This window comes from Oryx dammah, unplaced genomic scaffold (assembly GCF_014754425.2).
Source record: "Oryx dammah isolate SB20612 unplaced genomic scaffold, SCBI_Odam_1.1 HiC_scaffold_25, whole genome shotgun sequence".
NCBI classification, from domain to species: Eukaryota; Metazoa; Chordata; class Mammalia; order Artiodactyla; family Bovidae; genus Oryx; species Oryx dammah.
Window position 1 is genome coordinate 21,516,954 of NW_024070209.1, and position 72,089 is coordinate 21,589,042.

General features: G+C 42.8%; 1 long non-coding RNA gene across 2 annotated transcripts; it reads left to right on the forward strand.

Annotated features, from left to right (window-relative positions):
- The first annotated feature begins 9,131 nt into the window (after nucleotides 1-9,131).
- LOC120851702 lies at nucleotides 9,132-37,987 on the forward strand. Of its 2 annotated transcripts, none has more exons than XR_005718392.1 (4): nucleotides 9,132-9,743; nucleotides 13,640-13,771; nucleotides 17,936-18,723; nucleotides 37,592-37,987. It is a non-coding gene; the product is annotated as an uncharacterized LOC120851702 (long non-coding RNA). The 2 variants fall into 2 exon arrangements; XR_005718393.1 differs by having other exon boundaries at nucleotides 18,597-18,723.
- The last annotated feature ends 34,102 nt before the right edge of the window (nucleotides 37,988-72,089 follow it).

Here is a 72,089-nt window from a genome sequence, read left to right on the forward strand (position 1 = left end):
AGATGGGAATACCAGACCACCTGACCTGCCTCTTGAGAAACCTATATGCAGGTCAGGAAGCAACAGTTAGAACTGGACAAGGAACAACAGACTGGTTCCAAATAGGAAAAGGAGTACATCAAGGCTGTATATTGTCACCCTGCTTATTTAACTTCTATGCAGAGTACATCATGAGAAACGTTGGGCTGGATGAAGCACAAGCTGGAATCAAGATTGATGGGAGAAATATCAATAACCTCAGATATGCAGATGACACCACCCTATGGCAGAAAGTGAAGAGGAACTAAAAACTTTCTTGATGAATGTGAAAGAGGAGAGTGAAAAAGTTGGCTTAAAGCTCAACATTCAGAAAAGAAAGATCATGGCATCCGGTCCCATCACTACATGGGAAATAGATGGGAAAACAGTGGAAACAGTGGCTGACTTTATTTTTGGGGCTCCAAATTCACTGCAGATGGTGACTGCAGCCATGAAATTAAAAGATGCTTACTCCTTGGAAGGAAAGTTATGACCAACCTAGATAGCATATTCAAAAGCAGAGATATTACTTTGCCGACTAAGGTCCATCTAGTCAAGGCTATGGTTTTTCCAGTGGTCATGTATGGATGTAAGAGTTGGACTGTGAAGAAAGCTGAGCGCCAAAGAATTGATGCTTTTGAACTGTGGTGTTGGAGAAGACTCTTGAGAGTCCCTTGGACTGCAAGGAGATCCAACCAGTCCATCCTAAAGGAGATTAGTCCTGGGTGTTCATTGGAAGGACTGATGCTGAGGCTGAAACTCCAATACTTTGGCCACCTCATGTGAAGACTTGGCTCATTGGAAAAGACCCTGATGCTGGTAGGGATTGGGGGCAGGAGGAGAAGGGGACGACCAAGGATGAGATGGCTGGATGGCATCACTGACTTGATGCACATGAGTTTGGGTGAACTCCGGGAGTTGGTGATGGACAGGGAGGCCTGGTGTGCTGTGATTCATGGGGTTGCAAAGAGTCAGACATGACTGAGCGACTGAACTGAACTTCTATGCATTATGACCTCCTGCTCCACGTCAAAGCCCTGTCCAAAGTCTTCATAGCTGGCAGAAAATAGAATGGTCTCTATCTAGGTCCTTTTGCCTTGGTTCTGGTTCTAGGGATTCACTGTGCTGAAAATAGACCAAGAATAGAGCCCTGGAGTGTACACTGTGGGGAGACTGTTCTCCATGGGCTTTCATGTTTCTGCATGTCTTCAAGCAAAGGCATTGGCAGCCTTTGGTTGAGCAGTGTCTTTTCAAGGTTATTTGTATATTGAACAGCCCTGGCAATTAGAGATAGTGTCTTCTTCTGGAGCAGAAGGAGGTTTTGTTTACTGTATTTTACAATAAAGACCATGTCTCCCTCTGGGGCAAAGTTGGGCAAGTTCACTTGCAGCCCATTGTAGAAGATTGGGGTTCTTCAGCTGTGTTGGAAACCCAGTGTGTGTGTGGTTTCCATCTGGGCTACTGTGTCACCTCCATGGGACTTGGGCACAAGCGGAAGTGACATGAACATGAAGCTCATGTTGCTTGGTGTGTGGAGCATAGAAAAATCCTTTGTCTTTGGCCCAGGAGTCTCGTGTTGTCCACTACCATCCTTGACTCTGTGGCAGCTAACTTGTTATTGTGTAAAGAGGCTAAAATCTTAGATCTTCCACAGTTCTTGGGACATACACAGGAGGTACAGTGGGTTATGAAGGCCGGTCTGAGGGTAAAGGCTGTCCACTCCTGGCTTGGCTCCATGCCTTTTAAAATTATGGATTATGTTGTTGTTGTTCAGATGCTAAGTTGTGTCTGACTCTTTGTGACCCCATGGACTGCAGCACACCAGGCTTCCCTATCCTTCACTAACTCCTGGAGTTTGCTCAAACACATGTCCACTGAGTATGATGCCATCCAATCATCTTATCCTCTGTCTCCCCCTTCTCCTTCTGCCCTCCATCTTTCCCAACATCAGGGTCTTTTCCAAATGAGTTGGCTCTTTGCATCAGGTGGGCAAAGTATTGGAGCTTTGTCTTCAGCATCAGTCCTCCCAGTGAATATTCAGGGTTGGTTTCCTTTGGGATTGGCTAGTTGATCTCCTTGCTGTACAAGGGACTCTTAAGAGTCTTCTCCAGCACCACAATTTGAAAGCATCAGTGGATGAATGTGGGTCATGCTGTGATCGGAATGTTTCTGTCTCCCCAGTTCATATGTTGAACTCTTACCCCTCAAGGTGATGGTATTAGAAGGTGGGGGTCTCTAAGAGGTGTTTAGGTCATGAAGGCAGAACCCTCATGAGTGAAATTAGTGCCCTCATAAAAGAGGCCTCAGTGAATGGTGTATAAGAAGTGGACTCTCAAAAAAAAAAAAAAAAAAAAGAAAGAAAGAAAAGAAAGTGGACTCTCACCAGATGCTGAATCAGCTGGTATTTTGATCTTGGACTTGTCAGCCTCCAGAACTGTGAGAAATAAATTTCTGTTATTTGTAAGCTACTCAGTTTATAGTGGTGGCTCAGACAGTAAAGCATCTGCCCACAATGCGGGACACCTGGGTTCAATCCCTGCGCCGGGAAGATCCCCTGGAGAAGGAAATGGCAACCCACTCCAGTACTCTTGCCTAGAAAATTCAATGGATGAAGGAGCCTGGTGGGCTACAGTCCATGGAATTGTAAAGAGTCAGACATGACTGAGTGGCTTCACTTTCTTTCTTTACTTTCAGTTTATAGTATTTGTGTTACAGCAGGCAAAACAAAGGCCAGAAGGCCTACACTGAAGTCAGAGAAAGGCAAGCCTCTGTAAGCACCTGTAGCTCTTGATCCTGTAACTAGTAGAGTGTTATGACCCTCTGAGAAGTTCTGAAACGGACCACAAGGAGTTACAGCTGTACAGTTGATTCATTGGAATGATCTTCAATGAACCATAGCTGTAACATAAATACTACATTCCAGCAACCTAATATAGTGGTTCTGGAACCTAGCTGCTCATCAGAATCACATGATAATATTAAAATAACTTTTAGAAACAACAGATTCTTGAGCACCACCTCATACATAATGAATCAAAATACCTGAGGGTGAGGCTCAGAAATCAGTATTTTAGAGCAGTTTCCCACATTATTTACATGTGGTCATTCCCTGCACCATTCTAATGATAAGGATCAAATAAATTATACCATAATAAATCCTACTGCTTCTCTGTAACTAAGTTTCTTCATTTGTTACAAAATAGAATTGTGTTGGTCAGTTTGGTGGCAATTGGCCACATGTGGCTATTTAAAATAAAATCAATCAACAGTTAAATACAGTTTAAAATTCAGTTCCTCATTTGCATTAGCTACATTTCATGTAGTTAATCACTACATGTGGCTAGTGGCTAAAGCATCGTAGAGTGCAGATACAGAACATTACCATCATCACAGAAAGTTCTATTGGATATCTTATTCTACCAGAAAAGAAGAAAGCCATAAAAAACTAGTGGGGTTGTACCAGAAAACTCAGGAAGCAACAGGAATAAGCCTCCATGGACAAAGATGGGATAATTTGGGCACCAGTCAGAATAATAACTGCAGTGAATAACTGTGCACTGTTGTTGATCAGTCACTTAGTGTGTCTGACTCTGTGACCCCATGGACTGAAGCACGCCAGGTTTCCCTGTCCTTCACTATCTCCTGGAGTTTGGTCATACTCACGTACGTTGCCATTGAACCATCTCATTCTTTGTTGCCCGCTTCTCCTCCTGTCCACAATCTTCCCCAACATCAGCGTCTTTTCCAATGACTTGGCTCTTTGAATCAGGTGGCCAAAGTATTGGACCTTCAGCTTCAGCATCAGTCCTTCCAGTGAATATTCAGGGTTGATTTCCTTTAGGATTGGCTGGTTTGATGTCCTTGCTGTCCAAGAGACTCACAAGAGTCTTCTTCCAGCACCACAGTTCAAAAGTATCAATTCTTCAGCACTCAGCTTTCTATATGGTCCAACTCTCACATCAGTACATGACTACTGGGAAAAAAACAACAACATAGCTTTGACTATATGGATCTTTGTTAGCAAAGTGATCTTTGTTAGCATGGATATTTAAATCCATTAATTAATTATCATACTAAAAGAAAATTCATTGGTGACTAACCGTGCTAGGGAGCCAAGTCATTATTTGAAAACTGGAAAATAAAGGATATAAAGCATTTAATCAGTAATTTCATAATGGAAAGGCATATAAATTATTGAGATATACTGAGATGCATAGCAGAAGGCCCTTTGGCAGGCCCCATGGGACTGAGTGCCTGTTGCTCTTTGCCAGAATCAACTCAACAACAAAAACATTCTAGAACTGCTTTTTCTTCCTTCCCTCTTTGCTTCCCATATCCTGCCCTTTTGTTCACTGGGATTCTCAAATAAACTGCTGTGTGCAAACTTCTCTCTCAGGCTCTGCTGTGTGGGGCAACCCAGGCTAGGACAGCATTCTAGCTCAAATTCTTGAAAGAGAATCTAACGCACTTGGCATATAGATTTGGTTGCTGGGTTGTCAGTCTACTCCTGGTCTAGCTTCCTGTAAGGGGCTGCCTCTTCCAGAGATGTAGGTGGAACTTCTTAAAGTGGAAGAATAGATGGGAAGAGATGATTATTGGAGGCGAAACCGATTAACATATCCAGCCTGCAGCTCTGCTACAGAGAGAATGACCTGTTGACCATCAGCGTCAGTATCACCTGGGAGCTTGTTAGAAATGAGGAAGACTCCCCAGGTGATTTACATGTATAAAGTAAACTTTTCTAGAAGGAGTAGTAATGATCTGGGGCAGGGCTATTTTAATGAAAGATGTCGCTTCCAAAGGTCAGTGGGAAACACATATAGGGGAAGGAGAGAGAGTACATATTATTGGAATTGGCGGGGGCGGGGGGGCAGGGGCGGGGAGCGGGCAGGGAAGCTGGGGGTTGGGGGAGGATGGAAGAGGAAAAGCAAGATCGAATCTCTCTGAAAACACTTTAAATCCATAATAGAAAGAAAGCTCTCTATGTAACTAGGTTTATACCCTGCCCCATAAATCTCAAAAGGTGGGAAAATAAAACAGTCCCCCCAAATTCTCTATGTGTTGTGGACGGACTGCAGATTAAATATTGAATCCGAGGCTTCTGCAGATTAAATATTGAATCCGAGGCTTCTGTTAGGGGTGGAGTATGTGTTTGTGAGGAAGGCAGAACCAGTCCGGGCACTCTACCCCTTCCCTCTGGAGACGCTGGACTTCACCATCCCTTCCCCACCCCCGATGTCCCTTCCCCCTCAGTTCACTATCCCCTCTTTTATGTAAGAGCCTTTACTAACAGGCATATGTTAGTCACTTAGTCATGTCTGACTCTTTGTGACCCCATGGACTTTAACCCACCAGGCTCCTCTGTCCATGGGATTCTCCAGGCAAGAATACTGGAGTGGGTTGCCATTGCCTTCTCCAGGGGATCTTCCCAACCCAGGGATCAAACCCGGGTCTCCCACACGGCAGGCAGATTCTTTATCTTCTGAGCCACCAGAGCATGGTGTACTGGTAAATGTTTAACAACTGGCTCTCCAGAAACAAATATAAAGCTCTGATTTGTACTGTTGGCCAATTTCCATAGTATAAATAGTTCTATGACTGATTGTGAACTGCCATGACATTAACTGAACATGGAGTTGGGAGATGGTACGTAGTGGCTCCAGCGCACCCCAGGAAGTAAAGGGTTGAAGGCAAAAAACGGAGTGGTTTACAGACTTCCCAGAAGTGAGGGGAGGAAAATTAAGTTGATGACAACCGGCAGTGCTGGCTTTACCTTCAGTAACTATGATTCTGAAGCATAACTATCTCCTTCAAGTCAAAGGGACTTGCCTTGTCTCCTGGGCTCCAGGCTGCAGATCTGGCCATCTGGTCCAATATGTGGCTGTTTCTTAACTCCAAGTTTATTGAGAACGTCCTCATGTTGTAGCTTTAAAAGAACCAGAAACTCAGTTGGAGAAAACGTTTGAAGGCAGCCACAATGACTTACAGTCTATATTTACCAAAACTTCTTCCGTAAACATTATCTAGGCTCTGGAATGCTCACACCCACCCTTCATGGGCACACCACGCCCTATTCTCCCCTGCCTGAGTGTAGTCCTGATGACTCCCACCCAGCTCCCTAGGTGTCACACACCCTGCTTCTCTGGCCAGAGTTCAAGCCCTCGCCTGGTTTCCTTGAATGCCATCCAAGAGTTGCATACCTGTCTTTCCTGGGAGTTTCCAGCTGGCCCGTAATTCCCTTCCCTTGGGGATGTTAGCAGGTAATGCACATCTACCTGACTTGCTGTAGACACTGGCAGGCAGCTTGAACCTCTTCCCCTGCTCACAAACACTGCCATGGGGGCTCAGTGTTGGGTCTCTCAAGGCCTGATCCAAGGGGCCCATCCTCTCTGGGCACCTCCTACCCTCCTCCTCAAGCTCCATAAACCATTGATTTCTGTTTGGTGCAGCTCTGGGCCAGCTGAGCACCCTCTCCTCACCTTTATCCACAAAGTACACAGCGGAATTTCCCATAACTGCTCTGGTTGTGTGCCTTCTTGGAAAGCATCCAATGCTAGGGATCCAGCTCATTATAGACAGCCCAAATTAAAGTTTCTTTCTTTTCTTTTTTGATCTTACTTATATGTGGCATTTTATTTTTTTTAATTTTTTTTGGGGGGGAGAGGATTTTTTCTTTTTTTTTTTTTACTTTACAATACTGTATTGGTTTTGCCATACATTGACATGAATCTGCCACGGGTGTACATGAGTTCCCAATCCTGAACCCTCTTCCCACCACCCTCCCAATATCATCTCTCTGGGTCATGTCAGTGCACCAGCCCCAAGCATCCTGTATCCTGTATCGAACCTAGACTGGCGATTTGTTTCTTACATGATAGTATACATGTTTCCATGCCATTCTCCCAAATCATCCCACCCTCTCCCTCTCCCACAGAGTCCAAAAGTCTGTTCTATACATCTGTGTCTCTTTTGCTGTCTCAAATATAGGGTTATCATTACCATCTTTCTAAATTCCATATATATGTGTTAGTATACTGTATTGGTGTTTTTCTTTCTGGCTTACTTCACTCTGTATAATAGGCTCCAGTTTCATCCACCTCATTAGAACTGATTCAAATGTATTCTTTTTAATGGCTGACTAATACTCCATTGTGTATATGTACCACAGCTTTCTTATCCATTTGTCTGCTGATGGACATCTAGGTTGCTTCCATGTCCTGGCTATTATAAACAGGGCTGCGATGAACACTGGGGTACGCACACCGAGAAAACCAGAATTGAAAGAGACACGTGTACCCCAAATTAAAGTTTTTTAACCTTTGTGATCAAATCAGTCAATCCTAAAGGAAATCAACCCTGAATATTCATTGGAAGGACTGATGCTGAAGCGCCAATACTTTGGCCACTTGATGCAAAGAGCCAAATCATTGAAAAAACTCTCATGCTGGGAAAGACTGAAGGCAAAAAGGAGAAGGGGGTGGCAGAGGATGTGATGGTTAGATGACATCACTGACTCAATGGACATGGATCTGCGCAAACTCTGAGAGAGTGCAGGACAGAGGAACCTAGTGTGCTGCAATCCATAGGGTCGCCAAGAGCTGGGCATGACTTAGTGATTGAACAACAACAAAAACAATAACCTGTATGAAAAATAATTTTTTGTAACCTTTTCTTGGGTCTTGGTGTCTAATCTAATAGACGGTGACTTTCAGGGAAGAAGCACTTCTACTAGCAGGTTAAAAGTGTTGACTTTTTCCAGCCCTAATATCTGTTTGAAATGTAACAGCTTGTTGTTCCCCTCCCCAGGTGCATGCACCTTCATCTTTAGGCTTATGGTTTAGTTTTTATTTCTTCTAGAATAGAGACAGAAACAGTGGAAGTTCCCACATCTCTAATTATCAGAGCAGGGACCTCTTCTCTGAACAAGATTTCTTTTCCAGTCACCCAAAGCAGCCACTGCTACAGCTAAGTCACTTCAGTCATGTCTGACTCTGTGTGACCCCATAGACGGCAGCCCACCAGGCTCCCTCGTCCCTGGGATTCTCCAGGCAGGAACACTGGAGCGGGTTGCCATCTCCTTCTCCAATGTATGAAAGTGAAAAGTGAAAGTGAAGTTGCTCAGTTGTGTCCGACCCTCAGCAACCCCATGGACTGCAGCCCACCAGGCTCCTCCGTCCATGGGATTTTCCAGGCAAGAGCACTGGAGTGGGGTGCCATTGCCTTCTCCGGAAGCAGCCACTAGTTGGGTTTATTCCTTTTAATTCTCTCTCTCTGCATAATGTTTTCTCTTCAGTTCAGTTCTGTTCAGTCGCTCAGTCATGTCCGACTCTTTGCAACCCCGTGAATTGCAGCACGCTAGGCCTCCCTGTCCATCACCAACTCCTGGAGTTCACTCAAACTAATGTCCATCGAGTTTGTGATGCCATCCAGCCATCTCATGCTCTGTCATCCCCATTCTCCTCCTGCCCCCAATCCCTCCCAGCATCAGAGTCTTTTCCAATGAGTCAACTCTTCACATCAGGTGGCCAAAGTATTGTAATTTCAGCTTTAGCATCAGTCCTTCCAAAGAAATCCCAGGGCTGATCTCCTTTAGAATGGACTGGTTGGATCACCTTGCAGTCCAAGGGACTCTCAAGGGTCTTCTCCAACACCACAGTTCAAAAGCATCAATTCTTCAGCGCTCAGCTTTCTTCACAGTCTAACTCTCACATCCATACATGACTACTGAAAAAACCATAGCCTTGACTAGACGGACCTTTGTTGGCAAAGTAATGTCTCTGCTTTCCAATATGCTATCTAGGTTGGTCATAACTTTCCTTCCAAGGAGTAAGCATCTTTTATTTTCATGGCTGCAATCACCATCTGCAGTAATTTTGGAGCCCCCCAAAATAAAGTCTGACACTATTTCCACTGTTTCCCCATCTATTTGCCATGAAGTGATGGGACCGGATGCCATGATCTTTCTTTTCTGAATGTTGAGCTTTAAGCCAACTTTTTCACTCTCCTCTTTCACTTTCATCAAGAGGCTTTTTTATGAGCACATAAACCCTTTCTTCCAGAGTCAAGGCCAGCTTACATGATGAAGAACAGTTGACTCTGAGGGAAGCACTGCAAGTGGTGCCGTGAACTTACCACAGTTTGGGTGGCTTTCCAGGTTGGCGGAGGCACCAGGGTCAGAGGTCAATGGAGAACCTTACTTTACCCTTTGAGCGTTCCATTTAGATCGAAGGTTAAAGGACTCCAGACTAAAAACTGCCTCTAATTCAAGCTCAAGTTACGCAGGAAAGAGTCCCAGCTTCTGCTGTTAGACACGAGAGGCTGACCGTGGAGCATCCTTGACCTCTCTCTGCCTCCCAGCAGTCCCGAGAACTGGGGTCCAGTGTGTCTTCTAACTCCTCACAGAGGTTACTCCTGTGAGGCGCCTGCTGAGTTTGCAAGGACACAAAAATGGAAGTGCCTGAGGGGAGAGTTTCTTCCAAAGTTCTTGGGTGTCAAAGAAATGAATATATCAGATGACTCTGAAAGAAACGGTGGAAGAGATCAACATTGTAAGCACCTAGGAGATCAGACTGTCCGAGTGGCTTGGTTCAAGAGGAGACAGAAGGCAGAGCAGAGACAGTTCTGCACTGGAATTGCCAGCATTACGAGCAAGGTTTCAGGAAACTTATCAGGGAAGGTTAACTTGAATGGGCACTAATGAATTGATGACTCAGATCCAGTAACAGGTAAGACTGTAACAACCAAAGGCAAAGGGAGGTGAGATGTCACGTAATTATAACATCTCCTAGGGACTGGCACTGGGCTACAGGATGGGATTGGTTGTCCCCTGCCCAGTGAGCAAATGATCAGGTATTTAACTAAAACGTGGACCGTGAATATGCCCAGAATTGTTAATGCATGCACTTGAATCCTTTAGCTCTCTCTCTTATCGAAGACTTTCTTTGGATAAAGGACTAAACTAGATATGGGCAGATCTTAAAAATGCATTAGACTGGGGCTACTTGAACCTTGTGTATTGTAGGTACTCAGAAAATGGCTTATTGATTATAATGTGATAAGACTCATCCCTGTCATGGGGGGCTATGGCCGTGGTCTTTAAAGAGTGAACGATAGTGACACATATTCAGAAAATCCCACAATAGTCCACAGATGGGCTACCTCTCTGCTAGGACAGGGCTTCACCTGCTTATCCCCAAATGCACAAAGGTTGAGTGTTTCCTCAGCCTTAGGAGAGGTAAGACATAGCACCAAGCATTAATCTAACTCTTGGAATCAGGCTCAAGGGGTCAGTTGTGTGTATTAACATATATCTTAAAATCAGGAAAGCAGCCTTTCCCTCATCCTCCTCGTTTCCAAAAATATCTTTCTGAGACATTCTCTATTGTTTTCCCAGTGCAGTTAGGTCAAAGTTTGCCTTATAAGGAATTTCACGGTTTTGAGAGCTCTCCCTATAGGAAGTTTTTCCTGCTGTTCTGCCTGAGTTGCCTTCTGCTTAATTTTAGTTCATTATGTTTTTAAAGACAGGGAGGGCTTTATGGGGCAAAAGGCCCAGTCATCGTGGGAAGAATGAATCATTTCAAGAACAGCGAGATGGGGGGAAGGCCAAGGCAGCTGAGGGCAGGAAGTTGGGGGTGGATGTGTGACTGGGAACAGCATCACAAGTCTCTCTTTTCTTCTGTTACTCCCACTAGGGGGTGCCCAGCATCCCAGGAGAATCACTATTACTAGGAAGCTGAGGTTGGAGGGGCATCTCCTCCTAATACAGAAGGGTACCAGCTGACCCAGGTTTCCTGCCTCTCTGTCCTGATCTGAGAAGAGATCCGGAGGTGGGGCATAGGGAGTTGGGGGGTAGGGGTTGGATGGGTGGTATCAGATTAAAGACACTAAGAAGGGGATGACAGAGGATGAGATGGTTGGATGGCATCACCGACTTGATGGACATGAGTTTGAGCAAGCTCTGGGAATTGATGTTGGACAGGGAAGCCTGGCGTGCTGAAGTCCATGGGGTCGCAAGCAAAGAGTCGGCCACAACTGAGCAACTGAACTGAAACTGAATGCCTCTCAGGCATTTGAGGAGTCTCTTTCCTTGGAAACCTCTGGGGCTATCCTGAGTTCTCTAGAACCTAAGGGTCTTAAAGTCATTGGTTGGAGTGATTATGGACCAGAAAAGTCCTCCTGAGCCCAGGAGAAGTGGTGATATTTCACCTCTGGGGGATAGGGAAGTTGTGATAAGAAATGACCAGGACTGAGGGACTGGTTGCAGATCAGGGATGGAATAAAAATAAAAAATGAGGTGAGATTCTGAAATAGAGTAGGTAACAGGTATGGATGAAGATCATGGAGAGGTGATGGTATTTTGAGGGTCTCAAAACATCTAGGCCATCAGAATGGTCACAGCATAACTTTAGTTGTGAATGGCTTTGTGAAAAGAAAATGGAACTTGCACTTTAGATGTGAATTCAGATTTCAGCTCAGGCATTCAGTAGCCATATGGCTTTGGCAATTTAGGGAAGTTATCTCTTTTAATTTATTTTGTTATTGAAGTGTAGTTGAATTACAATCTTGTGCAACATCTTTAATCCTTAATTTTCTCATCTTCAAAATGAGACTAACGATACTAGGACTATTTGAGAATTTTAAAGATAGAAAGGCATATAAAGCACTGAATAAATCTAATCTTTTCCCTTTTCCTCTTTCCTGTTTGGAAATGATTGGGGGCAAGGAAGAGCTTCCCCAGTGGCTCAGCTATAAAGAATCTGCCTACAAGTTAGGAGCCACAGGAGATGTGGGTTCCATCCCTGGGTCGGGAAGATCCCCTGGAGTAGGGCATGGCAACCCACTTCAGTATTCTTGCCTGGAGAATTCCATGGAGAGGAGTCTGGTGGGCTTCAGTCCGTAGGGCCACAAAGAGGAACGACTGAAGTGACTTAGCACGCACACATGCATAAGTCAAGGAAAGATGTATCTGTTACTTTGGTTCTTGTCCTGAGATGTAGGATATCAGGACTGCAGCCCTGCGGTCAGAAGATCCTCCCTGGCTTCTGTGGTTTTCTGACCACAGGTACTTCAGTGAATACTCAGGGTACGCTGTAGAAGGCCTACCCTCTTTGACCCTTTGGACAAATCCTCATACTCTTTGGGCTTTTCAGCCATAATTTAGAAAACAGCCTCCAAATAAATTTCCTGAGGCCTTCAGTCTTGGAGAATTAAACTTTCTCGTCTGAAGCCTCGCAGAGCACCAAAGCCTCGCCTGGAATCCAGGTGCAATGTTCTCTTGTATTAGCAGTTAATCCATGTTAATATGATAATGATTCACTATTATTTTCAGCACGGTTTTCCAAAATATGGGCCACAGACCACTTGTACCAGCATCAGCAGGTGGGCTTGATAGAAAATGCAGGTCCCCGGCCTCCTGCCAGACCTGTGCAATCAGACTCTCTAAAGTTAAAAAGTAAAAGCTTAGAAAGTTAACCAGTCCCTCGTTACACTTTTATGAAAATGCTATGAAAACATAAGGCCTTAGTCATCCAGAATCTCCTTTGTGGAGGAAAACTGGAGCCCTTGGGCAGATTTCTGGTTGCTTCAAAAATCACACCTTAGAGATGTTTCTGACCCTGCTTAGTTACAGGGCCAACTCTGTCCTTAGCCGCTTATTCACTTCCCCCGGAACTTTCTAAACGCTGGAAACATTGCCATGAAGGTCAGAGACCATTTCTGTGGATACCCGACGAGACAGTGTGATTCAGAAAGTTGACTTTGCTTCAGTCCTAAGCCACAGTGCTAGCCTGGTCAAGGCAGTGGGAGAGGGGAGGGGGTTCTGGCTTTTGCTTCTGGGGATGGGGGAGGAGGCCCCCGGAAGAAAGGCTGATCACCAGCTGCCACTTTCTTTATGTTGACAGGGCTCTTGCTGCTGGTGTAGCTGTGCTTATACTGAGGGTTGGGGCAAAAATGAGCCCTTCCTCCAAAGTTGTGAACTCTGATCTCTTAGTCTAGAGAGAGATGAGTTGTGGACATTGAACAGACTCCAGGAGCTTCCTCCTGACAACAAGCACTGCATGAGTTGGCTTTTCAGAGGGAACTTGTGACTTTGGATCACTCTGGAGAGACAAGCCTTTTTTGGACTTAGAGAAACAGCAGTGGCAGCAGCTTATGCATTAAAGTTCTGACCAGCTCTTATAGCCTTTTGAGTGAGAGGGTTCTACCTTGACCTCTGGGTGTCCCTGCACTGCAGAAACACAGTGGCTGTTCAGGGCATACTGGGAGCTGTGGGTAAATTTTCCAAGGAGTCACATCAGCTTCAGAGTGCCCAAAATGAGCATAAACATGCTGCCAGGAAGACAGTCAGTGGTACCATAAATCTTTTGGGGAACAAAGTAGCAAATGAACATTAGTGAAATAAAACAAGACAGGTCATGGTGGTGTAGCTGATGTCACTGTCCTCAGCACCTAACTGCAGGTCAGGGGATGGGGTGACCAGTTGGAGCTGGTTTCAGCCTCTTTCCAAGAGAGGCTGCATCCCTCCCTGAACAGAACACTGGTGGTAAAGGGCTCTCCTCTTTATAAAAGGATGAAGCATCCTTTGCATCCTTCCCAGTTTATTCCTTCCCTTTTTATTTTCCAGGAAACAAGAGGATTCATCTGACTTAACTGGAGATGGCTCCCTTTCCTAATTTTTGTTCCATTTCTGAAGCTTCCGCCCTGCAGGGCTCAGCGTGAGCAGACAGGAACATGGGAAGAGGCAACCACCCGAGAGGTACCAGTTCCCAGAGGCAGAGCGGCCCCTTTGCTGGGCCTGGGCAAAGAAAACTCCCCACCTCTTTCTTGTATTCAATGGGTTTTTGCTGAACCTGGAAAGGAAGTAAATTCCAAAGGGAGGAAGTGACCCAGAGACCATAACAATATGTGAAAAGCCAAGCCGGTACTTCCGTGGCTTTATTTCAAACTATTCTAATCTGTGTCCCAGGAAGCCTAACCCATTACCAGATGGAAATCTGTTTCCAGACGCCTCTGGGCATCTGCCACTCCCGGCTGGTGACATTTGCACGTTTCAAGAAGGCAGACCTGTCCTGATAGCTTCAAACTTCCAGAGAGGGGCAACCCCAGGAGGGTCCTCAGGTCTTTGGCTGGGAGCACCGACCATCTGATGTGCTTCGTCATAGCTGAATTGTTGCTGGCCCCCAGCCTAGAACACTGGCATGCCTAGTTTGTTCTTGAAGACTCGCAGGATCTGAAATCAAAAAGCCCTGTCGTGCCAGAAAAAGCTGGCTGCCTTGCTGGCCGCCTAATCCCTTCCCACCAGGCTTCCCTAAAGAAACCGATGAGTCAGGAAGGAAGAAAGCGTATCTGAGGGAGAGCTGGGTTGGACTGGTCTCTCTCATTGCTTCTGAAAATTCCTCCTGTTTTGCAATGTGGGTGACGTTTGGCGATTCGGTTGTGCTTTTCCTGTGTCTTCCCCTATCATCTCTCTCTTCCAGGAACATTTAATTTACCACTTGTGAAATTGTTAAGGGAAGCACACTGATTGAAACGGCCCACCCTGGCCAGGCACCATAATAACTATTTGCATGAGTTGTTTTATGACAGGAGATCTTGATAAGGAATACGGAACTAATAAGCCACCACCAACCGGAAGAGTTCGGGAAAGGTTGAAAGGAGACACCGCGTTCCCATCCACTTCCCAGAATCGCTCTTGCTAGCATCCATCTTGGCTGAGCATGCGTGTGCCACCAGGAAAGACTCTGAATCAGAATGATTGGCCAAAGACCACCCGGAAACTAATCCCATCACCATAAAACCCGAGCCTGCAGCCACGTGGCAGAGCAGTTCTCCTGGGTTCCCTTACCCTCCTGCTCTCCACCCGGGTGCCCTTTCCCAATAAAATCTCTTGCTTTGTCAGCACGTGTCTCCTAGGACAATTCTTTTCCAAGTGTTAGACAAGAGCCCAGTTTCGGGCCCTGGAAGGCGTCCCCTTTCCTGTAATAAAATCAGCTCGGCAAAAGCAGGAGTCCCTCTGATGGGGAGTTAGTCAGTGTTGTAAAGAAGTTTTCACTTTACTTTTGTCCCCGGGAGCAGGGTAAGAAAAACTTCCCACCATGACTCCTAGATGGAACCGTTGTTTACTTGCTTTGTTCTGGCCCCAGGGCCTCTGCTTTTCCTGGGCTTTTAATTTTTACTGAGCACCATCCATCAGTCTTCCCATGGGTTTTAAACACAGTGACTTCTGGGATACTTGCTTCAAACAGTTATCCTGCTAATCCCCTCCCCTAGTAATCAGACCCTGATGCTGGGAAAGATTGAAGGCGGGAGGAGAAGGGGATGACAGAGGATGAGATGGTTGGATGGCATCACCAATTCGATGGACATGAGTTTGAGTGAACTCCGGGGGTTGGTGATGGACAGGGAAGCCTGGTGTGCTGCAGTCCATGGGGTTGCAAAGAGTCAGACACAACTGAGCGACTGAACTGAACTGAACTGAGTAATCAGAGACTAGCCATAGTTGAATTGATAATATGCCTAAATCTTTCAGCACTTTTGAAATGTTAAACAGATTAAAGGATAAAGAATACAATATATTTGTTGACCTCTGGTTTATAGAAAATCTCCAGCAAGAAAAGAAGCGGAGAGTTCAACATCAGGTGGGGGGAATGGAGAGCAGCAGTGAAGGGCACTGCTCTCCTTGTTCTGACATCAGATACCTGTCCTGGAGTCCCAGTGGCTCTGAGCCATCTATCTACAATTGTGTGCTGTTTCTTATGAAAGTGGTTTTAAATAGTATATTCTGATAAGCTTGGATTTATCCTTGGAGAGGGAATGTATTTTCCATTACAAGACAGTAGCTTAATGTCAGAGGTACTCTGTATCAACTATCTGAAGGTAGTAATGAACAGTAGATAAGAGAACAGGGGGTCTTCCTAAAAAGGAGGGAGGGGGCGGAGAGAGAGAGACAGAGACAGAGAAAGAAAAGTCTTTTTCGTTGTTGCCAGGAAGACACAGTCTTGTAGCGAGTATAAGATATATGAGTCTCTCTCTTTCTCCCCTTTCCTCTGCTGATGGAGAAGGAGCCAGGAAAAGCTAGAAACAGGAGACAGAGGGAGGCCATCCCTTCAACTGTTAATAGCAGCCAAATAGGGTAAATAGTTCATATTTATGATGATGATGACAACTGTGATGATGAAGAGAACATTTTGACCCAGATGAAAAAAAAACAAAGACTGTTGATTTCAAGCTATGCTTAAGTCCTACGTATTCCTGTTAGAGCCTCTTATATGATCCAAGGGACAGGAATTTAGGATGAATGAAATAAATATAATTGGATAGAAAAGTCATGATTGGAATAAAATGTGATTGAGAATGGTTAAAAAAAATAGAAGTTACCAAATTCTACCTATTTTTGTACTGCTTTCAGTCTTGAGTGGTCTGTTAAAAGATAACATGATGAGTTAAAAACTGTATTCTTTTTTTTTTTTTAGTTATAATAGACACATAATATTATGTTGGTTTCAGGTATAACCCTGTTTATTTAACTTATTTGCTGAGTACATCATGAGAAACGCTGGACTGGATGAAGCACAAGCTGGAATCAAGATTGCCAGGAGAAATACCAATACCCTCAGATATGCAGATGACACCACCCTTATGGCAGAAAGTGAAGAAGAACTAAAGAGCCTCTTGATGAAAGTGAAAGAGGAGAGTGAAAAAGTTGGCTTAAAGCTCAACATTCAGAAAACAAAGATCATGGCATCTGGTCCCATCACTTCATGGGAAATAGATGGGGAAACAGTGGAAACAGTGTCAGACTTTATTTTTCTGGGCTCCAAAATCACTGCAGATGGTGATTGCAGCCATGAAATTAAAAGATGCTTGCTCCTTGGAAGGAAAGCTATGACCAACCTAGATAGCATATTGAAAAGCAGAGACATTACTTTGCCAACAAAGGTCCGTCTAGTCAAGGCTATGGTTTTTCCAGTGGTCATGTATGGATGTGAGAGTTGGACTATAAAGAAAGCTGAGTGCCAAAGAATTGATGCTTTTGAACTGTGGTGTTGGAGAAGACTCTTGAGAGTCCTTTGGACTGCAAGGAGATGCAACCAGTCCATCCTAGAGGAGATCAGTCCTGGGTGTTCTTTGGAAGGACTGATGTTGAAGCTGAAACTCCAGTACTTTGGCTACCTGATGCGAAGAGCTGACTCATTTGAAAAGATCCTGATGCTGAGAGGGATTGGGGGCAGGAGGAGAAGGGGAGGACAGAAGATGAGATGGTTGGATGGCATCAGGAACTCAATGGACATGAGTTTGGGTAAACTCTGGGAGTTGATGATGGACAGAGAGGCCTGGTGTGCTGCGATTCAGGGGTCACAAAGAGTCAGGCACGACTGAGCGACTGAACTGACTGACTGATACAGTATAATGGTTCGATATTTGTATATATTACAAAGTGATCACCATACGTCTAGTTAAAACCATCACCATACATAGCTACAAATTTTTTTTTCTCTTGTGACGAACACTTTTGTTTTTGGCCACACTACACACTACATGCCATGTGGGATCTTCCAGGACCACACCACACAGCATGCAGGACCCACCAGGGAACAAGCCTAACCACTGGGCCACCAAGGATGAAAGCTTTTAAGATCTACTCCCTTAGCAACTTTCAAATATGCAATAAAGTATTATTAGCTATACATTATATACCCATGACTTACTTATTTTATAACTGGCAGTTTGTACCTTTTGACCTCCTTCACCCATTTTGTACCCCCTCACCACCACCCATCTGTTCTCTGTATCTATTTATGAGCTCAAGTTTAAAACTGCACTTTTATTTAAATGTATAACAGAGCAGAAGATTTTGTTACCCTCTCTGAGACATATATTTGGGATGTCTGGCCACTGGGGACCTTCTCATCCTCTACAGGCTTTACCAGAAATCAAGAACAGAGGAGGAAATACACAGTGTATTGAGTGCTAGCAGTGAAAGGCCAGAGTTCTGACAGTATGTGTTATATTCTGTTTAATCCCAGGTTTAGCAGAGGTAATTGCTAGACATTTAAAATGGATGATTATATTTTACAAATGGGAGACTAGAATAAAAAATTGAAAAAGAATAGAGTCAAGAATTCCAGACTCTGTGCTAGGTGCCCAGGACACCGCCACAAACTCATGGAGGTTCTGTGGTGTAGGTTAAATGTCAAGGGTGATGCTTGACATCTGTTGGCCACCAGGTGAACTACTTGGTCAAGGTTGTTCAGGGTTTCAACATTAGATTGTGCTGCACTCCTTTCAAAGATATCTTTGGGTTTTCAGCAGCTGTTATAAAATGAGAGTAGTAAGTAAAAATCAGTGTGAACAAGAGGTGAATAAGTGGTGGTGTCTAAACAGCTTCCAAGGTTTGAGAAGATGTTCGGTGACCAATTGTCATACATATCCTTTTATAAATAACTGTGGTTAAGAATAAAATTAAAATATTTTTTCTTTCAAATTATGGCTATTATTTTTTTCAAACAGCTAAGTTGTTGGGACCTTCCTATTGGATAAATGAAATTTATGGTGGGTGTTTTTTTTTTTTTTTGGCCCAGGATATCTGTGAAAAAATTAATGAGACACTAAGATGCCATGAATTGGGAAAGTTTGGGAACCTCAGGATTAGAGCAATACAAGTTGTCTCAATGGGCGAAGATGGATTTTAATGACTTAGGCTCAATGGTGAGTATAGAAAAGTGATTCTATTTTTTTCCCCTAGACTATCCAGGGAACTGCTCATAGTAGTTCCCCTGTGGAAACAGGAACATTCTTAGTCTGAAGGGTTTTTATTAATGGAACTATTTGGTAGACTATTAAAAAGTTGTCTTATACAATGATTCTCAAACTATCTTTCAATCTGTCATAGACTATGTGATAAATTGTGGTAACTTGGCTGGGCCAGGGAGCCCAGATATTTGGCCAAACATTATTCTAGATGTTTCAGTGAAGGTGATTTTTTAGATGAGATTGACAACTAAATCAGTAGTTGAGTAGAGCAGAATGTCTCTCTAATATGGGTGGGCCTTATCCAATCAGTTGAAGGCCTTAACAGAACAAAGACTGAACTTCCCTGAGCAAGAAGGAATTCTATATATATAAACACACACACACACACACACACATTCTGTTGGTTCTGTTTCTCTGGAGAACTCTAATACAGATTGATCCTTTTAAAAAATGCAATAAAAGTAAACTTCTAGGAAATCAATCATATGCTTAAATACTGTAAAAATGTTAAATTGTTATGCAACCTTCTAAATGCTTAATTCAGTTGCCATATTTAGTTTGTCTGATTAATAATAACAGTCTGTTTTGTAAATAAGTTCATTTGTATCATTTTTAGATACCACAAATAGTGATATCCTGTAATAATTGTCTTTCTTCGTCTGACTTACTTCACTTAGTATAATAATCTCTAGGTCCATCTATGTTCTGAAGATGATGTTATTTTAATCTTTTTTACAGCTGAGTATTATTCCACTGTACATAAATATACATCTTTATCCATTCATCTGTAGATGGACATTTAAATTGCTTCCATGTCTTGGCTATTGTAAACAGTGCTGTAATAAACATTAAGGTGCATGTATCTTTTTGAATGATAACCTTCTCCAGATATATGCCCAGGAGTGGGATTGCTGGATCATATGGTAACTCTATTTTTTGTTTTTTAAGGAACCTTCATATTGTTCTCCATAGTGGCTGTACCAGTTGACATTCCCGTGAACAGTATAGGAAGTTTCTGTTTCTCCACACCCTCTTCAACATTTATTATTTGTACTTTTTGATGATGGCCATCCTGACCAGTATGAGGTTATATTTTACTGTAGTTTTGATTTGCATTTCTCTAATAATTAGCGATGTTGAGTATCTTTTCATGTGCCTGTTAGCCATCTGTTTGTCTTTGGAGAAATGTCTATTTAGGTCTTCTGCCCATTTTTGATTGGGTTGTTTCTTTGATATTGAGGAGGAGAGGGATAAATTAGGAATTTTGGATTAACAGATACACACTGTACATATCTATATATAAAGCAGATAAATAACAAGGCCCTACTGTATAGTACAGGGAATGATATTCAATATTTTATTATAACCTATAATGGAAAAATAATCTGAAAAAATATATTCTTATATGTGTGTATAATAAGTGTTTCTCAGGTGGCTCAGTGGTAAAGAATTTGCCTGCCAGTTCCGGAGATGCAAGAGATCAGTGTTTAATTCCTGGGTCGGGAAGATTCCCTGGAGGAGGAAATGGCAAACCACTCTAGTATTCTTGCCTAAAAAATTCCGTGGACAGAGGAACCTGGCAGGCTACAGTCTATGAGCTCAGTCAGACATAATATTATATATATTCTTTTTGTATATAAATATATATATAACTGAATTACTTTGTTGTATACCTGAAACTAACACAACGTTGTAAATCAACTCTACTTTAGTTTAAAAGAAAGTAAAGGAAAAAAAAGGTGGATGTTAAAAACTGTACTTTATAAATAAGTCACATTTTGTAAATAAAATCTTCATGGAAATAAAAGAAACTACTGGCAGAAAAGACTCCATGGATGGGTGACTCAAAGCCCCCCTCTCAAAAAAAAGAATTTGTGGGACACACTTTCTGTAGCATTGAGCTCATAAAAATGTTACTGTATCCAGGTGTGTGTGTGTGTACTTGCTTGCTCAGTCATGTCTGACTGAGCAGCCGCATGGACTGTAGCCTGCCAGTCTCCTCTGTCCATGGAGTTTTCCAGGCAAGAACACTGGAGCAGGTTCCCACTTCCTTCTCTGGGGATCTTGCTGACCTAGGCATTGAACTGGCATCTTTTGCATCTCCTGCATCAGCAGGTGGATTCTTTACCACTAGTGCCACCTGGGAAGCCCATATATAACCGCACATGCACACACGTATTTATTTACTTTTTATTTTGAACTAATTTTAAATTTACTGAAAAGTTGTAGAACTGGTACAGAGCTTTGCTGTATATACCTGAGTTTCCCAATTTTAACATCTCTACAAACCAAGTGCAATTTTCCAAATGAAGACATCAACACTGGTACCAAACTATTAACTAAACTTCAGAGCTTAAGTTTCACCAGATATATATTTAAATAGTGAGGTCACTACTCTAGGATGTGCAACTTTAGTGTACTGCGTCAGAAGATTTTTGCAGAATGGGTTGAAACTGTTGCTTTGCTTGAAGATCAGCCAGCTGAGAATAGAACAGTTTGACAGCAACTGTGGATTGTTCTATAGAAGAACATACAAACCACAAACCTCAGTTAAAAACATCGCATATATTGATAGAGCCAATACCACAGTTCCTAAGCTTAACGATCATTACTGCCAGAAATAACAAATACTTTTGTATTTAGAGAGGTTCAGTTCAGTTGCTCACTCATGTCCAACTCTTTGCAACTCCATGAACTGCAGCACGCCAGGCCTCCCTGTCCATCACCAACTCCCAGAGTTCACCCAAACCCATGTCCATTGAGTCGGTGATGCCATCCAGCCATCTCATCCTCTGTTGTCCCCTTCTCCTCCTGCCCCCAATCCCTCCCAGCATCAGGGTCTTTTCAAGTGAGTCAGCTCTCCACATCAAGTGGACAAAGTATTGGAGTTTCAGCTTCATTATCAGTCCCTCCAGTGAACACCCAGGACTGGTCTCCTTTAGGATGGACTGGTTGCATCTCCTTGCAGTCCAAGGGACTCTCAAGAGTCTTCTCCAACACCACAGTTCAAAAGCATCAATTCTTTGGCACTCAGCCTTCTTTATAGTCCAACTCTCACATCCATACATGACCACAGGAAAAACCGTAGCCTTGACTAGACGGACTTTTGTTGGGAAAGTAATGTCCTGCTTTTTAGAGAGGTTAGTCACAAAATGCTTGAATGTGAATCTGAAATGGCATGCATGTTTTGCCAAGTGGTTGTCTTCTCTCTTCTGTAAAGTCTTTTATGACCTTTCATAGGTAGAACCCACTGTAATGGCTTTTGGGGCCTTACTGTGACTTCACAGAAGTCTGTCGTGGTACCAGTAACAGTCACCATTAATATAATTTGGGTAGGTACCTGCTAAACTGTGAGGTACTTGTGGGCATCGGTGTGTCTTGCTCACACTGATAGCTCAGTGCCTGGCCTAACGCCTGAAGCATAGCAAGCCTGCAACACATGCTCACTAAAGAGAGGAAGAAACTAATCAAACACACAACACATTCATATCAACGTTTCTTCACCTGTTGGAAAAATAGCCTGTGTGTGTGTGCTTGGCTGCTCAGTCATGTCCTACTCTCTGCAGGCCCACCAGGCTCCTCTGTCCATGGAATTTTCCAGGCAAGAGTACTGGAGCGGGTTGCCGTTTCCTCCTCCAGGGGATCTTTCGCTCTCAGGGATCAGACGGGTGTCTCTTGCATCTCCCGCCTTGGCAGGAGGATTCTTTACCACTATGCCACCTGGGAAGCCCTAACTCAAAATTATTCTAGAGAAAAAGACAATACCGCAGGTGCATTTAAAAGGAAAAGCTTACAAGGGCCTTGTGGTTGAGAAACAGGCTTTGAATGCCAGGTATGACCTACAGACTGAATAAAGAATATCGCTGTTGCAAATAACACAAATATCTGATGCTGACTCACTTATTCCATAAATGGATTTTTCTCTGAAGGTAATTTTATCCACCTCAGTAAAACCCGATTTCCACTTAGACTGATGTGTTATTAATAATTATCATAACTATTCAGCATTTCTGCAGTATGTGTTTTAAAGTGTTATGTTCCTCATTCTTAATGAGCTATGCAGACAGAAGTAATGAAAGGTAATCTAGTGTCACATGCAGCTGGTATTCATTACATTGTGAGTGACTGATTCATTACTGAACTCAGTTAGGGACAGGTAGCTGCAAGCTTATAGGAGAGAGCCTCTCTCACTTGTACATGGAGGAAGTGTGGGGAGTGGGGGAGGGTGGGGAGTAAGGGGCAGGCAGAGACTAGAGAGGGAAGGATGTAGGAGTTCCTCCCAGATGGGAACAGAGCAGCCTTCGGAATCCCTGACCCACTTCAGCAATCCGCAAGGCACTCTGGGATTACAGACAGAGAGTGTTTGTTTGCCCTGTGAAGGAGTGTCCTTCGGGATCGGAGCTGCTGTTTCTTAGGAACAAACTGTTTCGTGATTGCTTTTGTGGGCTTCCCAGGTGGTTCAGAATCCACCTGCAATGCAGGCGACCTGGCTTCAATCCCTGGGTCCCAATCCCTGGATCGGGAAGATCCCCTGAAGGAGGAAATGGCAACCCACTCAAGTATTCTTGCCTGGAGAATTCCATGGACAGAGGAGCCTGGCAGGCTATAGACAGACATGACTGCATGACTAACATACACATTTTATGAATCTGGGATTAATTATCAGCATTCTACTTATGCTTATATCATCTGATTATAAAGCTGGGAAAAACAAGATATCAAGAAAAATTTATAGAAATGCAGAGCATAAAAGCTGAATAGTGAGATATTCTCATAGGAGAGACTGCAGTTATGGTAGGGTGACTAGTGACAAGGAAAGGATTGATCCTAAGTGTCCCTAGTGGCCAAGGACAGTTGAAATATGTCCTTGAGAAATGGAAAGAAGAGATATGTCTCCTGTTTGTTGGAAACCTCACTTCCTTCTAGAAGCCCTGCTCAGTGGCTTGCCCTGGTTCTGTCGATTGAGAGATGAAAAAGACTTTAACAATGGGAGTTGTAAATAAGGTTGAGTTGTTGGCTTAAAAAACATAATGTATTAGGTCTCTGATAAGTACTCAGAAATCCTTCATCTCGCCTTTTTTTTTTTTTTAATTAGCACATGACATTTGTGTACTTTGGTTTCATTGGGCAGTGATCACAAACATTTGTCTGGAACACAATTTGGAAGAAAGGAAAGTTGAGAAGATAAAAATACAGACCTTTCCTGGCAGTTGAGTTGGCTGGGAGAAATACAGAAAAGCTCAGGGAAATGTGCTGCTGCTGCTGCTGAGTTGCTTCAGTCACGTCCGACTCTGTGTGACCCCATAGACGGCAGCCCACCAGGCTCCCCCGTCCCTGGGATTCTCCAGGCAAGAACACACGAGTGGGTTGCCATTTCCTTCTCCAGTGCATGCAAGTGAAAAGTGGAAGTGAAGTCGCTTAGTCGTGTCTGACTCTTCGCGACCCCATGGACTGCAGCCCACCAGGCTCCCCTGTCCATGGGATTTTCCAGGCAAGAGTACTGGAGTGGGGTGCCATTGCCTTCTCCAAATGTGCTGCTATAAACTCAAAAATCTATTTTATCAGAGGCCTGGCAGGCCAGGTTAGCCTGGGGCCATACATGAATGCCACCAGGGCAGTAAAAGAACCAGCCTGGAGCGCTCAGAAAGGTGGCAAAGCAGATTTCTCTTATCTTGGGTAGAAGCTCAGATCCAGAAGTCAGAGAGTGTTATGAGGGTTAAATGAGATAATGCCTGCCAAGGTGACCAACATACAGCCTGGCACCTAGCAGAGGCTTGGGACAAACTGGGTTTCCTTCCCTACTGTGAGTTCATAAGGCCTGGGCGTGGGTGTCTGAAAACACTTTCTTAGAGGATAGCTTCCTGCCACGCTGGTATTCTACATTTTCGAAACCACTGGAAAGCTGGACTCATGGAAACTCCAAATTCTTCTGTTCAGGTGGAGAATAGCCATAGCTAGGGATGCAGCTCAGTTTCTTCATCTGCAAAATATTATATTTCTGGGAGATAAACTTGAGACCTGAGTGAGGAAGCACACCTGATATCATTTCTTCAGATGACAACTGGTATGGATTTCAACTCGGAAGAGGACCCTAAGAACTCCCACCCACAGGGACTACTGTTATTTCTATTCAAGCAAAGGAACCCATCTCTGGGATGCCTGAGCTAAGATTTCTAGGTAGAACCCTACCAGTTTCTCACAGATATGTTGCTTGGAAGCCTAAACCAGGGAGCAGCAGGGAGCTTTGATCCCAGCTGGTTCCCTCTCCACCAGCTTTGTCATAACATCAACAGAGTCCTGCCGTTTGCGACCACCTTGTGACCTGGCAGTCCTACATGCTGCCTCTTCCTGGCCACAAGGCACGTCCCCGGTCAGCTGTCCTTTCTAGCCTCTTGTTGGGCGGTGGGGCTGCATGTTCTTTCATCATGCTTTTATTTTCAGTCTCTTTTCTATTGGATTCTTCTCATCACCTTTGAAGTGTGCTGAAGTCTCCCACTGAGAATGGAGTGGGAGGAGTGGAGACAACCGTATCACAACTGTACATTCTTCTCGAACCATTACATTTTCTTCTCCCCCTTATAGAGGCTTCTAGACAGAATATTTATACTTGTGGACTCTATTTCTCACTTCCCACTTGCTCCGCTGGTCCCTGTCAGGTTGGCTCCTGAGCCATCAACCAAACCAAACAGCTTGTGCTGAGGTCCTTTCTCTTTCCCTGCCTTCCCAGCAGTCATCTGTCCTGTTCACCATCCCTCCTGAGATCACTGTCTTTTCTTGGCTTCACAGACACAAGACTTTTCTGGTCTCCTCTGTCTTCTCTGACAGCTAATTTACTATCATTTTTTGTAGCCTTATCTATTCTTCTCAAATTAATAAATATTAAAATACCCAAGGTTCACTCCTAGACACTCTTCTCTCCTTCTATATTTTATTCATGCCAGAAACGTTTTCCCAGCCTAGATCTCTCCTCTGAGCTCTAGACCCACGTATCCACTTCCTACTTAACATTTCTACTTGGGAAGTCTCACAGATATTGAAAATATAACACATCCAAAACCAAACTCTTTAATTTTTTATTTTTTCAATTTTAGTGTTTAAAATGGAAGTAGAGTTGATTTCTAATGTGTTAATTTCTGCTGTAGAGCAATGATTCAGTTTAAGGTATATATATTCTTTTCCATTATGGTTTATCACAGGGTATTGAATATAGTTCCCTGTGCTGCACAGTAGGCCCTTGTTGTTTATCCATCCTATATAGTTTGCATCTGTTAATCCCAAACTCCCAATCCATCCCTGCCTTTGTCTTGGCAACCGCAAGTCTAGTCTCTATTTCTGTGAGTCTGTTTCTGTTTCATAGATAGGTTCATTTGTATCTTTTATTATTATTATTATTTTTCCAGCTATACCACACAGCATGCAGAACTTCCCCTGCTGCTGCTAAATCACTTCAGTCGTGTCCAACTCTGTGCAACCCCATAGATGGCAGCCCACCAGGCTCCCCTGTCCCTGGGATTCTCCAGGCAAGAACACTGGAGTGGGTTGCCATTTCCTTCTCCAATGCATGAAAGTGAAAAGTGAAAATGAAGTCGCTCAGCCGTGTCCGACCCCCTCAGCGACCCCATGGACTGCAGCCTTCCAGGCTCCTCTGTCCATGGGATTTTCCAGGCAAGAGCACTGGAGTGGGGTGCCAGTGCCTTCTCCAAACAGCTGTTAAACCCATGCCCCCTGCATTAGAAGCATGGAGTCTTAACTGGACCAATAGGGAAGGCCTTGTATCATATTTTAGATTCCACATAGAAGTGATATCAGATGTCATTTGTCTCTCTCTCTCTGACTTACTTCACTTCGTTAATAATCCCTAGTTGCATCCACGCTGCTGCAAATGGCACTATTTCGTTGTTTATGGCTGAGTAGTATTCCACTGGGTATATGTACATCTTCCTTATCCATCCCTCTGTAGATGCACATTTAGACTGTTTCCATGTCTTCCGTCGTGCTGCTATGAACCGAGGGTGCATGCATGTTTTTGAATTATAATTTTTAAACTCTATCTCCATCCCCAACCTCAAATCTCTTCAGTGTTCGCCATCTCACTGAAGAGTTAAGTAGGCCAGAACTTGGAGTCTCCAGACCCTTCCCTCTGCCTTACCCTTCACATTCAATTTTGCCTTCTAAACATCTCCTGAATCCATTCTCTTGTTCCTTCTTCCTTTCCCACTATCTGGAGCTACCATCATCTCTTACCTAGATTGCTGCAAAAACCTCTTTACTGGTCTATCTGCAGCCATTTTGACCTTCACCTCTCACATCGTATCCAGAGGGATTTCTTCATCTGATCTTTATGGCCACCACTGCCCAGCCTGAAAATGGTTGAAATGCTTGAATTTCTTTCCATTATTTTAGGACACAATGTTCTTAACATGCCTTGCACCTATCCAGCTTTATCTGAAACCATGCCCCACCATGCCTTCTGCACACCAGCCACTCTGGCCTTCTTTCACTTCCTTTTACTTGTTATGTTTCCCTTTCTCAGTAGCTTTTTTGCCCAGAATGCTCTTCACCCTTCTTCAACTTGTAACTTCTCCCCTTTCTTCAAGTCTTTCTCAGCTGTGGCTTCCCCAGAGCTGTCTTCCCTGACCTCTATATCCAGGGCAAATCTCTACCATATGACACTGGGTACTTCTCCTTCATATCATGATCCTGGCTATAATTTTATATTTATTGTGATTATTTGGTTCAAATACATTTCTCACTGACTGTAGATTCCATTAGGGTAGGGACTGTGCCTGGTTTTCTGTGCCTAGAACCAGCACAGGGCCTAGTATATATAATACATAGAAGGTGCTTGGTAAATATGTTTGTTGAATAGATGAATGAATGAATGAACATGGACTTAAATTTTCTGTGATTTCTTTGGCTCCCTCTTATTTTGGCTATCTCATCCATGCCTTATCCTTTGTCTAGTCATTGGAAACTCAATCATGGCTTTGGTTTACAGGTCCCGTGCCACTGCTGGGCCTTCTTCCTATATTGGTAAGGACACTCATGAGATTCTGTATAATCTTTGGACAGCGTCCTCCTGTGGACACTTCCTCTCATGCAATAATTCTATTATTATCAGGATTCTGTTCAGAACTTCAGGCTTAGATAATAAGAGAGAGCCATCTGGGTTGGGGGTGGAGTAGAGAATCTCCCACCTAGAATAGTAAGATCATGGAGTTGGAAGAAACCCTTGGTAATCATTTAATTTCTCAAGTGAAGCAGACATTCTTTCTGTACCACCCCTGGCAGATGCTGTTTGGTCGCTAAGTTGTGTCTGATTCTTTTGCGACCCCATGGACTGTAGCCTGCCAGGCTGCTCTCTCCATGGGATTTCCCAGGCAAGAATACTGGGGTGGGTTGCCATTTCCTTCTCCAGGGGATCTTCTCGATCCCAGGATTGAATCCGCATCTCCTGCACTGGCAGATAGGTTCTTTACTACTGAGCCACCAGGGAAGCACCTTCTGGAAGATACTAGTAGCTAATGTTTATTGAACACAGGCCTGTTACTGTCTTAAGAACATTGATATGAATGAACCTATTGAATCCTTTGCAACCATATGATAAGTACAGTTACCGTAATACATCTTTTGTAGATGGAGAAATGCTGTACTATCTTTGTAGTCAGCCAGTGTTTTTGTGGACACTTCCAGAAATGGGAATTCACTCCACTGTGAACTGGATACTAGTTATTTCCCCTAGTTCCAGCCTCTATTGTATAGAATAGCCTGCTCCAACTTCCACAGATAGTCATTAGAATATTTTCAAATAGTAATAATTTTTTTTCTATTTATAAAAATAACATATTCTTGTTGTATAAAATTTGGAAAAGTTCAGAAGAGTATAAGGAAAATAAGAATCTTTGATAAACAAGGAGAAAATAAATGTTAACTGCCCAGAAACCATTAGCTTTTTGTTGTTGTTTCTAACATCTATATTTCTTTAAGGGCGCATATAAAATCTCTGGCCAGTCAAGACACCTAGTTCTCTGTCCCATGACCTTTCAACAAGCCAGATTTTTTTCTTTGTGTAAAATTCTAAATGTGAAATTTTAACATTTATCCCTTATAAACTATATTTTGCTTGTTTTGATTTTTTTCTACTGAAACTTTAAAATCTAGATTCTGCTACCTAGTATGGTTAGCCTTCCAGCTTTGTGTGCTACATGATTTTGATAACAGAACTTTCCAAATGTTTATTCTAGACATTGATAAAACGTTGAGCAGTAAAGAGCTCTGTGATACTCAATTAGGACCCTCCTTCCAGGCTCACATGCGTCCTTTCATCAATCATTTAGTACGGCCACTCAAGAAAATACAAATCAGTGATCACGTCTCAGTTTCTAAGTGCTCACAAATCATCATTTAAATACTCCATTCTAGAATTTTCCTGGAAATCCTTCCATGTCAATCTGTTACATCAGACTTTTCACTGCAGTGGAAGGGGCTGAGTGTAGATAAACTGGCCCTGATTAACATTTAATGGGGCTGAAGAAAGGATCCCATGGGTGTACATTGTCTTATTCTTATTACTTCAGGAGATCAGCTTCCTGTCAACATACAGGAAACTGGAAAGCTGCAGTCTAATAATACAGCCACTGACAGGAAGATTGTTGTTTAGATGGCTCTTCCAGATTTCTCAATTGAATAATCTTGGTGAAGAATGACTGTTTGTATTTTTTTTTTTTCTTTTTATGACTTGGATCAACTTTCAAGGCTACTGACTTTTATGTAGTAGATGGGCTGCTTCCATGTTGCATATAAATTCTTTTTTTGGAAGTCAATTCTACCTAAAATGTACTACTACAGGAGTTTCCTTTTTAAGGCCATCCTGACGTGAGACATTTTATGAAGTCAAGGATCCTTCAGTGATTTATCTCTTTGAATTTTAAAAATCAGAGTTGCTTAAAGCAAAGCAAAATGATACTGCATATTTCTTTGCTTTTGGAAACGTCGGGTAACATTATGTTTTGTGACTGTCATTTTGAGCAAACAGGATTGGTAAGATCTTGGGACTGCCAGGCAGCCAACTAATGAGGAAAACCCAAGTCTCTACCCAAAGTCACATTCTCACCTCACCATTCCCTGGTGCATTCCTACTGATGGAAGATTGCTTCTTTTGATCCCCTGATGGATATTTTTCTCATTTTTCAACTGTCTTCATCAATAACTCAAAGAAAATTCTATTGACACATCTTCTCTGAGTCCTCCTGTCACTGAGCTGCAGTGGGCGGGGCTGGTGGTCTGGGGGCGACTTCAGTGAGGGGTCTGTGTTCCTGGTTCTCTTGGGCGGGAGCTGTGTGGAGGCCAGAGTCGCCACTTGTTCACCTCTTTGTCTCCATAGGACTAGCCAGAACCTCCCAGGACGTGGCGTTACGTTCACTGACTCAATGATGACTCCTAAACTTGAACTGGAACCAGCTCCTCGGATACCATGGGGTTCACCCTGTTGTCACCAAGGGAACTGTGATGGTTTAGACTGGCTTCTCCTTTCTGAGATTGCCCTCCCCTGAACTCCCGAAATATTCTGAGACTCACTGGCCTGTAACCAAACTTCCTCCTCCCCCTCCATTGTTCGTGTCTGTGTGGGCAAGTATGTATATTTTATTTGTATATATTAGTAGTCTTGTCTAGGTTTCTGTTTATTATGTCTCCAGATTAGGTACTGTGCCTTAATCCTAATCCCAGCCCTTAACCCTAATCCTCAATTCGGTTTAGTCACTCAGTCGTGTCCGACTCTGTGGCCCCATGGACTGCAGCACGCCAGGCTTCCCTGTCCATCACCAAGTCCCAGGGCTTGCTCAAACTCATGTCCGTTGAGTCAATAATGCCATCCAACCATCTCATCTTTTGTCATCCTCTTCACCTCCTGTCTTCAGTCTTTCCCAGCATCAGGGTCTATTCTACTGAGTCAGTTCTTCGCATCAGGTGGCCAAAGTTTTGGAGCTTCAGCTTCAATCCTAATCCTAACTGCTAACTAATCCTGATTTTGATCCTAACACTAAGTCTTAAATCCCAGACTCCAAGATCCCTACTCAGTAGTCAGTCTTTAATAAATATTTGCTTTTTATTATGAATATTACTTTGATCTTAACATCACTAAAATCACTAGAAACTACCATGCATTTTCTACGTTGTATTATCCAATGGGAATTATAGTTAAGAATGAGCATCTGCTCCATTGAAAGAGCAGGAGATTAAAATACCTTCAGTATAAAATTGCAGGTTTAGTATGTAACTCAACATCTTATTGTTATGAATGTTAATCTACATGGAGGATTTCAGTTAACCTTATCAGTTAATTGGAATAGCCTCTTGATCATGATCACACCATTTGCCAGTAAAGCATGTTTACTTTAAAATGTGGTCTCTTTCTAGTTTCTATTCTGTCATCATGCTGATTTCATAGTATAATTTATAGGTAGCTTAAAACAAAATAATATAAATGAATCAATTAATTTAGCCAGAACCACTTATATCTCACTTTTAGTTTCATGACCAGCTACATAATTTGAGGAACCCAGTGCAAGATAAATATGTGGGGTTCCTTGTTATTAAGATTTCTAATGGTGACAGCAGAGCACTCAGCCCATGGACCTGGCCCTCTGTGCTCTTTACACACAGGGGAATGCAGGTCTAGAAAGGCATAGCAAGGTCCTGCCAGGTCCCAGCTGACAGGTGCTAGACAGGTAGTTAGAACTTGGCCACAGGACATTTGGTAACTGCTCCCACTGCTTGGTTTCCCATCCCTGGGCTTCTTCCACTACCCAGCATCATCACAGTGGGGAGCTGGGTTACATCCTCAGTGCTGGTAACTGGACATTCTGCTTTTACCACTTTCTTGGGTGGTTCCTACCCTTCGTCTGATTTCTTTCCTAATGCCACACCTGAACTGATTTGCCTACAGCATCTCCTCATGGTCAGCATGACCTCTGCCACTGGTTTTCTTGAAAATTCCGAGATTTATGAGGTGCTGGTGGAAGGAAAGCTGATTAGAGGCACTTTGCAGATTGGATTTCTCTCCTTGGCTCTCGGAAGCAGAAGTGGTGTGTTTCTTCAGCAAGTTTCTCCCCGCTTCCCACGTCTCAGCATACACTCATTCCTAAGAGCAAGCTGAGATGTTTTGGCCAAAATTGCCTCAGGATAGGCTTCTGAATGTGCTGGATCTTAATAAAGAGAGGGTAAGAAATTCCATCAGTCCCTGGAAATCAATTCCCAATCTCCAGTTCTATCTGAATTCAGCTCCATCTTGAATAGCCATGGCTGTGGTTTGCCAGAATTCCATGGACTTGAGAATGTGATAAAGAATTTCATTTCCTCCTTTCTCCCCAGAGGGACTGCCCAGTCGGTGTGAATTCAGACCCTTTTATTGTGCCAAATGCCCCCAAGCCGCAGACGGTGCATTAACTTCGGAATGTGGCCAAGCCAGTCCCTTTGAGAAGGGAGCTTAGCTGCCCTGAGCTGGCGTCTGTGCTGACACAGCCTTGAATCTAGCCCACAGGCTGGGTTTTGAGTTTATTAGTAAAATTTAAGCCTAAAGAAACACTTGATTCAATAAAAACAAAAATAGCCTTAATTTAAAGAAAATCAGGGTAGAGTAGGTGAGGGATGGGACTTTCACGTTATCTCCACATAACAGATGATGAAACAGGTTCAGGGAGGTTTTAAAAAATCTAATTAAAATTATTTATATAATTTCACATCCCCGCCGCCCCGCCACCACCAAACTTTTAGATGGACTCAAAGCCCAAGCCAAAGCCATCGATTTGATACTGGCTCCACAATGTCAATAGGCAACTTTCCTGAGAGCCCTTCCTGCTGACAAGAAACACCCTGGGGAAATATGCAGCAAATGGAAGACATAGTGGGGTCCTTAAGGAACTTTTCTATGAAGGGGTAGGTAAAATAAAGACACAAATCAAACAAACATCTTAGTATTGATATAAAACAAGCTCCTAAGGACCAAATGCAAAATACAGACATGCTTCTTGTGGCAGTGAGGAGCAAAATGCAAGAATCAGGTCAGTGAACCAGGGAGGGCTTCCTGTAGGAGGCACCATTCAAAGCTGAATTTTGAAGGTGGTCTGGGTGAAGGGAAGTGCCAAGGGAAAGAGGGAGGGTGATCCCTCTGGAACCTGAGATGATGCTTTAGATTATCTAGATGACAAACCTGTCTTTTCCCTTAATTATTGTACTTTATCCATTGCATATTATTTTTGCTGTGTTCTAAATGATTCAGACTGCTCTGTCTGGATAGATCTGATCTCCAAGGTTTCCTTGATTGAATGTGCAGGTATTTGTAGTTAGACTATAAAGTGCACATAGAGTGGGAATGTATAATGCGAAACCTTAATTCTGGATAAAAATGCCAAGATGTGAGCTATGCTGCTTCCCTTTAGTAATTACTCATTTCTGACCCCAAAAAAAGTGGGAGGCTTAATTCACCCCCAGGGCAATTTAAAAACACTCTTGCTGGTTAATTCACTCCCAACCCTGTTCCCTAAATGGTTTTTCGGCTTTCTATTTTCAGTCCTTATTTTAGAAGTTATATCTTTCTTTCTGATTCATGACTGTGTAATCATTTAGTTAGTTAATCTGGATAAAATTAACACTTTCCTCTAAAGCAAATATACTTTGTTCTCCTTGGGAATATCATACATAGAGAAGAACTATAGATTACTTGTTATAAGTGCAAGCAAGTTACATGTGCATTCCCTGCATATCACGATCAGCACCATCCCCGTAAGTGAGCAAAAGACTTTCTCCTCTGTCCTATAACAGGCATCAATTAAAGCAGGAATTTAGATCCTCATTCACAGGCTTATAAATTATTAAGCTTCACAGATCTGATCAACAATTAGGGGCTGGAGGAGACCTCCTCTTGCTTCATAGAATCTGATTGCTTCTGCTCCGTATCATCTTTCTAAGAGGATTTAAAATCTGGTTTCAAACAGCTGTCAGAATGATTCTCCCCTTTCTTAAGGCATTCATTAGAAAATAAAATCAGATATAATTAACAAACAAACCAACCTATCTGCCTGCTGTTCTGACTTGTTATAATAAGTGTTATTTCTACTTACAAACAGTTTCCTGTCAGCATCCTGCTGTTTCTTTAATAAGACTTCTGCACTGGGGAAGAAAAAAAAGCTTGGCATTAAAATTAAGCCCTGACTTGTCGTCACTTCTCTTCCTGTTCATCTGTGTTCAGATCCAATTTGCTTGGAGGCTAAAAGGAACTAAATATGTCAAAACCATCACTGCGAGAGAGAAGGGACCTCTCTGCTCCTGGAGTTGGCTGAAGGATGAGGCTGCCTTTAGACTCATGAGAAGCACTCTCTTCTCTCCCTGCTGGGCTTGGGTGGCCCTTATGGCTTACCAAAGGACTGGGAAATCTATTCAGGTTCCCGGGGTTGGTCTCCCAGCTGATGACGATGTTCTGGTACCTTTGAGCCAGTTCCAGAGGTTCCTGTGAGTGGGTAATGCAAAGAGAACTTTGATCTCAAAGTTGGCCTCTGGGTTTGGTAAGGATGGGAGATACTGCATGAGAATAATTGGGGGGTATAGCCGAACTGGCAAATACAGCGATGGATATAATGCTATATGATCAAAAGTTAGGGGATTATGGTCTTCCTCCTTTGTATCTTTTAAATTAATCTTTTAAAAATTGTAGAAAACTTCAAACATACCAAAGAAAGTAAAATAGAATAATAAACTCCCATAAACCTATCACCCATTTTCAGTAATTATTTACTCATGTTTTTGACACCCCCACCAGCTTCCCCTTTCTGTACTGTTTGAGAAACCAATTCAAGACACTGTATCATTTCATCTATATATAGTTTGGTTTGTGTCTCTAAAAAGAAGACTCCTTTAAAAACTACAACTATAATCCCATTAGCACACCTAAAAATAGTGGATACTTGTGTCCGACTCTTTGTGACCCCGTGGACTGTAGCCCACCAGGCTCCTCTGTCCATGGGATTTACCAGGCAATAGTACTGGAGTGGATTGCCATTTCCTTCCCCAGGGGATCTTCCCGACCCAGGGATCGGACCCAGGGATCGAACCCAGGTCTCCCGCACTGTAGACAGACACTTTACCGTCTGAGTCACCAGGGAAGTCCTATATAATCAAATATTCAGTGTTTAAAATTCCAGTTGTCTCATAAACAAATGTTTGAAAAATAATTTCTTTGATCCAGGTTCAAGTAAACTCCCACAATTTGATTGGTTGATATGTTTCTTTCTTTTTAATAAACTGTTTATTTTGGAATAGTGCTGCTGCTGCTGAGTCGCATCAGTCATGTCCAACTCTGTGCGACCCCATAGATGGCAGCCCACCAGGCTCCTCTGTCCCTGGGATTCTCCAGGCAAGAACACTGGAGTGGGTTGCCATTTCCTTCTCTGGGAATAGTTGTAGATTTCCAGAAAAGTTGCAAACAAAATACAGAGAATTCCTGCAAGCCCTTCACCCAATTTCCCCTAATGTTAATATATTACGTATTGATGGTATATTTGTCAATGCTGAAAGGTTAATATTGTGACATTACTATGAACTAACCTACTAGCTTTTTTCAGACTTCACTAGTTTTTCCCTTAATGCTCCCTTTCTGTTCCAGGATCCAATTCAGGACTCTACAATATACTTCGGCATTGTGATTCCTTACGCTTCTCTGATTTGTGATAGTTTCTCAGTCTTGTTTGCCTTGGTAGATCAAGTATTTAGTAGAAGGGCCCTCTGTTTGGATTTGTCTAATGTTTTCTCAGGATCATACTGGAGTTATGGGTTTGGGGAAAGAATATCACAGAGGGTAAGGGGTTCCTCTCATGGGAACTATATCAGGAGGTACATATCACTATGACCTTAAGTCTTTAGAAGAATCTCTTTAGTCCATCTCTATACCATTGCAAATTACTTGTGGAAGAATCTCTAGACATTTGTTTTCTTTTTTAATATATAGGGGCCATGGCCATTTTTAGGCTGAGTAACAGAGGTCTCTGCTTCAACCCCAAGCTGCTTTCCAAACAGTTGCCATTTCAACACTTCCTGTTCATTTGTATCCCATAACATCACAAGATAAGGTTAAATAAAATTCTCAGTTACACTGTGGCTGCATGTCAGCCTTTGATGTTAAGGAGATGCTGGAAAGACAGTCTGAGAAAAAGACATTCTTCACAGGAAACACATTTAAAAAATTCCTTGAAGGCTACTAGTTCATGTGTCATTGAAATATTTTGATAAGAACACACACACACTCACACCATAAAGAGGTATACAGATATATTATTGTTATTGGAAAAAGAAGAAATACACCAGGACTTCAGAGCCTTCTTATAACAGACAGCCACTAGGCTACACTGGTGATGAATAAAATCTTCTGGTTGACATTGGTTGACAATGATACTTCTGAATCCATCCCTTGGTAGTTTCCCTTGGGCTCCCATCCTTAATGCCAATCACAGAACGCAAGGGGTTGGTGTGATACAGGAGTAATTCACCAATACCCTTCAGAGGAAAAAGAAAACCAGCACTTAAACACATTTTAACACCTCAGATATAATTTCCACCTTTGGTAATGATGACGCTGACACCAGAGTGCTATTGAAATAGAGTCCCCTTGGTAACAGAGGAGCAAGTACAAAATGTGTGAAAAGCTCAGCTTAATGTAAGTGCCTTTAATATCACTTTGGTTTCACAAGTAGGGTTCTGTAGCTCTTTATCTTCCTTGGTCCAGGGGCAATGAATTTAATGATGTTTCACACTGAGTGTTCCTCCACCTTGGTGGGGTATTTCAAGAAAACTCTAGTTGGCCTTCTGGATTCTTGGACCGTTAATAATTTTAATGGTGACAATAAAAGCTGGAGGAACTCCAATCTCAGCAAGGGTTTTTAAGAGGCAGTGCAATAATGAGGCTGTGGAGCTCTGGGTGTTAGGGCCTCTGGGTTTGCTCTGTCCCTGGCTGGCTCTGTGTCCTTGATCTTACAGTTAACCTCACTGGATTCCAGTGGAACGTGCAAATATAACTCTCCTTGACCTGCCTAAGAGATATGTTTTGAGAAACAGCTGAATAGGTATATAAAAGGTGGGGGAAGTCTGAAAGGAAGAAACAAGGGGAAAAAATTACATTTTGGAAACAGAAATTGCTTAATAACAAGCAGTGACAGAATGCCTGCACATTGGAGTTTTGTAGTTAGAGTGAAGATTTACTTGGCATTTTGGATTTGTTTTTCCAGCGAGCAGAGGCTATTTGGGGGAGCTGAGGGAAAGGAGAAAAAGGAAAGAAAGTTAAAATGTCAAGAATATTCTAGGTATATAATCTACTAAAATTCTATGGATTGACAACTCTATCTATATAAAAAAGATTTTCCAATGATGATTATTCAACCATGTCTGTTTTCTACATTGTTTTATACTTTGAGGTTCCTTTTACCACTCCACACCCCCAGCAACTGTCTAAAGCTCAAAAAGCAAAATCGTTTTGAATGTTGGCCCTTTGAAGCCTTAGAACAATGGCTGACCTAATTTTTTCCACAAGTCCTATTACTGAGCTTGGGTGTCTCACCTTTTTAGCCTTCCAAACACTGGCTTATCTTAGGGACCTTATGAAACACTGTGCCTAAGAATAACCTGGTAGTTTAAAAACAAATAGACTAAGCCCTTTGTGAACCTCCTATGAAGGGCATTTCTAATTCCATCTTAAAAGCTTGAGCTTGGGTCAGAGTTGGTAGTAGTATTTGGGGGTCACCTACTGAACTTAGTTTTCTCTCCATTCCCTTTTGTCAAGGTCTTGGTTCTTTTGAATTTTCTCCCAGTTTCAGAGGATGCCTGGGTCATGGTGAAATGTGGGCACTCTGGTGAATGTGGCCAGAGGATGTGACTCTCCCTTCAGATCCAGGAACTGAAGGCTCTTGGCTGATGAGGAGGAGGACTAACCTCCAGCAGCTGGTGGTGCCAAAGTTGCTTCTACCACCCATAGACCAAACCCAAATCTTGCTGGGCTCAGAGGTTCATACATGGGCAGTGGCTTAACCACTGCTCCGCTCAGTCTTCCTTGTTCTATTGCCCTTGAAGACAATGTCTCTGACTAGCCCTGGCTTGTCCCACTGAGGGGGCAGTATGAGGACTGACGAAACGTACCTGCTCATAATTCTGTCACTAAATAAAGGCCTGTGTGTGCTGCCATCCATCAACTTAGTAGGTATCTTTGTTCCGATTCCTCCACAGGGCTCATGCTCACGCACAGGGCACTTTTCCTGGGTGGTCCAACTTTCTAGAAGATTCAGTGGTGCCATCTCATTCCCATCTTGAGCAGGTTGTAAAGATTCCCTCTGGGTTACTCACATGCTGAGGCCTGGAGTGAGAAGAGAGCCCTGGGTTAAGGGTCAAGAGACTGGCGTTCTAGGCCTAGCTATGCCACCTGCTTCGTGACCTAGGAAGTGCTCTTTACGTTCTGAGGATATTATTGTTCTTGCCTATGAATTGAGGCTATTCGACTAAGATCATCTCTTAAAGCCTAAGTGAAAGTATTAGTTGCTCAATCATGTCCAGCTCTTTGTGACCCCATGGACTGTAGCCTGACAGGCTCCTCTGTCCACAGTATTCTCTAGGTAAGAATGCTGGAGTGGGTTGCCATTCCCTTCTCCAAGGGATCTTCCCAACCCAGGGGTCGAACCTGGGTCTCGTGCATTCCAGGTGGAGTCTTTACTATCTGAGCTGCTGGGGAAGCCCTTAAAAGCCTAAACTGTCATAAATATAAAATGGATTTGATGCAAAAGACTCATAGTTTGTACCATTCTGGTCGTATGCTGTATATCTATGTGTATAGGTTCCAACAGATCAGAGAGGAAAAAAAAAAAGAAATTGGTAAAAGAAACTTAACTAACTATTCTCACCTCTATTAAAACATCCAAGTCAATTATTATTATTATTTTTAAAATACTTATTTATTTGACCGTGCTGGGTCTTAGTTGTGGCACATCAACTCTTAGTTGTGACATGTCGAAACTATTCCCTGACCAGGCATGGAACCTGGGCCACCTGCATTGGGAGCATAGAGTCTTAGCCACTGGACCCAGGGAAGTGCCAGAAGTCAATTATTTTTAATGGAACTTTGCCTACTCAGTATACTGTAAGGAAGGCAAGCTCTTTGGGTGTTGGGTTCATGTTTCTGAAGACTACTGGCGGCCATTTTATCACCTATAAGTGATATTAAGACTAAAACTTGTGTATTCTAACCATGGTGCTTTGTAAGCCATTGGCTATTATTAAATAATAGTGGCAATTTACTAAAATCCTCTCTTTCTGAGAATTAGTTATGCAAAACTGTTATTTACTTATGAGTTTAAGATAGAGAAAGAGATGGAAATACTGCCTTAAAGCAGACGGAGTGTGGGCAGGTGCTGGCCAAGATTGCCTTCCACTCCCCTCACAGGCTCTGGGGCAGAGGCAGGCGATTGTGTTAAATCATGCAAAATGCAGTGGCAGTTGGGTAAGACATACAAAATGGATTGAAAGCAGAGATCTTGTCAGTACTGATTCCAAACCTGAAGGCTGCAGAGATAAAGAATAAGGATTAACTCTTAGAATATGCTACCTGCTTGAAAAAGAAAATTTTCCCAAAAGCCCAACACACACATTTCAGCTGTCTACAATTTTCTAATTAGTATTAACTCATTAATTAGTGAAGCATGAGTGAGTTTGGAATTTTCAGCCCAACAACTGTGCAGATCTTTATAAATGTTCTGTAATCTTATCAGAAGGTCCCAGATTATCCTCTCTTTTGCTTTAATTAGAAGACAGGCAAATCAGGACAAGGATATAAAATTGACTTTGTCTCTCTTACTAATTCTGTCACTTGAAACAATTCACTCAGTCTATTTGGACCTCAGTTACAGTAACTCCACTGTTACAAGTTTATGTTAGGGGACTTCCCCAGGGGTCAGGTGGTTAAGAATCTCCCTCCCAATGCAGGGTATGTGGTGAATTGTAAGCTATTGACTTGTAACCAGTTCCCTGGTTAGGAATCTAAGATCCTGCATTCCGTGGGGCAACCACGCCAGCGCCCCTTAACTAGAGACACACATGCATGTAATGAAGAAGGGAGATCCAGACTGCCAAAAAAAGAAAAAAAATTTATCTGTAAAAATGTCCAAAAGCAGATGGTATATGACTTATTTATGTATTAGTGAGAGGGTAACAGGCAGGAAGGCCAGGGGTCTCCAAAGGGAGGAAATAGCCTGCAAGTGCCAGACATTTTACTCTCTTCAGCGGCAAGAGGAAACAAACCAGCAATATTTTTTTCCTTCTCTATGCAAATTTAAAAGGAGGTTTCTTTTAAAATACTGTGTTGCCATAATGACACCTGGTTTCACCTGAAGTTAATTATTCTCAAGCCTTGAGATAACCAATGCATTTTTCTTATGGAAATGTTTGTCTTAAGTTATGCTAATATATTATGCATTTACCGCAGACTCTGTCTTCAAGTCGGTTCTGCCAAATGGCTCAGAACCTACTTGACAAAGCAGTATGTTATACTCAGATATTGTTGCCCTAATCTATGTAAACGAAACGATTTGTATGGTGATCTGCCCTTCTTCAAGATTCAAGTTAATCATTTTATGGCCCAGGATGAACAATTTGGTGCCAAGATTATCCCAAAATGCATCTTATGGGTGAGGGACCTGTGTCATTCTGAGTTTTAAGACATTTCTTTCTTTTATTAACAGACTGCTAGTGACTATATAACCTCCAGCTGAAGACTAGCAGGGGGGTACTCTTTCTGCCCCCTTCTGATGCCTATGTCAGAAGCTTTCTCTATCTCCTTTATACTTTAATAAAACTTTATTACACAAAAGCTCTGAGAGATCAAGCCTCGTCTCTGGCCCCAGATTGAATTCGTCTCCACCGAGGGTCAATTCAATTCAGCAACAACCTTTCATTAGCTTTGCCACAGAAACAATGACCCCCCAAATCGCAGCGGTTCATAATACTAACTCTTTCCTCTTTCACGTTGTTAGTGGCTACAGTCAGCTGCATTTCAGATCCTTGGTCTTACACTGGGACCTAAACTGAAGAAGCAGTCTTCTACCCAGAGCAGAGGGAAAGAGTAGGAGAGCTCACAGAAACATACAGTGGCTCTAAAACTTCTGCTCAGTCTTGGAGTGTAAGAAAGCTACGTGTTGGGGATGATGATGGGGTGGGTATATATATTGTTCCCTTGGAAGACACTGCAAGTCATTTGATACCTGATTAATTGCCTCCAGGAATTATTTCTCAGGAAATGGGAATGAATAGTTAGGGGTGATAATATATCACAATATATTTATCTGTAAATAGAGATATGCATATAAAAGGTCTGAAATATTATTCATTAAAATATCCGTAGGCCAGAAGAATTGAAAACGTCATCTTTCCCATGAATGTTCATAACAGCATGATTCATAACAGCCCTAAAATGTAAACAACTCAAATATTTATCAACGAATGATGAATGGTTTAAAAAAATGTGGTCTATTCACATAATAGAAAGTTGTTCAGGCGTGAAAAAAAATGAAGTACTGTTACCTGCTACAACATGAACCTTGAAAGCATTATGCTAAGTGAAAGAATAAAGTCACAAAAGATCACAAATTGTATGCTCTCAGTTAAATGCACGATCCAAAATCGGGAAATTCATATAGACAGAAAGTAGGTTAGTGGTGCAAGTGCCTGGGGAGGACAGAGGGTGGGAAGTGACTGCTAGTACGTACAGTGGTTTCTTTGGCATGCTGGAAAGGTTCTGGAGCTAGATAATGATGTTGATTGTCCAATCTTGTGAATATATTAAAAACTTAATTGTTCACTTTAAAAGGATTAATTTTATGCTATGTGAACTATATCTTAGTTTAAAAAAAATTCACGGAAGCTATTGAATGGTGAGATTGTAGGCAATTTTCCCTTTATGTATAAATTCCTATACTGCCTGCATTTTTTATAATGAGCAGGTTTTATCTTTATATTCAGAGAAAAAGAATGGAGATGTTCTAATGGGGGAGAACACAAAAATATCAGTTGCACAAAATAAAGTTACCTTGAACTTTCCTTAGGACACAATTCATGTATCTTAATTTCTAATTGCAAGTTGAAAATTTGAACCGCACCTGAGTTAAGCACTTAAGAAAAAATTCATCATTTTCCTCTAAACTAACTTGGAGATGTGCAATAGCAAAGGTAGAACTATTTAAAATCAGGGAAAAGTGAAAATGGGATTAAAAAGGGATGCATGTGTGCGTGCCCAGTCGTGTCTGACTCTTTGTGACCCCATGGACTGTAGCCCGCCACGCTTTTTTGTCCCTGGAACTTTCCAGGCAAGGATGCTGAAGGGGGTTGCCATTTCCTACTCCAGGGAATCTTTCTGACCCAGGCATTGAACCTGTCTCTCCTGTGTTTCCTGCACTGGCGGGCGGATTCTTTACCACTGAGACACCTGGGAAGCCCCTAAGAAGGGGAATATATAGTCAATGCCAATCTATCTCAAGGGAGAAATAGTTTCCCAGAGTCAGTCAGGAGCATAGTAATCTCCATCTTCTTGTTTCTACGTGTGGGGAAAAATCCAAACCACAGCTTCATCTCTTGGTTCTACCATCAGAAAGATTACAAGCTTAATTACAATTTTGGCCCAGGGTTTCATTTCACTTTTGAGTGAACCTGAGAGCTAGTATCCTAGTCAGCAAACAATTTTTTTTCAGGATAAAGGTCTGGGGGTAAGGGAGTTGCAGAGAAGAGAGATGGAGACCTAGTCTAGGATGCTCAAGCTGACATCAGAGGGTGTGATGTCTTTGAGCTGGGGAGGGGCTGGTGACTTCCAGAGAGTGAGCCGCATTCAGAGTGGAGATTTAGACTAAGCTAGGTCTGCAATGAACTCAAGCATCTCCCTGACCTGCTCAACAGGAATTTTCCCAGGACTCAGTAAATGCTGTTGACCCCTCCACATTCAGGGTTGACTAGGCAACCTACTCCAGTACTCTTGCCTGGAAAATCCCATGGATGGAGGAACCTGGGTGTCTGCAGTTCATGGGGTCACACAGAGTCAGACACGACTGAAGTGACTTAGCGGTAGCAGCAGCAGAGAATCAGCAGCTAGGGTCTGTTCCACAACCTGAACTTCTCAACAATAAAGGAGATAAGTGAACAATGTTCCAAGAGCCACAAAAGTCCAACAGGCATGAAATATATCTATTGGATAGGTAAGGCCTCTGTCTGCGAGATTTATAGAGGAGAGAGGCTCACATGTAATCAGGGAAAATCAGTGCTTGTATTTATGCGTAGGTGTCCATAAGTGCCTATTTCTAAGAAGGCCACAGCTTAGGTTCTTTACAAATAGCACACCATAAATGGAATTGGCTCAAACATTGCTGTTAGCCACAGTTTTGATCTGAAAGATCAAAGAGAACTTAAGAAAAAAAAAGTCCTGTGACTTATCAGAATGTTGTTAAATGTTCCTTGGCCAGGAGTAGTCATACATGATACAATGATGTAGCTTATCACTGACGATTTACTATTTGAAAAAGAAAAGGGTAAAGAAGTTGTTCTCCCTAACAACTCTAGCAAGAAAATACAAGGTTTTGCTGTGCCCTTCCTAAAACAACTTCCTGAAGAACAAAACTCAAAGCACAAAGAGCACTGCAGCTCAGAACATTTTTGCCCGGCATTTCTGATAATATTATGCTAATTCTAATGTGCAACACAGATTGCATTCACAAGGTGTAATAAGAAGCAATCAGTGTATAAAGCATGTTTTCTCCTTAGCCCTGTCTGACACTGTACCCTAGAGAGGTGGCAGGAACCTCTGGGTCTGATATCAGAGATGGCAGGCAGGGACTTAATATGACTACTGATTGCTGAATTTCACTAACAAGCACCAGATACTAATCTATATAGAATCTGTGTCTTGTATATGACAAGTTACAGGCATTTGGGGTTTTCTACTAATCTGAGAAAAAGAGGATTCTGCAACTGGAAGAGTGCATGCTGATTTTATTCAAGCACGTTGAACTGTGTCCAGCATATAGTAGGCTCTCAAAAAATATGTTTTTACATGATAAATAAATGAATGAAGTACTGCTAGGGCACACTGTATTAGCCAGAGTTCTTCAGAGAAACATAACCAATGAGACGCATGTATATATGTGTTTATACACACTCATATATATAAACATATATAATGCACTCCTATGTATATATAGGAGTTGGTTCACACAGTTATGGAGGCTGAGGAGTTCAGACCCAGAAGAACAATTGGTATAGTTCCAGTTTAAGTCTGAAGGCCCTGAGAAGCAGAAGAGCTGATGGTGTAAGTCAATTCCAGTCCAAGTTTGAGTCTGAAGACAAGAGAAAATCAGTGTCCCAGTTCAAAGGCAATAGGGCAGAGAGAGAAAATTTGTTCTCACTCATCCTTTTATTCTGTGCAGGCCTTGAGTGGATTGGTGAGGCCCACACACACTGGGGAGAAGAATCTGCTTTACTCAATCTGCAGATGCAAATACTAATCTCATCTGAAAACATCCTCAGAGACACACCCAGAAATAATGTTTCCATAATCGTCAGGGGCACCCTGTGGCCCCATGCAAGTTGACACATAAATATTCTCCAAATCCCATGCTCATTCTACCCCCTTAGTAGGACAAGTTTCATGAACCAAACACCTTTTCTGTGACTCTTGAAAGGAATGAATACATTTGTGAGGCTAAAGTGGATTGTTTAAAATCAAAATTTTCTGGACGTGAAGCTAATGGCACAAAAGTAGATCCATGATTTCTGACAGTATTCCGTGCCTGCTGGATACATTTGATTAATTGGTACTGTGCTCCCTTAATCAGCCACACTTTAATACTTGGATAATCAAACCAACGTCAGAGTGTAGGATGCACAGAGGACAGGCAAAGGGCAGAATCTGAACAGATGGCTAGGTGAGAGAGCAGAGAGGCCGGCTAAGCAGAGGCCGCAGTTAATGGGGAAACATCTCAGCTAAGAGTTTTCACCTGGAATCAGCTGCTGCTGCTGCTGCTAAGTCACTTCAGTCGTGTCCTACTCTGTGCGACCCCATAGACGCCAGCCCACCAGGCTCCTCCGTCCCTGGGATTCTCCAGGCAAGAACACTGGAGTGGGTTGCCATTTCCTTCTCCAATGCATGCAAGTGAAAAGTGAAAGTGAAGTCACTCAGTCGTGTCTGACTCTTCGAGACCCCATGGACTGCAGCCTACCAGGTTCCTCAGTCCATGGGATTTTCCAGGCAAGAGTACTGGAGTGGGCTGCCATTGCCTTCTCCATGGAATCAGCTGAGGAAGCTTAAAAACTATCCTGTCCAAGCCTTCCTCTAGAGCAATTAAATTAGAATATCTTGGGAGGTGGGAGATGGTGGCACCAAAGTGCAAGTAATTTTTTTGTTTTGTGTTTTAGTTTTTATTTAAAAATTTATTTATTTTAAATTGAAGGATAATGGCTTTACAGTATTGTGTTGGTTTCTGCCAAACATCAACATGAATCAGCCATAGATGCTGCTAAAGTGTGGCCTGTTCTGAGCTGTCCAATCAGTTCTTTACTAGAAGAGAGTGAGATGGCTCCTTTGTGAAAACCAACTCAGTGGAGAATAGTGGTTCCCAAACACATCTGCACGTTGTAATCATAGTTTGGAAGCAGATTTTGGAAAGCTTCAAAACCTGCTTATGCCTGGAATCCACCCCTAGAAACTGTGATTGAATGGGTCTAGGGTGTGGTCTCGGAGAAGGCGATGGCACCCCACTCCAGTACTCTTGCCTGGAAAATCCCATGGACAGAGGAGCCTGGTAGGCTGCGGCCCATGGGGTCGCTAAGAGTTGGACACGACTGAGCGACTTCCCTTTCACTTTTCACTTTCATGCATTGGAGAAGGAAATGGCAACCCACTCCAGTATTCTTGCCTGGAGAATCCCAGGGACGGGGGAGCCTGGTGGGCTGCCGTCTCTGGGGTCACACAGAGTCTGACACGACTGAAGTGACTTAGCAGCAGCAGCAGCAGCAGCAGCAGCAGCAGGGTGTAGTCTGGGCTTTGGAATTTTAAATAGATCCCCCCAAAATGCATAATCTCCAGCCCCACTCCAGATCTCAGAATTTGCATATAGATGTTTTAAAAATTGTGGTAAAATACAGACATACCCTCAGTATCTGAGAAAGGTTGGTTCCAGGAAACTGCTGATACCAAAATCCACAGATGCTCACGTCCCTTAGATAAAATGGGGCAGTATTTGCATATAACCTACACACACCCTCCAGTTCAGTTCAGTTCAGTTCAGTTGCTCAGTCGTGTCCGACTCTTTGCGACCCCGTGAATTGCAGCACTCCAGACCTCCCTGTCCATCACCGACTCCCAGAGTTCACTCAAACTCATGTCCAGCGAGTCCACCCTCCAGTATACTTTAAATCATCTCTAGATTACTTATTATGTAATTCAATGTAAATGTTATGTAAATAGTTGCTGGTGAGTGGCAAATTAAGTTTTGCTTTATGGGATTTTTTTACCCCAGAATATTGTCAATCCATGGTTGGTTGAATCTGTGGATGTGGAATCCATCTATATGAAGGGTCAACTGTACACATAGTGTAGAGTTTACCATCTTAATCATTTTTTAAGTGTACAGTTCAATACTGTGGAGTATATTCACATTATTGTGCAATCAGTCTCCAGAATTGTTTTCATTTTGCGAAACAGAAACTTCCATTGAACAACTACTTCTCATTCTCCAGGCTCTGATAACCACCTGTTGGGATGCTCTCTGCAAGCGTTGTAGTTGCCACCCTCAACACTGAGTCCAGAGACAGCAACCTAGACTTCAGTGATTTATTGAACAGGGGATCTCATGAGTCCAAAACAAAGGGTCCTGGAGCAACACCTCAAAATGTACAGCAGACAACAGGTAAGACATAGCAGCCACCTTTGACTTAGGGGAGAAGGAGGTTACCATTTATAGGAGGAATTGAAGTCAGGTTGGCTCATCGGTTAGCAGGGAAACCAGGAGCTGAGACCCATGCCTTATAGCCCCTCAGGTTAACAACCATTACGAGGGCAAATATTCCTCTTTAATAAACTACCAGGTAGAGCTGTTCTGGCCTAAGGATTAGCTGGGGCAGGGGTGAGCACAGTCATGTAGGTGAGGTATAGGTGTAACAGGGATTGGTCAATAGGGGACATACAGACAGCAAGAGAACAGTCATCTTGAGGAGCCACCCACCGCCATTCACCACCCTTCTACCTTCTTTCTCTATGGAGTCAGCTATTGCTGGTGCCTCATGTAAGTGAGATCATACAGTGTTTGTGTTTATGTGACTAGCTTATTTCACTTCGCTCAGCGCCTCAAGGTCCATCCATATTGTAGCATGTGTCAGAATTTCCTTCCTTTTTACAGTGGAATAATGTTCCCCTGGATGCATATACCACAGCTTATTTATCCATTTTATCTGTCAGTAGGCATTTGAGTGGCTTCACTTCTGGACTATCATGAATAGTGCTGCTGCTGCTGCTGCTGCTGCTAAGTCACTTCAGTCGTGTCCGACTCTGTGCGACCCCATAGACGGCACCCCAACAGGCTTCCCCGTTCCTGGGATTCTCCAGGCAAGAACACTGGAGTGGGTTGCTGTTTCCTTCTCCAATGCATGCAAGTGAAAAGTGAAAGTGAAGTCGCTCAGTCGTGTCCGACTCTTCGAGACCCCATGGACTGCAGCCTACCAGGCTCCTCCATCCGTGGGATTTCCCAGGCAAGAGTGCTGGAGTGGAGTGCCATAGTGCTGCTAGGTATACAGATATCTCTTTGAGACCTTGCTTCCATTTCTTTTGGGTATCTCCAGAAGTGAAATTGCTGGGTCAGAGAGCAGTTCTATTTTTAATTTTTTAGGGCCCATCATCCTGTTTTCCACAGAAGCCGCACTATTTTACATTTCCACAAACAGTGTACAAGGGTTCCAGCTTCTCTCTCCTTGCTGGCAAGGCATTTTCTGTTTGTTTTGATAGTAGTTATCCTAATGGGTGTGAGGAACAGAATCTGCGTTTTAACCAGATCTGCAGGTAATTGTGTTTGGTTACAGTTTGAGCTTCTGCTGAGGGCAAAATTGGGTAAGGTAAGTATATAGGGGGACTAGGAGAAGATAAAGGCCAATTAAGTTTGCTATGTAGATTCTACTGGTGCTGTCTCTAGGCTGATAAGGGTCAAGGATTGTCTCTGATGGTTAACTTCTGCCTTTCCTGGGAGAGAGGGGAGAAGGGGAAACTTTACGAATTTATATCCTGCTTTTAAGCAAGTAGGGAAAGGATGGAGAACTTTTTTTTGTCTTATATTTTTCAATTGTCTTCAGCTCAAAATAATAAATGTGTCAAAGTGGCATATTTCAGGGTGGCATATTCTTACTCTTCACAGACAGCCTAGAGTCCCTGTATTCATTATGCTACCAGCTGTGAAAAAGGGTCCCACAACACTCCTCTTCCTTCATCACTGAGGATTCACTGCCTTCTTCTCCAATGTCACAGAAATAAAACTTCTCAAGGGCCTCAGGGGCTCTCAGATTCTCCAGCGTGTAGCTGACATTCTCAACAAGATGTCTGGATGGAAACGATGTTATGGAAATTTAGGATCCAGCCGATCCCCTTGGAAGCGCTGGTTTACCACTGCTTCTCATTTATTAAATCAATGCTTATTTCTGACCCAGAGCTGGATAGATCTTCTTCCTTATTCATAAACAGTATATTCTCTAAATTGACTCTCCACTCTTTACCCTTGCTTCCAATGACAGACGGTAGCTATTCCTTGTGTTCCCTGCTTTTGAACATGGACATTAATCTGTGGACTGACCATTAGGGAGAAAGTGCACTGACTGTCTCCACAATACATATGTGACCTTCTCCTGTGGTCCTCAGGAAGCTGGGCCTAGCAAAGAACTTCAATATTCACCAACAGACTCAGCTGTAAATATCAAACTGTTTGTTTAACTTGTAACATTAATCTTCCTGTGGCTTTAGGCATAAAATAATAAGGAAAACATCGCAACTTACTACAGCAAGTCAATAGGCCAATGAAATGAATGTTGTTACGTTTCAAAATTGTGCCAAGTTTATGTTGATAAAGTGACTTTCTTCTGGGAATCTAAAAAATAGTGCCTATGGTTCTAATCCCACGTGACTCTGACTATGTTTTAGATTTACATGAAACAGGAAATTGGCCCAATGTGGCCTCATTCATCTTCATAACTCCTCTACTGATGGAATTTATAGTGGGTGTAGTGTTATTATTCTTTCACTACTGAGCTCTAGAGAGATTAAGCTTTCAGTCAAACTAGCAAATTCTGTATTGGTTCCAGAACCAAGAGAAAAAGAATAGGTCTGTGGCTATGTATACATTAAAAATCAAAACTTTAAAAATTGCTGTTATATGATGGAAATGAAGACATTTTGTTAATTGAAAGCAGGTGAGTCTCACAGACTGTGTCTGGTTAGAATTGCCTTGTTGGTCCCATAGAACAACTGGTCAGTTCAGCTTAACCACAACTTTGATGGATTAAAAACTCAAACTTAGAATGTTTGACCTACCATCTAAACTGACTGTGTAGACCAGCAGCATATGGACTATTACAATTAGGATAGTCTTTCTAATCACCTTCAAGAAAAACCATCTGACTCTACATTTTCATTCTTGGGCATTTATCAAATAGGAAAGGCCAAATACTTCCAAATCCTTCTTTCCATATCCTTTGAGTATGGTATGCATTTTGACATGGTCCATATTTCTGTTAGAAATTTTCTTACCTCTTAGTACAGTTCAGTTCAGTCACTCAGTCGTGTCTGACTCGTTGCAACCCCATGAATCACAGCACGCCAGGCCTCCCTGTCCATCACCAACTCCCAGAGTTTACCCAAACTCATGTGCATCAAGTCAGTGATGCCATCCAGACATCCCATCCTCTGTCGTCCCCTTCTCCTCCTGCCCCCAATCCCTCCCAGCATCAGGGTCTTTTCCAGTGAGTCAACTCTTCGAATCAGGTGGCCAAAGTATTGGAGTTTCAGCTACAGCATCAGTCCTTCCAATGAATATTCAGGACTGATCTCCTTTAGGATGGACTGGTTGGATCTCCTTGCAGTCCAAGGGACTCTCAAGAGTCTTCTCCAACACCACAGTTCAAAAGCATCAATTCTTCGGCGCTCAGCCTTCTTCACAGTCCAACTCTCACATCCATACATGACCACTGGAAAAACCATAGCCTTGACTAGACGGACCTTTGTTGGCAAAGTAATGTCTCTGCTTTTGAATATGCTATCTAGGTTGGTCATAACTTTCCTTCCAAGGAGTAAGCGTCTTTTAACTTCATGGCTGCAATCACCATCTGCAGTCTTAGTACAGGAGACCTGAAATAATAACACTTAAATGAGATAGAATTTCTTTTTTTCACAAATAAAAGAAGCATAGAGAATTGGTGTAGCTCACAGGCAGGACATGAATGTTCTGTGCCTGTTCATGTTCAATTGCTAAGTCATGTCTGACTCTGCGACTCCGTGGACTGCAGCATGCCCGGCTCCCTGTACTTCACTATCTCCCAGAGTTTGCTCAGATTCATGTCCATTGAGTTGGTGATACTAACCATCTCCTCCTCTATTGCCCCCTTCTCCTCCTGCCCTCAATCTTTCCCAGCATCAGGGTCTTTTCCAATGAGTCGGCTCTTCGCATCAGGTGCCCAAAGTATTGGAGCCTCAGCTTCAGCATCAGCCCTTCCAATGAATATTCAGGGTTGATTTACCTTAGGATTGACTAGTTTTGTCTCCTTATAGTCCAAGGGACTCTCAAGAGTCTTCTTCAGCACCGCAATTCGAAAATATCAATTCTTCAGTGCTCAGCCTTGAAAGCAAATTGCTTCTGTTATTTTAGGCTATTATGACAGTAAAGCATTTGTAGATATGATAACTACAGCTTAGATGGCCAGAGTGGGTCAGTGTGCTCTAGCACAGACGACTTCAGGAAGAGTAGCAGCTACAAAAATTACTGATTATGCTTTTGATAACCTACTATCATGCTCTAAGATCTATTTAGTCACTACACAGGTGAGTTAAATGAGGGGATAACAGAAGTCACCATTCCTTTAGTTTTCTTTGATGATGACACATTTTAGAATTCTCTTAAAAATACAGGGTTACTTTTGGTTTACTATTTTGTTAGGAAGAGACGGTCCCAATAGTGCTTATTTTGGGTCAGGAAGCCAGTTTGAAGATTCTGTTATTTACTAGACTTATCCACTCAGACTGTAATTCATGAAATGGGGCTAATAACCCCATTGGATTGGGGTTGGATTAACAGAAACTTCGTTCCTACCATGAAATGGACTTGGACTCAAACTCCGTTTGTCTCTGGATCCCCCTATGTAAGGCTCTGCTTTGAATATGTGTGAGGGGAGCACGGATATTCTGGGTCCCTGGGGGTTAGTACAAGTCCAAAGCCATGTTGATAATTTGTGAAAGGTATAGGTATTTCCCATTCTCTAGTACACAATTCAGAGAAGGCAATGGCACCCCACTCCAGTACTCTTGCCTGGAAAATCCCATGGATGGAGGAGCCTGGTAGGCTGCAGTCCATGGGGTCGCTAAAAGTCAGACACGACTGAGTGACTTCACTTTCACTTTTCGCTTTTCACTTTCATGCATTGGAGAAGGAAATGGCAACCCACTCCAGTGTTCTTGCCTGGAGAATCCCAGAGACAGGGGAGCCTGGTGGGCTGCCGTCTATGGGGTCGCACAGAGTAGGACATGACTGAAGCAACTTAGCAGCAGCAGCAGCAGCAGTACCTTGGTAAATGTATGCAGGCACTTTAGGTAAAGGGATAGAGACAGATTTTCATAGGTTCTTACAATGTCCTTCCTCAAGATTTCTCCTTTTCATTCACTGGATTGAGAGTCTGAATATTTGGAAATAGGTCATGATTCTCTAGTGGTGATTTAAGACAGGTATGATGATTTAAGTCTAGGTTCACCGGGCTTAGACAGTTTGCAGTTTTACAGGGCAAGGAAATCCTGAATAGGCTGCCCATCTAGTTCAGTTTTAGAAATGTCGTCATCAGTTAGCCACCATCAAAAGATCCCTGGAAGTCAGGTCATTCTGCTATTATAATCACTACATCTACTCTGTTTCTGGCACTTAAATCCTACTATTTAGTGTCTGCCCCTCTTGATATCCATCAGCCCTGCTGAAATCAGGGAACTAATTTTAATAGCAACGTCTCCCACCTGCATCCTCAGGGTACAGCAGAAATTCAACAAAGCACTCTTCAAGGATTCTGATTCTTTCTTCATCAATATTTTCCCCAGTGCTTTAGAAAAGGGAGTGTTCTCTGGTCTTAGTTTGGGTACGTGCTAGATATCATGTCTGATAAATCCATTTCTACAGTCTTATCTCCCTAAGCTTCTGGAATCATAGCATTTCAGCTTCCTTCAGTGATAGAACACAGTGGAATCCAGGGTACAGTCTACCAACTGAGTTAACAATTTTCTCAAGCTAAGGAGAATGAATGCAGAATCCCTGATCTCTGGCTAGGGCATCCATGCTAATAATTTGGCCCATAAGATTATGTTTCTGGTAGAATACTCCATAAATTCTCCAAGTTTTTACCAATATTACTTTTAGCAAAATCTTGCAATTCTTTTGGCATATGAATCTTTTCCTTCTGTGTTTGACTTTTAAAATTGGTCCCTAAAGGCATGTCAGATCTAGAACTAGTTACAAGCCTGCAGGGAATGAAGGATCATGGGTGAAAAGCAGGAGAACTGGAATTCCTGTAGGAGATAATGGTCTCAGATGAGGTCACTATAAGGTCTTCAAGCAGGCCAGATGAGCATCTTCAGACAGGGGAGAAGGTACTGCTTCTTTTGGTAAGAAAGGTGCAGCGGAATTTGAGGCTACTCAGAATCATCTAGATCCATTCAATGCCCTCATTCCATTTCTTGTGGTCCCTTTTTCCCAAACAAGGCCCTGACTTTCATATATGATATCTAGTGAGGACATGAATTCAACTTGCATTGAAATTCAGTAACTGGCCAGATCTGACTCTGCACTGGCTTTGCATTTGACAGCCATGTGACTATAAGAGATTAAAAAAACTCTTTTAAAGGAGTCCTATAAGCTTCCTGTTTCTCTAAGAATACTTAGGTATGAGAATTTACATTCTTTAGTCTGTCTTCATTTTTATAAGCTCACAAATGCTAATAGAGGCAGTCATCCCAACTCGCATTTTATATATTCCTTAACCCCATGTAATGGTGTTAAATGGAAAACAATCAAAAGGGAAGGCAAAATTTTCAATAGACACTTCATTCTGTTAGGGAAACACTGGCTGAAGCCTGCTGGCCTGGCCAGGCACCATAGTAACCAGGTGCATGAGTTATCTTAACAACAGGAGGTCTGGTAAGTAATGTGGGACTAACAAGCTACCACCAACTGGAAGAATTCAGGAAAGGTCAAAAGGAGAGAGGAGATGTCAGGCCATATGTCTTACCAACCTCCTGAAATCCTTGCTGGAATCCATCTTGGCCAAGGAGTCAGAATGATTGGCCAGAGCCAACCTGGAAACTAATACCATCGCCATAAAACCTGAGACTGTGAGCCATGTGGCAGAGCACTGCTCTCCACCTAGGTGCCCCTTCCCAATAAGTTTTCTTGCTTGTCAGCACACGTGCCTCCTCAGACAACTCATTTCCAAGTGTTAGACAAAAGCCCACTCTCAGGCCCTGGAAGAGGTCCCCTTTCCTGCAACAATTCCAAATGACAAAAGATAATGTGTAAGTTGCTGTTTTATCATCTCACATACCATGTGTTACTAGTCATGGTCACATACCATGACTCACATACCATGGGTCACATCCCATCATTTAATGATACTCCAATACTTCCTTCAAGCCCAAATTGGTCAGATAGTCAATCACATGCTCCATGTCCTTGAAACCTGTTGTTTGTAACCATTTATAGTCTAATTTTTTTTACTGATCAGAGTTCTTTAGTTGTAATCAATGACTTTTCTCTGGTTACTTTAAGCAGAAAGGAATTTATTCAGGGATATAGAGATTAAAGAATCACACAAATATTGAAGAAACAGACTTTAGGTAAGCTTCCAGGAATAGCCTCAGTGTGCACATCCACATTCCAAAGTGACCTTCCAAGGAGTTACAGCATCTCCTATGATCAGGAAGCCACTATGCTGCTGGTTCCAGTCCATGCTAGAAATGTGAATTACTCATGCCCCACCTGTTCCCTGTACAACTTATTCTGAATCAGTCTAATAAGCATGCATTGCATTGCTGGAATATCAATCACCCTAGGTGTCCTGCACAAGGAAAACTGGGAAATACAATATTTTAATTTGTTTATTTATTGTTGAGAAGACAGGATCTACACAGTGAGGAACTATAAAGACATTAAGAAGGTGATCAAAATATATATGTATATGGTATGGCATGCAGGAACTAAGTTCCCAGACCAGGGACCAAACCCTCACCCAGTGCAGTGGAAGTGCCGAGTCTTAACACCTGGACTGCCTGAGAAGTCCCTATTTTTTGGACAGCTGAGAAAAAGCCTGGAGAACAGAAGAGAAAAGAGAAATCAGAGTTTACTTCTTGGATTGGGTGGTAGGACCATAAGGATTCATTGTTTATTTTGGCTGCACCACACAGCTTATGAAATCTTTGTTCTCCAACAAGGGATCAAACGGCTGCTCTTGGCAGGGAAATCAAGGACTCCTAACCACTAGACCGCCAAGGAATTCCCAGGATTTGTTATTTTCTAATGCTTTATAATGAATAAGATGCATAATGAATTCATATGGGTTCTCCAGAGAAACAGACCAATAAGATTGCTCAATCTATCATCTATCTATCTATCTGTCTGTCTACCTATCCATCTATCATCTACTGTAAGGAATTAGCCCATGAGAGTATAGAGGCTAAAGTTGGCAAGCTGGAGACTCAAGAGAGCCAATGAAAGAGTTTTAGTCTGTGCCCGAAGGCTGGAGACCAATGACCCAGCTCAAATGCCATCAGGCAGAGAGTAAGAATTCTTCCTCATGTGCTCAGATGCTTAGTCGTGTCCGACTCTGTGACCCTGTGGACTGAAGCCCCCAGGCTCCTCTGTCTATGGGATTATGCCGGGAGAATATTGGAGTGGGTTGCCATGCCCTCCTCCAGGGGATCTTCCTGACCCAGGGATCGAATCCATGTCTCAGGCAAATCCTGCATTATCAGGTGGATTCTTTACCACTGAGCCACCTTGCTTCCCTGGTGGCTCAGCAGTCAAGAATTCGCCTGTAATACAGGAGATGTAGGTTTATTCCCTGGGTTTGGAAGATCCCCTGGAGAAGAAAATGGCAACCCACTCCAGTATTCTTGCCTGGGAAATCCCATGGACAGAGGAGCCTGGTGGGCTTCAGTCCACGGGGTTATAAGAAAGTCAATTGGACATGACTGAGCGACTCAACAAGAATTCTTTCTCACTCAGTCTTTATTTTACTCAGGCCTTCAAGAGGCCCACCCACAAGGGGAGGGCAATCAGTTTTTATTCAGTCTAGTGATTCAATGCTAGTCTCATCCAGAAGCTCACTGGCAGACACACCCAGAAGAAATGTTTAAACCAAATATCTGGTCTCTCTGTGACCAAAATTGACACATAAAACTAGCCATCACAATATGTTACCTATTTTTATGTATATATCAAAGAATACTATCTTTTGTTATGAGATTAAAAAAAAGGATTTGGGGGCAACAAGTGACTGATGGCCACTATGAAATGCAATCCCTGTAGTTAAGTTTTCTAACAAACTCTTAAGTTTTTGAAGAGTTTAAGTGTAAATGCCCAGGGAAGGAGTAGTTTTTTTTAGTTGCTATTCAGTTCAGTTCAGTTCAGTCACTCAGTTGTGTCCGACTCTTTGCGATCCCATGAATTGCAGCACGCCAGGCCTCCCTGTCCATCACCAACTCCCGGAGTTCACTCAGACTCACATCCATTGAGTCAGTGATGCCATCCAGCCATCTCATCCTCTGTCGTCCCCTTCTCCTCCTGCCCCCAATCCCTCCCAGCATCAGAGTCTTTTCCAGTGAGTCAACTCTTCACATGAGGTGGCCAAAGTATTGGAGTTTCAGCTTTAGAATCATTCCTTCCAAAGAAATCCCAGGGCTGATCTCCTTCAGAATGGATTGGTTGGATCTCCTTGTAGTCCAAGGGACTCTCAAGAGTCTTCTCCAACACCACAGTTCAAAAGCATCAATTCTTTGGCGCTCAGCCTTCTTCACAGCCCAGCTCTCACATCCATACATGACCACAGGAAAAACCATAGCCTTGACTAGACAGACCTTAGTCGGCAAAGTAATGTCTCTGCCTTTGAATATGCTATCTAGGTTGGTCATAACTTTTCTTCCAAGGAAGTATTAGGAGAAGGCAATGGCACCCCACTCCAGTACTCTTGCCTAGAGAGTCCCATGGATGGAGGCGCCTGGTAGGTTGCAGACCATGGGGTTGTAAAGAGTTGGACACGAATGAGCAACTTCACTTTCACTTTTCACTTTCATGCATTGGAGAAGGAAACGGCAACCCACTCCAGTGTTCTTGCCTGGAGAATCCCAGGGATGGGGGAGCCTGGTGGGCTGCCGTCTATGGGGTCACACAGAGTAGGACATGACTGAAGCGACTTAGCAGCAGCAGCAGCAGCAGCAGTCATTTGTATCTTGGTTTGAAGGTAGAGGGCTTCCCTGGTAGCTCAGCTGGTAAAGAATCCACCTGCAATGCAGAAGACCCTGATTTGATTCCTGAGTCGGGAAGATCCCCTGGAGAAGGAACAGGCTACTCACTCCAGTATTCTTGGGCTTCCCTGGTGGCTCAGCCGGTAAAGAATCTGCCTGCAATGCAGGAGACCTAGGTTCAATCCCTGGGTTGGAAGATCCTCTGGAAAAGGGATCGGCTATCCACTCCAGTATTCTGGCCTGTAGAATTCCATGGGGTTGCAAAGAGGAGGACACAACTGAGCCACTTTCCCTTCACTTGAAGGTGGATGAGTGGGTTGTTGAGTGGTGTTTGTAGAGAGAGAGAATCTAGATATTTGAGGGTTGGAAAAGTTGAGAGCACCACTTAGAGGAATAAAAGAAGAAAGAATGGGAGCTTTGGAGCTCTAAGACAGATTTCTGCTACTTTACATTATAGTTGGAGCTGTGCTATTTCCTGGCATCTGCCTGAGGTCTTTTGCATTTTTGTTTTTTCACCTTAAAGGATATTGGAATTTTAAGGTGCCAGTAGATTATCTCGTTTGTTATGTATCTATCAGTATGCCCAGTTTTTATTTTTTTCATGTACATGGCAGGATTCTGAATTAAAACCTGCTCTTCTGACCTCTCTTTCTGATTCTTGGGTTATTCAGTTCAGTTCAGTCGCTCAGTCGTGTCTGACTCTTTGTGACCCCATGAACCGCAGCACGCCAGGCCTCCCTGTCCATCACCAACTCCCGGAGTTTACCCAAATCCATATCCATCGAGTTGATGATGCCATCCAACCATCTCATCCTGTGTCTTCCCCTTCTCCTCCTGCCCTCAATCTTTTCCAGCATCAGGATCTTTTCCAATGAGTCAGCTCTTTGCATCAAGTGGCCAAAGTATTGGAGTTTCAGCCTCAACATCAGTCCTTCCAGTGAACACCCAGGACTGATCTCCTTTAGAATGGACTGGTTGAATCTCCTTGCAGTCCAAGGGACTCTCTTTAGTTCGCACAATTAGAAAATGCAGGTGGATTTATATACTTCATTATCTGCTGCTGTTTGTTTCAATCTTGGATTGGAGGAACCAATGAGCAGAAACTGCACAAGGGAACTTTCTTCAAACCTACAATTTATGAATAATACATAATTCACCATGACTCATGAAAAGCAATGGTAAACAAACCCCAAACAGTTGGCTACCTCCTCTGCAATCCACAGACAGTGGTTCCTCCCCTTGCAAACTGTGAATGGCAATATTTGAAGGTAGCAATGGAAATTGGTGGTGCTGGTTTATCTTTAGCGTCTCCCATATGCTTATTGGCACATGGTGAAGTCATAAAAGTGAGCGCAAGCAAAGAGAAAAAGGTGTCCCAACTACTAAGGTATCTGCAGTTTGTGGAAAAGGAAGCTGTTCCCTACCCCACTGCTCAGAAGTGCTCCTTCCCTTATCTTTTTCCAATTGTAAATGGGGAGTCACACCTGGCTTCAAATACTGCCTCTGCTACTGATGAACTTTATGTCCTTGAACAAATTACTGACCTTTTATTCTTTTATTTTATTTTCTTTTTTCAATTTTGGCCTCCTTTCAATAAGAAGAGATAGTAGCAATACTTATCTTTAAACACTCAGGGCTCTTAATTATGAGCAACAGCAGCTGACTCTCTCTGATTAGGCAGAAAAGATACTGGGTAGCTCACAAAGAGGTTGGCAAGGCTAGAGAAGCAGGCTTGAGGCTAAGCTTCTGGGGTCAAGGCCTGAAAATATGCTGCAGAAGTGACCCAGTAAGGGAGCTGCTGACTCCGCTTCCCCCCAGAGCACAGAATGGCTGCCAGGAACACAGGCTCTACTGCAGCTTTGCTAGCACTAATACTTCTGGGCCAGAAACTGAACTTACGACAACTGGTACCCCAGAAGACTGGATGTGTCTGCTATCATCCTTGCCAGCAAATGGGTCCCAGGCATCACCTCCTTCCTGTGGTTCATCTTTTCTGATTAAACTGTTGCCTGGGAGCATCTCAGTGGCAGATCCTAGGCATCATGCCTTTGTTCTGATGCTGAGGTCTCTGGGGAAGCAAATTTTCTGATGACTTTAGGGATGCAGAACTCACAAGACAGGGAACTACCTAAACACAACAACATGATCAAAAGGTGAGAGGCAATCTTGAAACATGACATACATTCTCTCTCAAAGAACTGTGAAAATCGATATGTCAAATGTTTGGTATACATTTGGGGTTCATTAATTTTTGTTTCCTTTTCTTCTTTATTAGAAATACCTGTTTGCTCATTGGATTCACTCCCAGACATGTTTCTATGTAGGGATGATTTGTAAATAAAGTGGAATGGAGCTTTGACCCAGAGGAAGGTCCACGTGGACGGCTCTCTGTTTCCTAGGGCCATTCCTTGGATGGACTTGACCTCTTGATTCCTGACCTTATCTGCCCTGACCCATGGGACCTTCTCATTCCTTCCTCTTACACTTGACCCTTTGATCCTTATATCTTTTGCTTGCTTATAATCATAGCAACCCACCAACACTCTTCACCTCACCCCTCATTTTTGTTCTAAGCTCTTGGTCTCTTGACTTGTATTTTATAATAAATTCTGATACCAATTGGAGTCTTTCTTAGCCCTTACTTCTGGACAATTTATGCAGCATTTTCATATTTTGCATAATCATTGAAGGAGAGCTAAGAAATAGTCAAAAATATTTTAGATTTATAAAATAACCTTCCTATCTTTAATGAAAGAGAAGTGAAGAAAGTCTGAAGTGGAGTTATAAGAAGAGAAAATAAATAGTTACAGAATAGTTTTCCTATCACTTACCCAATTCTTCTGCCCCTTTTCCTAAGAAGTAATTCATTAGGACTTTGTATCCAGAGGGGAAAAAAATCACCATAACAACCTGCTCCAAAAAATAAGCTTACTGATAAAATTTCCCCAAACTCTCTGAAGACAAATTCTGCTTTCTCTTCCACACAACTGCAGTTGCTAAATTTCCAGAACTTCTTCCCAACTAAAACACAGGGCAGCATTTTAAACATTAACAGTCTGGCATACAGCTGTTGGTACTCCATGGCTAAGACAAAGCCTTGAGGAGCTGGAGAGAAAGCAGAATCATCCTGTTCTACCATCATGGTTCAGGGAGCCAGGAATTATTTATCTAGGATTATTTATTCAAATTGTTCTGAAATCTCTCAATTTCATTTGACAGTCTGTGAAATGTTCAGCTCAGTTGACTGGAAATGTCCTCAAGAGCCCTTAGGCTTATTTGTATCTTGGGATATGATCTAGAGACGTATACAGAAGCAGATATAGTAGATAATTCTTATTCAGAGCTGTCACAGTATAGTGACTGATCCTCAGGAAAAAGGCAGTTGAAGCTGTGTGGTACTATTTTACATCCTGGATCTCCTTCAGAGAGTAGAGTTCTACGAGAGAATGTTGCAAAGAGTAACCAGATCTTTGTTGATCAATTGCATCCATCAAAATAAAGCATTAGTAGAGAAAGACTGAGGACATCAGATCAAAAAGAGTTAGCACATCTTAAGAAAATTATCTTTGAATGTGGCCCCATCTATTTACCATGGTGGGAGAACCGTACTTAGAGTCAGACCACTTTGAATCCCAGTTCTGTTACTTTTAGAAGAGCATTTTGAACGAGATGCTTGTTCTACTATTACATAACTTCTTTGTTTGACAAAAGTGAAGGACTTATAATGCAAATACACCAGAATCCCTTCAGTTTAGTTTAGTCACTCTGTCATGTCTGACTCTTTGTGACCCCATGAATCGCAGCACGCCAGGCCTCCCTGTCCATCACCAACTCCCGGAGTTTACCCAAACTCATGTGCATCGAGTTGGTGATGCCATCCAGCCATCTCATCCTCTGTCGTCCCTTCTCCTCCTGCCCCTAATCCCTCCCAGCATCAGGGTCTTTTCCAGTGAGTCAAATCTTCTCATGAGGTGGCCAAAGTATTGGAGTTTCAGCCTCAGCATCAGTCCTTCCAATAAACACCCAGGACTGATCTCCTTTAGGATGGACTGGTTGGATCTTCTCGTAGTCCCTTACTAGCATCTAAATTAACTAAGATTCTTTAGCTTGATGGTTGTAAAGGCCCTGAAAAGGATAGGACAGAGAGAAGTAATTCCAAAGAAGGAACATTGTTCTGGAAAGGGCTGGAGCATATTACCATGGAAGTGGCAATTTTAGCTGGGGTGCCCAGCTTGTGATATCCTGTTGCCCTTGAGTTGGTAGGAGGTCACTGGCATAGCCAAAATCATGCTCAAAGAGAAATGGAGAGACTTTTTCAGGCAGACTCCATCTACTATTAAATTTTGCCTACACTTTGCCCTGCTCAGAATATTTAGTTAAGCAGCAGAAGCAGTAGTGGCAGATCAGAAAAAGTCTCTTATTGATGGTGGAGTGAATGAACAACAGGTGTTTTTCCAGCTAGTTGATTTTATGCTGAAAGCATTCAGAGCCACAGCCCTGTTGGGGAAGGGAATCCCAGACTTGCTGCCAAATTTCATCATGGGTCATGTGGATCTTATTCTTCCTGGTTTGGTGACCTTGGTCCAACTACAAGAATAACTTTTGCATGAAGGGGCAACAGAAACAGGTAAAGCTACTGGATGGGAACCAGGTGGACAGCAACCTCTCTGTCCCTTTGTACGTGTCTGGTGTTTGGAGGGTTGGTCTGGTTGATTTTGGCAAGTCTGTCTGCTGGGCTCCTAAACACAGCTTCTAGGAGCTCAAAGCATGTATCCCATTCCTCTTTCCCTGGGTCTGTTACAGATGATAAGTTGTAAGAACAGTCTAAGACTGGTCAGGGCCTCAATGCTGTGTTGAGAGTATAGGCAAAATATTTTCATTATTCTGTTGTCAGAATAATACAGTGGGAGATCAGGAATGAACTCTTTTGTTTGCCAAGTCCAAGACAAGGCCCAGGTACAGAGCAGGGGCTGTAATTTACCCCAGATCATCTGAAAGAGCATTTCAGGGAAGTGGAAACTTTCTGAAAATGATTTAGAAATTACCAGTGGGCATGACCGTTAGCTCTCACCATCAGGTGGAGTCTGTGCAGTGAACTCTTATTAATAAAAAGGGAATGAATACCTTCTATGTTTCAGGGTTTAACCCACCGACTAAACAAAAACCATATTGCTCACATGCAGTTTTACATAAGTCATGGCAGGAAGGCACTTGTTTTGCCAGTTTAAGGCGGCACTATATTTCGGGGAAATACCTTTTTGTTTTGGAGGGAGAGTGATGGCTGTTTATATGCAGCAAATTCTTTGGCCCTGAAATATTGCTTTGTGCTTCCTGACTGTCTCTCTAAGCTGCTTGTGACTCACAGTATAAGAATCCTTTAATTATTCTGAAAGTGGCTGGCCGGTGGTGTTTCCTCCTGTCCTTCCATTTCTATCTCTCAGACCATGATAGTTCTCTAGGTTGGAAGCTTACTTGTCTACTGGCATCTCCCATGCCATGCAGCCACTGGGGGTACATACGTGGCATGTCCTGCCCTAAAACAGGGAAGGTGCCCCTCTATACATTTAGGGGGGTCCTGGTCTCGTTCCCAGTCCCCAGCTAAGAAGCAGTCTCAAGAAAAAATGAACCAGGGCCAGCCAGCACCCCAACCCCCACCGCTGTGGCTGTGTTTTATTGACTAACCTGTTTTTTTCCTTTAGACAAAGCTCATCATGATTTGTCTTTACTTCTCAGTTTTCTTTTCTCATAAGAGATCCATTTTTAGAGACTTTCCTTTTAACCAAGAAGATACAGTTTTCTGGCCAATCAGACTTCTCATTGTTGATATAGAAGGCTGGACTCGCCCGCCCCTTTCTCTTTCTTGTGTGTTCTTGTCCCAGCATAAGTCAGCACCTTCCTACAGAGAACTTAACTGGTACTTAGGAGACATTCATTCACCTGCTGCATAAATACTTATCAAGGGTCTGCCTTAAGTAAGGCGACCAACTACCCAGTTTGCCTGCCACTGTCCTGGTTTTAGAGATGAGTCTAGGAGCTGAGCGTATAACTGACCACCAGCTTCTCAGGTTATTCAATGACCTTCTGTGATTATAGTTTCTCAGAGTGAAACATGGCATCGTAGACAGGGCATTTACCTAGAACTGGGGACCCTGGGCTCTGGTCCCAGTTTGACCACTACCAAGGCAGGGCCTCAGGACAGATCACTGAACTTCAGTTTCCTTCTCTGAAGAGTTGGATTTCATGTTCTTTGACTTTTTTATTTTACAACCGAGATTCTACAGTTCTGTTTCTAAAGTAACTTGATAAGCCAATTCACACTAATTAGTATTACTAGATGAGAAGTATTACTGGAGAAGGAAATGGCAACCCACTCCAGTGTTCTTGCCAGGAGAATCCCAGGGACAGGGGAGCCTGGTGGGCTGCCGTCTGTGGGGTCGCACAGAGTCGGACACGACTGAAGCGACTTAGCAGCAGCAGGTGAGAAGTAATAGGTAGTAAGGTTTGGTTGATACTTGCTGATGATACTAACATTTATAAGGTCCCTATTCAGTGTCGCCAACATCCGTTACTTCATCCTCATGGTAACTTGTGGCGTGGGTGCGTTCTTTACTTTCCTTTACAGATGAGAGACTCAAGGCCTAGAGAGGGTAAGTAATTTGCCCTCAGATCACACAGCAAGTTATGAATTAAAGATCAGAATGTGGGAGGTCTGACTTTCAAGTCCAAATTTGAACTGTTGCTCTCACTGGCTAGAGAGAAGTCAACAGTTAAAATGAGCAGGCTAATTGTTTTCTCTCCAAGGACTGCAAAAAGGAAACTGGCTATTTGCTAAAGGGTATGGTCCTGAAAAAGCATGATATTTAGGAAATTAGGGTTCTCTCATAGTGAGGCCCTCCTTGCTCTTTAAGACTGACCAAAGGATGGCAGAACCAGTGGAAAATTAGAGCATCCTTCATCCCCCACTGCTTCCTTTGTGTTTTTGGAAGCTTTAAGATATCTCCCCTCCCTGCAGGATCCTGAAGCCCTTTAGGTGCTGTTAGCAAGGCTCAGAGAGTCACTCCCAACAGTTCCCACTGCCTCTCACTGTTGTTGGCCTGAGAAATGATTCCTTTTGGATCTTGTTTGCTTCACAGTGTGTGTGTGGGGGTGTCTGTATGGATGGGGTGAGGGTGAGGGATTGTAGAAAGATTCTTACTAGGCATGTTTCTTCTCTTTCTTTAGAAAGGATGATTTGAAATATAAACAAAATAAGGCTGTGGGGTCACATTCACAGCAGCTGGCAGAGTTTCACTTAATTAAACTACTCTGATTGCTTTATTCATACATTTCACTTGCCCCATTCCCTTCCTCTCTGACTCCTTATAAAGGCAATGCTATTTCACAGGGAACGGGGAGAGAAATTAAACACTGTTAGTTTTTGAGACCCACACTGATTACAACATTTATTTTACTGTGATTGCCTACGTGAAAGTATGCAAAAGTAAATTTATATTCTGAGCATGTGACTGCTTTGGACTGAAGCGTTAAAGGGAGTTAACAGTTTTGGGAACTCACCCTCATTTGCTCTAAATTCCCTAAAGTGCAGTAGAACAGAAGTGCCAGCGAGAGGAAATGGAAACAAGTGCCAAAAGCGATGGTCGTTTGAGCTGCCGGCCATCAGCAGGATCATTCTAAAACCCAGACCTGATTCATTTTCTCTCCTGCTGCAAAACCTGACACAGATCTCTTGCCTCCTGGGTCAAGGGGAAGCGCCTTAGCCAGGCATGGAAACTATTTCACCACCTGGCTCTGTCTCTCTCCAGCCTCCAGCCTCCAGTCTCCCTACACTCACCACTATCTTCCCAAGGCTCTGGTCACATGACCCCCACACTCCCTTCCCCAGCATCATCCTTTTCACACCTTCATGACTTTTTCATAAATGATTCCTTTTTCTTTTGATGCCTTTCATACCCACCGTACCCTTGTCACCTGATGAATTTCTCCCATCGTTTCAGTTGAAGTTCAAAGCTTGTCTTTTCTGTGAAGCCTGTAGGGACACCCCCTAGTGGAGTTGGTTTCTCCCTCTCTTGTGTCTCCATATTATTTTGGATACTTTCATCAGAGCATTTATCACAATATGTTGTCATTTTTGTTGACACAGCTATCTCCTTCATTAGACCATGCCTTATTTTCCTTGTTGACTCATTTGAAAAGACCCTGATGCTGGGAAAGATTGAGGGCAGGAGGAGAAGGGGACGACAGAGGATGAGATGGTTGGATGGAATCACCGACTCAATGGACATGGGTTTGGGTGGACTCTGGGAGTTGGTGATGGACAGGGAGGCCCGACGTGCTGCGGTCCATGGGGTCGCAAAGAGTCAGACACAACTGAGTGACTGAACTGAACTGAACTGAACTGAATCCCTTGCCAATTTCAGAGTCTGGCACAAGCCAGGAAGTACTTAGTACCTAGGAAATGCTTAGTAGATGCTTATTGAATGAGTACGTTACAGCTGGTATAATCTGTCAGCTATCATTTATTGTGTGTACTATGTACAAACACCATGTAGGTGCTGGCATATGCATGAATGTGTGTGTGCTCAGTTGCTCAGCTGTGTCTGACTCTTTGCAACCCCATGGGCTGTAGCCTGCCAGCCTCCTCTATCCATGGGATTTTCCAGGCAAGAATACTGGAGTGGGTTGCCATTTGCTACTCCAGGGCATCTACCCGACCCAGGGATCGAACCCTGTGTCTCCAGCATGTCCTGCAATAACAGGCAGAGTCTTTATCGCTGAGCCGCACTGTCTAAGGAGAGAGAGAAAAATCTGAATGACATAGGTCACAGTCCTTCAAGAAATTTAACATTCCATATGAGACGAAGAAATAAAAAGCAAAGCAAACAGCATGCAGAGATACAAGTACGCGGCCATGAGAGCTTAGGGGAGAGGGAGTTGGTTTGGGGTTGGGGATAGGAACGAGGCATCTCAAAATAGGGCCTATGAAAGGATTTTGACAGATAAAGAAATAGTGGGGGAGTGGGGGCATCCAGGCTGAGGAGACAGTGTGAACAAAGGCATGGAGATAAGGACAAAGAGATTTCCCTGTAACAAAAGGTCTGAGAGTTCTAGTCCCACCATAACTAGGGAGACTGAACACTTAAAAACAAAATCTAAAATAAATCCCATTAATATCAATAAATACATTTTCCCTTGTTGCCTATATTTGCATCCTCTAAACAGGAGTGGTGATTAATCACCTCCAAATTGCTCAAGGATATGAAGCAGGGTGTTCATAAGTCTTTAGCAGCAGGAAATGCTTGTTGCAAATAAACTATTCACAATTTACTTTGTAAGCCTCATTGCTGATGGGACTGTGCAGTGGATCAGAATAACAGTAGGCATTAGCCCAGTCTTAACACATAGAAAATGTTTGTAAGTGGCAGCCATTTCCTGTTGCAAACAAAGTTTTAATGGGCTTGGCTATAGCTTGAGAGACTTTCAAAATATAGCCAGAAAACACCAAGTCAGTTAATCCTTTACATGACAATTGTGTTTTGAAAATAAAAAGAAAACAAGTCAAAAATGTTTGTCCCTTAGCAATCCTTTATGAAAATTAGACTTTAAAATCAGATGTAAATGCGCTATACAAACCAACCAGGGACTATGTATGATCAGTTTCTAAATTAAGGAAGGAAGACTTCTACTTTGCCAAGTTTATGTTATGTGTGTTAGCAGTGAACAGTTTGCAGATAGAAATTATAGTTTATATTGAAAAGTTCTAAACTTGACTGGGGGATCCTCCATGATCAGTGATATTTATAAAGCCTCTTGTTACAATATGAAGCTGGTGAAAGGAGTGTTATGTAGACCTACTTGCTACCTTCTGGGTTACCATGATAGATGGTTGGGTTCGGGCATTCAAGGACTTGCAGATGTCAGAATAAAGATAACCAGCATCTCTTTCCTTTCCTTCTTAGTCTTGACAAGTCAACATACCTTCACAGTCATTTTTTTCAGTTTTTCATAAACTGATGAAGTAAACAGAGCATGAAAAATGATCTTATTCTACAGATGAGGAAACCAAAAGCAGCGATGACCAACAAATTGCTTGTACACCGCTGGATATTGCCACAGAAAGAACCAGAACTCTTGCCTTCAGACTTCTTCTTGTCCATTGCTACACAATGGTGCTCAGGAATAAACTTACCTCCCATGGGGTGTTATAGAGACGGAGAGCAAGAGTAAATATCTCACAGCCACGGAGATCACTGTAAGGAAGGATGACAATTCCATGATCAATAGGAATATCTCAGAGGCAGCCTTGACTGCACCCCTCAGATCAGAGGTCCACTAAAGTAATGAACATATTCCCACAAAAAATCAGATTTAAAATCTTCAGGTCTTTCATAGGCAACCAAATAGTATCACAGCCAAAGTTGTAGACAATAACAATAATCCACAGAGAACATCTATAGGGCACTTGATCTACACCAGATTCTATGCTAAGAGCTTCATGCCCACCATGTCCTTTAACAACAACCCTCTGAGGAAGACACTATCACTGTTGTGATACAGATAAGGAAGTTGAACCTTAGATTGTTTGTCAAGGTCTTACAACAAATACCACTGAGCAGAGAACTGAACCCATGCAACTTGCCCCCAAAGCTGGAGTGTTTCTCCTAAATTATTTCAACTCCTATGTGTCAACTGTGATGTCTATAGGTTGAGGGAATGGTGAGTCTGACTCTGAAGATTCAGTTCAAGTGTTAGATTACATCTAAGAAGGCAGAGCCCACAGGGAAAGCCCTCAGTCATGGGAACCCAGAAGCAATCTCCAATTCTGTGTCTCAAACAGCAGATCTGTAGGCAGACAATTAAAGGGCATTAGAATGTCAAGGACCAAACTGCTTCTAATATTTTGTCACCTCTGTTTCCCTCTTGCTCTTCAGAACTTTCTGTTTTTGTTTGGTTTTATCCTATTTCAAGGGTAATTTTGTAGATCTTGATGTGGCTGCCAGTAGAGTTATGTTTCTAGTTATCCTCCAGAATTTTTAGCATGTTTTCCAACTCTTGGAAAACTCGCTGCTTCCGATGAGACAAAGAAAGAAAATATCCCTTAAACACAGGTGCGATGGACTGAATGTGTCCTTCCAAAATCCATATGTTGAAACCCTCATTTCAGTGTGATGGTATTTGAAAGTGGGGCCTGTGGGAGTAATTAGGTCATGATGGTAGAGCCCTAATGAATGGAATGAGTGCCCTTATAAGAAGAAGTTGGAGAGTTGCCTAGCTCTTTCCTGCCATGTGAGGATAGAAAGAGATGTCACCTACTTGCAACTTGGAAGAGGCCCCTTACGAGGATCTGATCTCAGACCTCCTGCCTCCAGAACTGCGAGAAATAAATTTCTGTAGTTGATTAGCCATCCAGTCTATCATATTTTGTTAGAGCAGCCTGAACTAAGTGAGATGAATAGAACCTTGCCTGTCAGTGGAGTGGGCTTTCCGTTCACCCCCACATCCTGCTTCTGTTCCTAAAGCTTAGGTGGGAAGCAAAGCCGAGCTGGCCTCCTGAGAACCCATCATTTACTCTCTACAGACCTGACCCCTTCCTAGTGAATCTCAGAAGAAATGCTATGCAGTCACCTTTTGAAATGAAATGCTTTTCTATTGAACCAGAAAATAATCACATCCTCCCATTTACTCTTTAGGGTACAAATTGATCTGACTTGATTTGTCAGAGAGCCAGAACTGCAGGCAAATAGACACCGGAGAAATCAACCAATCTTTTAAGCCAGCAGTAATTGTTGCTCCTGTTGGCTGGCTAAATGACTTGTATCTGGAGGAGATGCTCGGAATGAATCAGAGTGCCCGAGGTGACAGAAACAGAGAGCTTTCCAAAGTGGACTCTAACAGAGCAAGTGTTTCTATCTTACAAGGATTTGGTTTCATGCCCCCCACCCCCGCCCCCTTTCCATTTTATCCTGTCTCCTGGAGCTAGTATCTTCTGCAGAAACCAAAGGTGATGCATGTATATAATGGTGAGGAAAAGTAGCTTGTGTGGAGATGAGGAGAGATGGGTGTAAGTATTTAATACAAGGATATTCCTATTTGTGCTTTGGTCATTAATAAACTCAAGTAGGCACTATAGTAGAGGGGGTGAAATCCTTTTGCTGGCAAGCTGTCTATTTTTAAATTGAAAAATAGTTTAAAAAAAAACTGTGAAAAAATATAATTGACACTCATGAATCAGCTACCTAGATTGAAGAGCTGCTATTTCGTCATATTAGCATTGATTCCTTTCCCTTCTTCCTTTCTTCTTCCCTCCCTCCTTCTCTCTCTCTCCCTTCCCTCCTTTCTCCCTTTCTTCCTTCCTCAGATACAAAATATTGCAATATATTTACATCCTTGGGCTTCCAATCACAGTTTTATTCCTTTTTCTTTCCAGAGAGAAGAGCTCTTACCACATTAGAGTTTATCTTCCTTGTTCAATAAAATCCTTTTACTGTAGAGATACATATGCAGAAAGAATATGTAGTCCTCTTTGAAGGTGAACTTTTAGTATTAACCCTTGGGATATATTTTTTATGTATCTTTCAAAAACTTTAAAAAATGCATTTGTAACTCAATTTAACTTTTTAAAAAATTTATTTTATTGAAGTATAGTTGATTTACAATGTTGTGTTAATTTCTGCTATTTTTTCCATATGATTTAGTAGGATATTGACTATAGTTCCCTGTGCTATACAGCAGGACCTTGTTGTTTATCGATTCTATACATAATAGTTTACATCTGCTAATCCCCAAATCCCAGTCCATCCTTCCCCCTTTCTCCCCTCTATGTCTGTGAGTTTGTTTCTATTTCATGGATAAGTTCATTTGTGTCATATTTTAGATTCCACATAGAAATGATATGATACGATATTTGTCTTTCTCTTTCTGACATACTTCTCTTAGTATGATATTCTCTAGGTTTACCTTTAACAATTTTTTACAAATAGCATTACGTTGCAATTCACCCATGTTGTACCAAATGATCTAGTTCAATGATTTTAACTGCTGTGTTGTATTGCTTTGTATGAATAACTCCAAATTTATTTCAGTCCACCCTGCTGATACACATGTTTATCCCTACTACAAACAATACAGCAGAACATCTTCTCGTTGGAGTCTCCTCTGGCCCATGTATGAGGTTTCTCTTTAGAGTATATACCTAAGAGTGGAATTGCTGGGTTACAAGATTTCTAAAATTTACATTTATTACTAAGTTGTTAAACTGTGTACTTAAAAATTGTTCATAGAGCATTCCCCTAGTGATTAGACTAATAGAGGAATAAGCTGTCGTAAACCATTAGCGACAAGTCATAACAAAACACTAGTTGAATCAGACAAATTGTGTTTATTTCCTGTAACCTGGACCATGATATTTATGGTTGTATTTCCCTTCTTGAAATAAGAGTATAATATAGTCTGTGTCCTCCTTGAGGTGAAATGTCTGTACTGGAATCTCTGTATTCTGCCACGAATAGACAAAAGGCGAATAGCTGGAGGAGAGGATCTAAGTTATCTCTCTGAGTTCTGAACCTCCATGCCATAGCTTGATCTTCAGACTTAGTTAAAATCTATACCCAGGTTGGAAAATGAGCTTTGTTTTTCACATAACCTAAAACACCTGTAGAAAAACAGCTTTTGGAAATGGAAGGATGTACAAAGCATCTAGATAATATTGGAACATCTGATGCAGGGTCATGGAGACCTCTGACCCTCGGAATAGAAACTGAAAAGTGTCTTGTGTAACCAGCCTATGTGTACGTGTTTGGACACATTCACACTGGTGCTCCTGACAGAGCTCTGTCTGCCCACGCTGGACCTCCATCACCTTCCCCTCAGAGGCTCTTGTTATTTCAAGGGGGTCCCCAGGCTGTTGGTATATCACTTGGGCTCAGAAATGAGTTTGCTCATGTGTTTTGGCTCCTGACTGAGCTCTCATGCAAATACGCACACATGCAAATACCTCGGAGTCTTCACTTCTTAGGAAGCCAGAGCTGCTTTGTTGTGTGGCAAAGCGGGGCAGGGTGAGGATGGGAAGAGAGACTCTGTCTGCTGAGCTCTAAAGCAGCATGTGTACCTAGATTATTTTTTTTAAAAGACCTTCTCCAGCTTCTGGCATAATTCCTCTTCCTCTTGTCTTAGAGATTTAAAATTAGTCCTGTGCAGTGAGTTTGAAGTTGGGGGGAAGGGGGACTGTTACTCCATCCCCACATGGCCACGCTGCTGTCCCTTTTCTCCCCCGCGTGTGTGCGTGCTAAGTCACCTTAGTCGTGTCCTATTCTTTGGGACCCCATGGACTGTAGCCCACCAGGCTCCTCGGTCCATGGGATTCTCCAGGCAAGAAGACTGGAGTGGGTTGCCATACCCTTCTCTAAGGGATCTTCCAGACCCAGCGGTCAATCTTACATCTCCGGTGACTCCTGCATTGCCGCTGCTGCTGCTGCTAAGTTGCTTCAGTCATATCCAACTCTGTGCAACCCCATAGATGGCAGCCCACCAGGCTCCTCTGTCCCTGGGGTTCTCCAGGCAAGAATACTGGGCTGGGTTGCCATGTCCTTCTCCAATGCATGCATGCATGCTAAGTTTCTTCAGTCATGTCCAACTCTGTGTGACCCTATGGACAGCAGCCCTCCAGGCTCCTCTGTCCATGGGATTCTCTAGGCAAGAATACTAGAGTGGGTTGCCATTTCCCATGTTTGCCATCTCCTGCAATGCAGGTGGAGTCTTGACTACTGAGTCACTAGGGAAAACCCTCTCTCCCGCTAGACACCCCATATTAGTACTCTCTCAAGTTTGTTCAGCCAGGCTTCAACAGTACGTGAACCGTGAACTTCCAGATGTTCAAGCTGGATTTAGAAAAGGCAGAGGAACCAGAGATCAAATTGCCAACATCTGCTGGATCATCAAAAAAGCAAGAGAGTTCCAGAAAAACATCTACTTCAGTTTTATTGACTATGCCAAAGCCTTTGACTGTGTGGATCACAACAAATTGGAAAATTCTGGAAGAGATGGGAATACCAGACCACCTGACCTGCCTCCTGAGAAATCTGTATGTGGGTCAGAAAGCAACCGTAGTTAGAACTGGTCATGTAACAACAGACTGGTTCCAAATCGGGAAAGGAGTACGTCAAGGCTGTATATTGTCACCCTGCTTATTTAACTTCTATGCAGAGTACATAATGAGAAATGCTGGGCTGGATGAAGCACAAGCTGGAATCAAGATTGCTGGGAGAAATATCAATAACCTCAGATATGCAGATGACACCACACTTATGGCAGAAAGCAAAGAAGAACTAAAGAGGCTCTTGATGAACGTGAAAGAGGAGAGTGAAAAAGTTGGCTTAAAGCTCCACATTCAGAAAACAAAGATCATGGCATCTGGTCCCATCACTTCATGGCAAATAGATGGGGATGCAGTGGAAACAGTGACAGACTTTATTTCCTTGGGCTCCAAAATCACTGCAGATGGTGACTGCAGCCATGAAATTAAAAG